Below are 68266 nucleotides of genomic sequence, written 5' to 3'. Positions count from 1 at the left end.
GTTGTGTAAGATAAAAGTAATTAATCAATCAGCGTGTTATCGGTTAATCCTTTGATCGATGTTTAAAATGTTGAGTATTTACTCCAGACACAAGAACTGCCAAATGGGAACCTTTGTCGGGTAATCTAAGTGGTGTAACCACTAATTAAACCTGTTATAAATTCATTAACTGACCATGATGTGAATGATGACAAATAACATGTGTAGCTTTATACCACCTAACACGGGTTAAAACAAGGGAGTATTAATTGCTGTATTGCATGTGAAAACTTATGGGCCGACACTGTTTTGAGAATACAAACAGAACTTTATTGTTGCATAAGAAATACATATAAGCATTTTCTGTGTGCTAAAACTGTATGTACCTATTTACCTAAGTCAGTTTTCATATTCTTCTAGCAATGGCAAAGTAGGGTTGTCTAGTTTACGGATTCAAATAAATCACATGTCAATTTTTAATATCATACGTAATAGACGTCATATGTTTACATGACATGATTAAATATCGAGGTAAAAGAACACAGAAATGGGATCAATTTGGATCTGTCATTATACCATCCAGGCATTAGAAAACCTGAAAAAGCCCACACTGCTTTGATACTTTATTACAATCAGACAAGAACTTCCGGGGATGTTTTCCAATAACTGCATCTGATGGGCATCCACCCTTCTTAATGGCGCACTGTTTTGGTTGAAGAAATTAACCGTAACCGTGATGAGCGAGGCTGATCATCGTTTTCGCTACCACTAGCGTCTGGCTCAAACAAATAAGGCCTAGCGACACCAAGCGATTTTGACAGAATCGTCAATGAAAACAAGGTGTAACTTGAAAACTAGGCAAAGCAGGAGACACAATTAAATGACAGTAGATTGTGAGAACATATAGCTTTCATTTTTCACAACAGTTGTCACGATTTCAGGTTTATACAAACCTGTAAACAAGATAATTTACCCCTGAAATGTACATGGATTCGGCATCGGCCCTCATAGCTATTGCTCATATGACGTCACACAGACGCGCCGCTCTGATTGGTTGAAATTTCGTTCGCTTTGACCTTAGAATACATATTACTGAGAACATTGTACAATTTACCGCAAATACCCTTATTATGTAAAATTTATAATGATTTATATGTATGTATTTGTATATATGGACTTACCGAAACAAATCATCAAAAATGCAAATTCAACTTATAAAGTTGAAAAATAACGCGATGAAAAAAACGCGCGAAATCGCAGTTCAAACGATTCACTAATTTTCCCCCAGCGCTTGGGGGAAAAAGTGGTTTCAACAGCTTGGCTGCGTTCATAGCACATGCGCAGTGAAATATGTTCGCGCAGCTTGGAAGCGAGTTGTCCGGTGAATACTCTGTGAAGGCTTTGGTGTGAGTTATTTTTCTAATGTTTTGTTGATATTTAACAGGCGCGAGCTTTTTATACATGTATGTTATGACAGTAGATTACCGATTTAACTGTTTATAATTTCATTTGTCTATTTCACCACACGTTCTTCTTACCGAGTCACTTTCTCAGTTCGATACTTAAAAGTAATGTCATTATTTAGCGTTGACAGAATTGCTAACTGTGATATAACGTTGTCACAGACAAAACTCAATGTCTGTTTTATTGACACCTATGTGTCTGCCTGCCTGTCTGCTAATGACCATATTTAATACACAACTTCGATCACTGACCACATGCAATTTGAACTTAACACCAATCAGGCTATACACCATAAACAAATAAGCATTGATTTATGGCCCGAGTTCGGTCTCTGTCACATTATGTAATTACACAGACAGGCAGGTGTGATACTTGTACACATGGCGTGTTATGATGTCTGTTGATTGCAAAATGTTATACACAAAATATGAGCCTGTATGTACAAAAAACAACATCTCTATATATACACACACAATGAGCCGTGAGGGCATCTGCAAATTTGATTTGCGATTGTACGCTTATAATTTTGTTTATATGTTCTTTCATAATCAGCAATGTATATTATATGTCATGAATAAGTGATATTTGTGTCGTAATTATGTTTGATTTTTTGGTTGCATGTGACCTTTAAATATATTTGACCCAGTGACTGCAAGGTAAACATATTATCAACTGTGGCATAATCGCTCCTCCAACCCGCCTGTGCTTCATGTATGATAGAGTTTAATTCCAGTCAATTTCTAATTCTAAGTTCTATAATAGAGGTGAAAACTTTCCCAAGAAGTGTTCAACAAAGATATACCACGATAATTATTTAGAAATGAAATATTGCCCTTCTTAAATAAAGTAACTACCATGTCAGTATTCCAACTGTCTGGGAAAACACCACTGATAAGAACTTCATTAAACAAACTTTCAAAATATGGAACTAATATTAATGCTTTTTTAATAAATTCGGGTGGAACTCCATCTATACCTACTGATTTACCATTTTTCAGAACATTTATAGCTCTAACAATTTCCTTTTCACTTACAGGGTTGGATAAAACATCAGAATAATTACATCTTTCACATTCTACAATATCATGATTAACAATAAATTGCTAACAAGAAGACAAAGTCATCAATATCCCCCGCAATGGCAAAATACTCTTCATGAATATGTCTACGAGTTACGATTATGTCAAATATTTAGGTGTGTATATAGAAAAGTGGAAGGAGAGTATTGAAAGGTTTTAAAAGTTCTGCTCCAGAAAGGAGCACTACCACCAGTTTCAGTCTAAGTCAAACTTGTTGGCATGGAAATGCAAAGATATTTTATTCAGAAATCCAAAACTACCAAAAGGCACCAGTACACCACCAGTTTAATCTATATGCCAAGTTTGGTGAAAAAATAGTGAACGGTTTTAGAGTTCTGTTTCGGAAAAGAGCACTATCACCAATTTCAGTCTAAGTCGAACTTGTTGCCATGGAAACTCAAACAATATTTCATTCAGAAATCCAAAACTACCAAAAGGCACCAGTACACCATCAAGTCAAGTTTGGTGAAGAAATATTGATCGGTTTTAAACCTCTGCTCCGGAAAAGAGCACAACCACCAATTTCAGTCTAATTCAAACTTGTTGCCATGGAAATGCCAAACAGATTATATTCAGAATACAAAACTACCAAAAGGCACCAGATGTATGTATGTGCCAAGTTTGGTGAAGAAACATTGAACGGTTTTAGTGTTCTGCTCCGGAAAAGAGCACAACCACAAATTTCAGTCAAAGTGAAAAGCGTAGCTATGGAAACACAAAATTATTATATTCAGAATTCCAAAACTATCAAAAGGCACCAGTTCAACACCACACCTATCTATGTGGAAAGTCTCGTGACGAAACAGTGATCGGTTTTAAAGCTCTGCTCCGGAAAAGAGCACAACGACCAAATTCAGTCGAAGTCGAACTTGTTGCCACGGAAACACAAAAAATATTTTCTTAAAATATACAAAACTACCAAAAGGCACCAGTTCACCACCACCAGACCTATCTATGTGAGAAGTTTGGGTAAAGAAATATTGAACGGTTGTAAAGTTCTGCTCCGGAAAAGGTGAGGTGAGGTGAGGTGAGGTGAGATGAGGTGAAATTAGGTTTAACGTCGTGCTTGAGAATATTTCGCTCATATGACGACGTGCATGCGTGTGTATGTGCGGCTGCTTGTACTAGCCCAGACTTAAGCTGGTTTGATAGTGCTAGCTCACTGAGATACCATGCCGCAGGCACCCGTGAAGGGCCACCTCCTCGTGGTGGGTGCTGGGTAACGCTAAGCGCCCTTCAACCCCCCGTTGTGGACCCGGGGGTATATTTGGTCCACCAACCTGTTTGCCGTGGGTTGCGCCCCTGTGTCGGTGGAGGACGGTAGCCTGGTGGTTGAGGGCAGTAGGAGCCTGGAACCGTGTTCCTATTGCCCAACACACCACTTCGGCCCTTACTTCACCTAGACGGGTGGTAGAATCGGCCCGATTCTATCAATCGGCTGGTCACGCCATGCCCTGTGCATAGTGAATGTTTTTTGCACATTTGACTCTTTTTGGGTTTGGGCCATTTTGATTTGTACTTATAAATTATTGATCCATTTAATTGCCTAGAGTCCTATGCCAGAAGGCGGTGGCTTATGGGCCAATCTGGTGATGTTGACCTCCAAATTCAGTATGTATCCTATTTCTTGTCATGGGCAGAACCACCCTGGCATCTAATTTGGTATACAAATATTGCTATTTGCGTCATACTCGCTGGAGTATAATATCCCTGTATCCCTGGTGTCAGCATCTTGGATATCCGGTGCTATTTGACATCGTCCTTGTCGACACTCCATGGTGGGTGGGGAGCAGGGGTGTCGAATAAATTTCCTTTCATCATGTTACCCCAACAAGCTGGTTCGTCGCGGAATGAAAAAAAGAGACGTCTGGACGAAATAGATCGTCCAAATGAAACCAATTCTTTACACGTTGATTCTTGGACTCGATTCTTAGTGATCGAAGCTTCTGACTACCTACCTATTAAATTGAATCCATTTGCTATTTCCAAAGCTATCCATGGGATTTGTGGGGAAGTTAGAAATGTTACCCGGCTCCGTAGTGGTTCACTTCTGGTGGAGTGCGGTCGGAGACAGCAATCTCTTAATCTCTTATCTATCAAAACATTTGCTAATGTTGAGGTTGCTGTGTCCGTGCACAGGACTCTCAATTCCTGCCGTGGTATTATACGAGACAGGGCTCGTTGTCTCTCTGACATGTCAGAGGAGGACATAGCTGAAGAGCTTGAAGACCAGGCTGTTACGGAGGTTAAACGTTTCACTGTCAAAAAGATGGCAAAATCACAAATACAAACATTATCTCCTGACCTTTGCTAGATCAACCATTCCACAGTCGATCAAAGCAGGGTATGTTAACATCGGGGTGGATGTGTATGTCCCCAATCCACTCCGGTGTTATAAATGTCAACACTTTGGACATGGGTCTCACTCGTGCCGAAATACAGTAGTGTGTTATCGTTGTGGTGAACACCATGAAAACATAGATTGCACAAATGAATACAAATGCGCCAATTGTGACGGCCCACATCCAGCTTCTTCCAGGTCTTGCCCTGTGTTTCTAAGGGAATCCAAAATAATGAAAATTAAATGTGAAAAGAATATTTCTTACCTTGAAGCCAGGAAACTTTTCACAAATCAGTCTTCACCGCCATTAAACATTTCTTATTCTGCCGCAGTCACCCGCTCTGTTGCGGTGTCCTCCACTGCATGCCAGACTGACTTGACATGGGTCAACTCAGAAAAACCTGTATCTTCAACCTCAAAACCTACTTCCCCAGTCAGTCAATCTACATCAAGATCTCAGACTGAAATTCAGCCTGTGACATCACAAGCTTCTACATCAAATTCAGCTATCTCCCAACCAGCAACAGATCAGTGCAAAAAGAAGAAAGGAAAAAAGGAAAGGAACAGAACCCAACCTACTCTCACCCCTCCTTCGGAGGTTCCTCTCCAAAATTCATTTGGACCTCTTGACATGGAGGTCACTCTGTCCTCACAAGACAGGCAGAGGAGCTTATCCTCCTCAGATTCACGTCAACGGTCGCCAATTGAGCCACCATGACTCAATCGTCGACTTTAATGCAATGGAATTGCAGAGGATTGCAGAATAACTATAATGAGATTCACTTATTGATACAAGATTTTACACCGTCAGCGTTATGTCTGCAAGAGACATACCTAAAAGATACAGATACTTTTAATTTGAGCCGGTACAGTGATTACCACTCTTATTCTCCCCTTGGAGGTAGAGCAACAGGGGGTGCTTCCATTTTAGTACGACAGGATATCATACATAGCCCTGTCGTTCTTAATACTAATCTTCAAACTGTGGCTGTTCGTTTGACCCTACACATTGCAATAACTCTGTGCAGCTTGTACATACCTCCTTCTACTAATATTCAACAGTCAGAGCTCCAAAATTTATACGATCGACTTCCGAAGCCATGCCTCATTATCTCAACGGACACAACCCGCTTTAGGGAAGTGCCCACACTAATAATAAAGGTAAAATCCTTGAGGAATTTATTTCAGATAATAATTTATGTATTTTTAATGACGATTCAGTCACCTATTTACATCCAGCTACGGGAACATATTCTTCCCTGGATCTATCGCTGGCTGATTCCAACTTATCTAATGATTTTGATTGGATGGTCTATGATGACCTATGTGGGAGTGATCACTTCCCCACCATTCTAAAAAACATCAACCGTGCTGATGATCCACCTGTATCAAGAAGGAACTTCGCCAGGGCTGATTGGTCATTATATGAGACTCTGTGTGTTAAACACTTTAAGCATGATCTTTTTAGGAACAGTGAAGATCCTATACAGTCTTTTTCGGATATACTAAATCACATTGCTGACAAAACAATTCCAAAGTCCTCTGCAGTTCCACATATTCGTAAACCATGGTTTACTAATGAATGTAAACAGGCCAGAAAATGTAGGAAGAAAGCCGAAAAATATTTTCGCAAACACCCTACTGTCCATAATCTAGACAAAGTCAAAATTACTAATGCTAAGGCTAGGCGTTCTTTTAAACAAAATAAGCGTCAGTCTTGGCGAAATTATGTTTCTAAAATACATTCACGTACACCTGTGTCAAAGGTGTGGAACATGATCCAAAGAATAAAGGGCAAAGGTTCCAAATCTACTGTTCATCATTTGAAGGACGGTGATAATTTATTGACTAATAAAACTGACATCGCAAATAAACTTGGTGAAACTCTTGCCAAGCATTCATCTTCATCAAATTATGTCCCAACAGGAGAAGAAAAGAATAAATTTTAACTCAGACAATGGTGAAGATTATGACGAACTATTTTCGTTACATGAGCTCCATACCGCCCTTGAGCAAGCTCATGATACAGCAACAGGAGCTGATAACATTCACTATCAGCTCTTGAAACATTTGCCGGAATCATGTTTAGAAATCCTTTTCGGAATTTTTGATCAAATATGGACTTCAGGGAATTTCCCAACTTCGTGGCGTGAAGCCATAGTAGTCCCTATACCAAAGCCTGGCCGGGATCATACTGATCCGTCTAGTTACAGACTAATCTCTTTAACGAGTTGCGTCTGTAAAACCATGGAACGAATAGTAAATAATAGATTAACATGGTATCTTGAAACCAATAATCTCATAACAAATATTCAATGTGGTTTCAGGAAAAATCGTAGTACCATTGATCATTTGGTACGTTTAGAATCCTTTGTAAAAAATGCAATAATTAATAAACAACATGTTGTATCGATATTCTTTGATCTTGAGAAAGCATACGATACCACCTGGAAGCATGGCATTTTAAAGGATTTACATGATTTTGGTTTGAGGGGTCGTTTACCTCTTTTTATATCACAGTTTTTAAAAGACAGGCAATTTCAAGTCCGAGTGGGTTCAACCCTGTCTGACCATTATAATCAGGATCAGGGTGTCCCACAAGGCAGTATTTTGTCTGTAACATTGGTTAGTATTAAGATCAACAGTTTATCCAAGGTTTTAAATGATTCAATTGATGGATCACTTTTTGTGGATGATTTTAACATTTCTTGTCGCGGTAAGAATATGCATACTATTGAACGGCAACTACAGTTGTGTTTAAACAAAATAAATAAATGGTCTCTTGAAAACGGCCTTAAAATTTATAAATCAAAAACTAATTGCATACATTTCTGCCGCAAATATAAACCACATAAAGACCCAGAACTGTTTTTAAATGGCACTCCCATCAAGGTTGTAAAAGAGGCCAAGTTCTTAGGTCTCATTTTCGACTCCCATTTAACTTTTCTTCCACATATCAAATCTCTAAAAACTAAATGCCTGAAGGCACTCGATTTATTGAAAGTCGTGTCTAATTCAAGGTGGGGAGGGGATCAAGCTACGCTCCTACACCTTTACAGATCACTTGTCCGCTCGAAGCTTGATTATGGCTCCATCGTATATGGTGGAGCCTGTAAAAGCAACTTAAAACTCTTAGATTCAGTCCACCATCAAGGTCTGAGACTTTGTCTTGGGTACTTCAGAACTTCTCCTGTTGACAGTCTTTACGTCGAGGCAGATGAACCTTCTCTTTCCCTACGCCGTATTAAATTATCTTTACAATATATTACCAAACTATATTCTAACGAGTCTAACCCTGCATTTAACTGTGTCTTCAATCCTCTTTATGAGGATTTGTATAACAAAAAGCCTTCTCTTGCTCCGCCTCTTGGGCACAGAATTAAACCATTCCTTTCTGCTGCCGGAATTGAGCTGGAGAATATATCTCCTTCTCGTCTTCTTTCTTCTCCTCCATGGCAATTGGTGACGCCAGACGTTGACTTAACATTAACCACATTTAAAAAATCCGAAACTAATGATTTACAGTATAAACAAGAATTTAGTCAATTAAGAAATAAATATAATACATATAAATCCTTATTTACAGATGGATCCAAGGATGGTGGCGCGGTGGCTTGTGCCACTGTCATTGGGTCCAAAACAATATCTTCTCGACTACCAAATAACAGCTCTATTTTCACAGCAGAAGCTAACGCCATATTAACAGCTCTTAAATATATAAATACACACCGTAAATATAAACAATACATCATCTTTTCTGATTCTCTTTCGTTTCTTCAGGCTATTAAAAATATTTCTTGTAAACATCCACTTTTATTAGACATTATTGAATTGTATAATCAGCTTGCTACTGGCCAATGCGACATCGTCTTTTGTTGGTTACCCAGCCACGTTGGCATTTCTGGGAATACAATGGCCAATCTTGCTGCTAAGGCAGCACTCAACAAATCTGTGACACCACTTCTTATTCCATACTCTGATTAAAAAGCTAGCATTAGAACTTACATCCGTGATCTGATGCAGAAGAAGTGGGACACCAAAGTAGGTATTAATAAATTACATGCAATAAAACCCTACATTGGTTACACCTACTTGGGTTGTCAGTCAAGATTTGAAGAGGTCATTATGCAGCGATGTCGCATTGGCCATACAAGGTATACCCATGAATATTTGCTTAAAGGCGAAGATCCTCCGTTTTGCATCCCTTGTGATGAAAGAATCACAGTCAAGCATGTCCTGCTTGACTGTGTTGAATATTCCATCACAAGGGATAAGTATTTTAATGTCAAAACATTGAAGGATCTTTTTTATAATGTTAATTATCATTTAATAGTTGAATTTTTAAAAGAATCAGATTTGTTGACTGATCTGTAAATAGCTAAATATTTTATTGTTGGTAGTATATATTAGTAACTGAGATTGTTAGTGGCTGTACCCTCAAAGGGGGTTGAAGTATTGTAAAATTATTGTCCTCCTGAGAGGGTACGTAAGTCCAAACACATTTAAAGTACATTTAAACTTGCCACCTTTTTAATCGTAGAATATGTGTGCTTTTAATTATTGCTAGATTTCTCTTCCATCACCAATGGCTGAAGGGAGGGTGTAAATCCAACTAGGGTCCATGCAGGTAGCAAAGGTACTGTAAGTCCCCATGGTCCCTAGTATGGTGCTCTACCTTCAGTTGTTGGCGATCTGTAGCCTATTTTTATGTTTTGTTGTCCCCTATAGTGTCCCCTATTTTTTTAGATTTAATTACTAGTTTTAAATTCGAATCTGTGATAATCTAGTTATTTTACTGTCCTTCGTTGACAGGTTTTTACAGTTTACCATTACTTACTATGTATAAAATTAACTGTTCTCGTCACGATATGGCTGAAATATTGCCGATGTGACGTTAAATTTTAACTCACTCACTCACCATGCCGCAGTGAAGCATGAATACCCCACTCAGACACAGTATACTGACTCCGAGCCGACCAGTCCTTGTTGTACCCATTAATGCCGAGCGCCAGGCAGGGACCAACAAGTACCATATTTTAACGTCTTTTGGTATGACGCGGTCGGGGATCGAACCCGCGACCTTCCGCTCTCCGGTCGGACGCTCTAACCACTACACCACGGAGGCGGTTGTTCCGAAAAAGAGCACCAACCCCAATTTCAGTCAAAGTCAAACTTGTTACCATGGAAACGCCAAAAATATAATAATCAGAAATCCAAAAGTACCAAAAGGCACCAGTACACTACCAGACCTATCTATGTGCCAAGTTTGGTGAAGAAATACTGAACGGTATAAAAGTTCTGCTCCGGAAAAGACAAATGTGCACGGACGCACGGACGGACGGACGGACGGAGTGCATTTTAATCCCCCCCCCCCGTAAAACGCGTTGAGGGGGGATAACAATATCATCAAACATGGCTTACATTTACTGGATTCAACAAAGTTTTAAAATATTCATACCAACTATCAACTGTAATGGGTGAATCATTTTCTCTCACACATAACAAAGATTTAAATTTACGCCAAAACATTTTACAAACCTTTTCTAAAACATCTGATCTTATCTCCTCAACAACACGCTCTACAAACATTTCGAAATTTCTTTCTGCTATCATAATACATCTTTATATTTTGTTCTGATTAATGACGATTTTAAGGGGGGTCACCCAGTTTGTTCTGGAGCTGGGGGTTAAGCTATTTTGTACACGCGTATTGGGGGATGGGGTGTTCAGCAATTATTTACATAGAATTATGTTTAAAATTAAGCTTAGAAATTATGGAAGGGGGGGGTAATTGATTTTGTACATGACATGCAAGCTGGGGTCACTTATTTTGTACATACATTTATTTTATTTTTGGGGTGGGGGGTCATTCACATTGTACATGCTTCTTCATAACAATCACCACCACCACCCCCTAGCCATAAATTATGAACGGTCCCAAATAATATTATCTCAATTCCACAAGGATACGATGTGTGAATCACATTTCTGGTCTCCCCCGCCGTGATATTGCTGGAATATTTATAAAAACGGCGTAAATCTGATCTCACTCGCTCACTTACGGGTATAACATCAAATATTACTGAAAGCGGCATGAAGAACCTTTACCTAAACTGACGTTCAAAAGAATGTCCCAATCAAGATACATATTCAAGACATAATCCGAAAACACCAGGTGTGTGCTTTGTTTTGTTTATTTGAGTTTCAAGGGAAACAATAAATAGTTGATGAGGTGTGCTAGGTTAGAAATCGTTGCTGTAGGAGTTCTTTTTCATGCGACAATGCTAACACATAAACGTTTCATGACCTTTTCGATTTCTTTGTCAGAAAGCAAATCTCTATTACTCTGACATCAATAGTAAGACCACTGATGTTTAAAGGAACCAGTCTCATACTCAGTGTGGTAGTTAACTGTAGCTATTTGATGGAGCATAACATCCCTGTAGACCTGGTATTAGCGTCAAAGAAATCCGGTGCCCTATAACACTGTCCTTGCTGACTCCCGGTGGCGGGAGGGGAGCAGGGATGCTGAATAATTTAGTGTTACCCTGTCACTGCAACTATCTGTTTCATAAGAGAAGTATAGCGGCTTCAGATCTCTCAACGGGAAATATACTGACGTACAAAAGAAAGTACTCACCTGATGCTTTGGTAAAATGTTTTCCTAAAAACAGCGTAATATTTAGAAAAGTGTTTTGATTGTGACTCTCATTTCACAAACATTGTGTACGTGTTGCAATAACACCATAGATATCATACCAAATTAGAACATTGCTAGCAAAATATTTACGTTTTTTAATTGTCTCAAAACACCAGATGTGTACTTTCTTTTGTACATCTGTATATTTCTTCAAATGTTGATTCCTGGAATTGACTCATGTTCGGCAGCAGGAGGCTCTCCTATCTTGACTTGAATCGGGAGGGAATCTTACATAGCCCTATCGCACTATCTACAAATCTTTGTATTTTGTCTAAGCTTGCACATCTTTTTTACGCTGTACTTCTTACATATTCCTCCTCCTTCTGATCTTCGACTATCTGATTGGGAAGATATATATGATCAGTTCCAGAAGCCCTACATCATCATGGTTGATCTCAATGGACCAACTCCTCTTGGGGAAAGTGTGAACACAAACGATAAAGGGAAGGTGTTTAGATAATTATTTATTGTCAATAATATGTGTATATACATGTATAATGCTTGTCGTAAGAGGCGACTAAACGGGATTGGGTGGTCAGGCTTGCTGACTTGGTTGACACATTTCTTCGTATCCCAATTACGTAGATCGATGCTCATGATGTCAATCACTGGATTTTCTGGTCTGGACTATGGATTATTTACAGGCCGTGATCATATAGCTGGAATATCGCTGAGTGCAGCGTTAAACAACAAACAAAATATACATTATGATGATCCAAACACATTTCTACATCTGCAGCTGGTACATACTCAGTTCTTGACCTGTGTCTTACAGATGCAAAATGATAAAACAAGTTTGAATGGTCGGCCTAAGATGACCTGTCAACGATTACTTCTCCACAATTCTTAAAAAAATTAAAATAACAACTGCAGATTCATCTTAATCTGGATGGATTTTTGAAAAGGTCACTTGTATGAAATACTACGTCCTGCCAAATTAACTCGTGAACATCTTTAATGATATTGAAGATCCAATCAAGTTAATATCAGATCAGCTCAATCACATAGTTTATCAAACAATACGTAGGTATTCTGCAAAACCTCACATTTGAGCATAAGAATCCAAACAGACACGAGAGCGTAGGGAGAAAACGGGAAAATATTTCCTACAGTTGAAAATTTAGGAGTCAGGGGCTACGTCATCAATAGTGAGTCTGCTCACCCTGGACATCCATACATGCCATGACGAGTGCCACCGTTCACCAGTTTGTGAACACCTGGAACTTGAACTCTAGAAAGAAGAGAATGTAGAAGAGATTCCACATGAGGATTGGTTTTGTTTGGTTGTTTCTGTTGTATGTCCACTGTAGTGTATGTTCCCCAAACACGTAGAAATATAATCTTTACTACCCGAGGTACAAACTACCGGGCAAAAGAAAGTTATCGCCGACTTCACTTGACCAAAATATAGAAACAAAGAAGTATATGAGATTATAATAACTGTTTTACAAACAGAAATCATTTCCCAAATATTTGTAATGCTGATCTTGCAATTGTCGCAATTCATTAAGAAAAACTCAAGGGATCAAAATTACAAATTACACGATCAGAGGTCATTCAAATAGTGTATAAAGAGTCACATAATGAGGCAGGAATCAGGGAACACGTCATCAATAGCGAGTATGAACACCCTGGTAATCCATACATGCCAACATTAGTCTCATGACGTCAGCAGAAATCCTGTTCCATAAGTCCAAGGGAGTCTGTTCAAGTTCCTGTCGGTTCGCTGGAGGTGGTACACGCTGTCTCAGCTGACGACCAAGATGATCCCAGTGATGTTTAATGGCGTCAGTCGCTCTTCTGCTTCGAAAAACTCGAATTCTGCCATCGTTTCAGAACCGACTTTCCTCTGTAAAGAGCACGCTCTCACGTCGCTGCCATCGACATACAGGTCGTGCCCACTGCAGTCTGCGTTGACGGTGTAGACAGCGCAAGGTCATTCCATTGAGGGGGCGGTAGGCTCGTTCACCAGACATACCAAGTCGTCGAAGGACGGTTCATCTGCCGGATGCAGCGGTCTTCGGCTGGTGTCGTCTTTCCGATCTTGGACGGTCTTGGGTTCCGCCTGTTTGCTGGTAGCGGTATATCAATTTGCCTGCAGTTGAAGGTTCTTGTCAAATATACACAGATAATGCAGATATACACACGGATATTTACAGAAAGGTGAGGATCCAAGTGAGGACAGAATCAAGGTGAAGACTGTCTTGTTTAACTTTATTGGGGTTTTTTCCATTACAAGGGTTAGAGCGTCCGCCAGGAGAGCGGAAGGTCGCGGGTCCGATCCCCGGCCCCGTCATACCCAAAAAATGTTAAAATATGGCACTTGTTGGTCCCTGCCTGGCGCTCGACATTAATGGGTACAATAAGGACTGGTCGACTCGGAGTAAGTATAATGTGTCTGAGTGGGATATTCATGCTTAACTGTCAGCTAGCACTATAAAGCCAGCTTCAGTCTGGGCTAGTACAAGCAGCGACACATACACACGCATCTTGAGCGCAACGTTAAAACCCCATTTCACCTCACCGCCGCCATATAGCTGGAATATGGCTGAGAGCGGCCAAAAACTAAACTCACTCACTCACCATTTCACCTCACCATTACAAGGGATAACTTTTTCACAGTCTCATCTTTAAAAAGGATCTTTATATGGTAAGTTCTCGTATAATTCTTGGTGTTTTAAAAGAAATTGATTTAACTGTTAAACGTTGATGTGTTGTAATTAATGTAAAGTTAAATATAAATTTGGTAGAATGAGTAAATAACTATGGTTGTTAGTGGCTGTAACCTCAAACGGAGTTGGCGTCTATCCCCCGAAGACCACATCCTTGAAGGTATGTTTATTATTGCCAGGGTTTAGTCGTAGAACGCACCAACACGTGCATCACACTAGCACTCACAAACTCACCCGCTAAAATGCTCACACATCACATTTACACTAACTCACACATCACACTAGCACTCACTCCCCAACCCACTCACACATCACACTAGCACTCACTCCCCAACCCACTCACGCATCAGACTAGCACTCACTCCCCAACCCACTCACACATCACACTTACAGGAACTCACACATCACACTAGCACTCACTCCCCAACCCACTCACGCATCAGACTAGCACTCACTCCCCAACCCACTCACACATCACACTAGCACTCACTCCCCAACCCAATCACACATCACACTAGCACTCACTCTCCAACCCGACACACTCACACATCACATTTACACTAACTCACACATCACACTAGCACTCACTCCCAACCCACTCACACATCACACTAGCACTCACTCTCCAACCCACTCACACATCACACTAGCACTCACTCCCCAACCCATTCACACATCACACTAGCACTCACTCCCCAACCCTGTCACACATCACACTAGCACTCACTCCCCAACCCACTCACACATCACACTAGCACTCACTCCCCAACCCACTCACACATCACACTAGCACTCACTCCCCAACCCACTCACACATCACACTAGCACTCACTCCCCAACCCACTCACACATCACACTAGCACTCACGCCCCAACCCACTCACACATCACACTTACAGTAAATCACACATCACACTAGCACTCACTCCCCAACCCTGTCACACACCACACTAGCACTCACTCCCCAACCCACTCACACATCACACTAGCACTCACTCCCCAACCCTGTCACACATCACACTAGCACTCACTCCCCAACCCACTCACACATCACACTTTCACTCACTAGCACTCACTCCCCAACTCAGTCACACATCACACTAGCACTCACTCCCCAACCCACTCACACAAGACACTAGCACTCACTAACTCACCCACCAACCCACTCACACATCATTCCAGTACTCATTAACTCACACACTCACTGTATCATCCACAGAGGTATCATGGTAGTGTGGTGCCTCAGGCCACGGGAGAAACACTGTAATCCCACCTTACCATGCGGATCATGGAAAGGCTCAATACCCGATCCCTCTGCAGACATTAACCGACCCAGCTACTGTTTTGTCCGAGGTTGTTCAGGTCAGATACACAATGGGACAGTTGAAGCATGATCACATGTGCACTCTCATTTGTTACACAGGAGGTTGAAGTTTCTGAGTACATCATGTTTTATCAATGTGCCTGTTATGTATTGCTCCCGTCGGGATACTAAAATCACCAAATTTGGTTCCATCGACATGTTCCAATATCTTGACGTGTTGGAACAGATCACCGAATAAGACTGATGACTTCAGGTGTTCTGGAAAAGAGACATCTCTATCTGTAACCTGCTCCACTCACCCGTCACACGATCTGCACAAAGAACTGCTGCCAATACTTCTGCCATCCAGGGGCTGTGGGGTAGCACAGTGGTTAAAGCGTTCGCTCGTCACGCCGAAGACCCGGGTGTGATTTCCCACATGTGTACAATGTGTGGAGCTCATTTCTGATGTCCCCCGCCGCGATATTGCTGGAATATTGCTAAAAGGCGTAAAACCATACTCACTCACTCACTCTGCCATCCAATCCAGTCTTGAATAGACAGACCAGCCACACGATAGCGCTCCTACTGATTTTGATAAAAGTTGAGAAGATTAAAATGCCAAGTTTAAGGATATCTTTCCCAAACCCAAGCAAAACGAAACGAAAAACGAACACACAAAACTCATTTCACGAAGACATCTAAACATTTAGCATGGCGAACAGTTAGGTGTTTGGACGTTTATATGTGTGCTTGGAACATGGTATCAACACACGTGTTTTCTGTTTATTGTGAACAGCACATGATTGATCTTTATCTGTAATGTACTCATGAAAAACGTTTTTGCTTGACAGTAAATGCCCCGGCACTGACGATATGCCACGGCTGGAAATTAACGTCTATGCGCCGTGGGTCTACAGCAAACAGGAATTGTGCAAGAGGAATTGGCCAAGCATTTTAATCATCATCCCAACAACATACTATCTTTATCTACAGCAAGCCAACTCTCATAACATGCCATGGGCCGATCGTCAAGAAGACAACCATACTAACAGCTCGGACAAATCCTGGTTTGAGACCCAGCATGGGAGGTTTTACATGGTACACTATTCACAAATTTGTGCAAGTGTCAACTGGATAGCTCTGATGGCCGTTACCCGTGAAGATCCGGTTAGAAATGGTCTTCAGCACCCATGCTTGTAGAAAGAGGCGACTAATGAGATCAGGTGGCCAGGCTCGCTGAAATGGTTCACATATGTCATCGTATCCCAATTACGTAGATCGATGATGATGATGTTTATCACTGAATTGTCTGGTCTAGACTTGATTATTTACAGACCGCCGCCATATAGCTGGAATATTGCAGCGTCAAACAGCAAGCAAATATCTGGTGGCCGTGTTAGGCTCTACGGTCGTCCAGGCGAACGTCCAGGCGACGCTCATGACACTCAAAGCCGTCAGTCTGGAGGTAGAAGTGTAACTGTTCGAACTTTTAGGGAGGAAGAATAACACTATAGGAAGTTTGTTACTTAAAACCGGATTCGCTATACTCCAGTTATGTGTCGTCAGTCAGCAGATAATCGATTCTCTGCTAGACAATCCAACGATTAGCGTGAACATCGATCCACCTGATTGGGAACCAATGACACGATCAATCTGCTCTACAAATACGATGCCCTTACAAAATGTTCAGATATTTTCAGTTCTACTAGTTTACCATCGTTAACTATTGGCCCTTGTTTCATAATATATTTACTATCCAATGTCCGCTTAAGACGTGTTATTATCTAATATGTAATCATGTTAGACCCTGTTTAAAATGAGAAAAAAACAACCCAAAAACCCACCACCAACAACAAAACAGTAGCAACTAGCTTCAGTAGGTTTGAAACAACCGGGTCCAAGGTTTGATACAACTGAGTCCAAGGTCTGATACAACCAGGTCCAAGGTTTGATGCTACCGGGTCCAATGTTATAAACACCCGGGTCCAAGGTTTGATACAACTGGGTCCAAAGTTTGATACAACCAGGTCCAAGGTTGATACTACCGGGTCCAAGGTTTGGTGCTACCGGGTCCAAGGTTTGATACAACTGGGTCCAAAGTTTGATACAACCAGGTCCAAGGTTGATACTACCGGGTCCAAGGTTTGGTGCTACCGGGTCCAAGGTTTGATACAACGGGGGCCAAAGTTTGATACAACCAGGTCCAAGGCTGATACTACCGGGTCCAAGGTTTGGTGCTACCGGGTCCAAGGTTTGATACAACATGGTCCAAAGTTTGATACAACCAGGTCCAAGGTTGATACCACCGGGTCCAAGGTTTGATACAAGGTCCAGTTGTTTTATTCGTGTCCGGGACCTATGATGCTCATTACCACCTTCCAGGTGTACAGTGAAACAAAGCTACAACACCTGCTGCAGGTGGATTCGCCACTAAAGCTAAACAACTTTATGTCACGTCAACAGTGAACGAGAAAAGGATAATTATCATGATTGACTAAAAGTGTAGTATCACTTTCGTCATCAGGTACAAGCATTGTTACCATAGTATCCCCTCACTCCAATCACCACCACCCCCTACCCTACCACCCTACCCCACCACCCTGCCCCCACCCACCAAACCCCACCAGCCCCTGCCCTACCAGCCCTGCCCCAACACCGCCCTACCCCACCACCCCTGCCCTACCAAACCCTGCCCCACCAGCCCCTACCCCACCACCCCTTCCCTGCCCCCTACCCCCTGCACTCCCCCCCACCACCCCTGCCCTGCACCAAGCCCTGCCCCACCAGCCCCTACCCTGCCAGCCTGCCCACCACCCCTACCCCACCACCCCTGCCCACCAGCCTCTGCCCCACCAGGCCCTGCCCCACCACCCCATGCCCAGCCACCCCCTCCCCACCACCCCTACCCCACCAGCCCCTACCCCACCAGCCCTACCCCACCAGCCCCTAACCCACCACCCCTTCCCCCCACCACCCCTACCTACAAGCCCCTACCCCGAGACACCCTACCCCAACACCCCTTCCCACACCACCCCTACCATACCAGCCCCTACCCCACCCCTGGTTTTCTGCTTGAAGAATTGATTCTGATCTGTATTCACCCAAACAGAACGTCCTTATGTCAAATGTTTTCAAACAGTTAATGGTTGTCAACACTTCTCATTTATATTTTAAACGTCAATTATTCCGTCAGCATTATAACATGGTTTCCCATCACCTGCAGATATTTAACGGAATACGTATAACCTTGAATGTAAAACACGTTGGCTGATTACATTGGCTGCGATACACTTCATTTACTTAAAGGCAAAAACAACAGTAACGCTTCATGGAAATAATCGTTGAGCTTATATCTGTTGGCAACTCACAGAGACCAATTCACTGGCTGGAACCGATCCACTTGCAGATGTTTGTTTGGCTGAGGAAGAAGTGATTGAGAAGACACGTATGCATGTTATTGACAGGTAAGAGCTTTTGTTTCATCTTGCATTTTGAAAACTATGAATTACATGTGATCTGATGAATTTTGAATTGATAATACCTTGCGGTTGGATGAGTAAGGACTATTGGCTTGGGGGCAATCTTGGATTCGAACCAAAGATTGTTGGGTTCTGTGGTTCTGCACAGCAAACGGCAGCACTTTACATAACGGTGGCAAGCCGTCTCTGCAAAACATAAACACAACCGCCGTGACATGTCGAACAGCAGTAACAGTGACCGACCAGTTTTAAGCAACAGGGGCAAAACCGGATCCTCCTTTAATTCAAAATGTAACCTTAGATATACACTCCTTCGGCCCCCGAAAAAAAAAAGAGACGCTTAGGCCGGTTTTAGAAGAATTTATTGCGTTAGTTTAGAGCAATTATGTAATTTCAATAGTCAAAGGTAAAAATTCACACCTCTATAGACAAAGAATTCGCCAACACAACAGTAGCCTTCATTGTTGTCCCCCGCCGCAACTCAGAAGGGTCGACTATGTATTCAGCAGCGTCCCTACGTACGTCCCGATCTTGTTAACGCGATATCTCATGCACTGTTGTACCCAATGTCTTCAAACTTGGTTTTGGGCGACCTTGAGTCTACATTGGGGGATTACGCAGACACCAGTCGTTTTGGGCGACCTTGACCTTATCTTCAAGGTCACCATGGCACTTTGACCACTTTTGAAACTTATGTAAACGCGATAACTCATAAAACGTTGCACCCAATGTCTTCAATTATGTCGACAGGCTACGTTGGGTGATTACGCAGACACCAGTCATTTCAGGGTGGCCTTGACCTTATTTTCAAGGTCACATGACACTTTTCAAAGTCTTGTTAACGCGATAATCCCATGAACCGTTACACCCGATGTCAAGCATGTTCTTTGATGCTTGGCATCAATGTTGCTTTGGGAAGTGTGAAGCCTTCATGTCATTCTGAATTGAACTACTACAAGCTGATACTGACAGTGGATCTGCATCTATGCCTTCAAATCTATAATATTCCTGAAATATCTTCAGAGTTAGGAGAAGATTCTGAGAAGTGACCATGACTTCAACATCACACAAAAGGCAATCTTCTATGTAACCAACAGATACAAACTAGTAAATATGTCATATTTCATTCTTATTTAGCGGCGGGGAACATTGCCATGTCAGTGGCAAACACTTGTTGTGTTTCTGTTTGCTTGTGTCCACAAAATGGCGTCAAAGTCAGTACTTTCTGTGGCCACCACCACTGCTCGGCACCGTCCCGGCACAGACTGGATAAGTCGACCAAGTCCCTCTTGCGGAATTCTTCAGACTCTTCCTGCAATGCGACGGCCAGGAGGTGACTTGGGCGTGTTTTGCCGTTGACGTACACGTCGCTCGAGTTCATTCCATAGGTGTTCTATCATGTTTAGATCTGAGGATCGGGAAGGCCATGGCAAGACACTGACGTTAGAACTGGCAAGGTAGCGGACCGTGATGCGTGCTGTATGTGAAGTAGCGTTGTCATGCTGGAACGACTCCCTCTGTCGGTCCATTATCGGAAGCATGTGACGTGCAAGGACTTCGTTGACGTACCGATTTGCTGTCAAATTCCCACTAAATCAGATCATTGTTTGCTGGATATTGCAACCCACACCACAACACTGGCTCCACCGAATCTGCCGACCTGTCGAATGCAATCAGGGGCAAAACGTTCATTTCTCCGACGGTAAACACGCTGTCTTCCAATTTTTAGAAATCATGATTGATCACTGAACCAGACTCGCCTCCAGGTTCCAGTTCCGGACTCTACGACACCACCGAAAGCGATTGCGCCGATGGAAATCTCTCAATATAGGGGCGACAACTGGCCTTCGTGGTCGAATCCCTATTGGTTCCACAGTCTATAATATTTTTAACATCTACGCAGATAATACTTACATCTAAGTACATGCTACTAACATCTACGCACGATTATAATTATATATGATCAAAGAAGTATTGGTTCGCGAAATAGAAACTGTTGTATTGTCTCCAGCTTAAAGAACGTCCTTTTTTTCTGAAACTTAAGTTCTACTTAGTTCTAGACAATATTTCTTTGAAAATATGAACAAATTATCGGCACCCGACTTTAAATTAACTTATGACACTCCCGCGGAATACGTACTGTGCCCGAAGTGGCTATTTGTGTGTGTGTGTGTGTTTGTGTGTGTGAGGAGGGGGGGAGTCTATTGCAACATACTATTGCATTAGCGATGGTCTATTGCGACCAACTATTACAATACTTAGTTTTTTCTCCTTGAATTGTCTCATTTGAAGTCATTTCCAAAGTGAATGCATAGTTCATATGTATAAACAAGTTGGAGTAGTTTCAGTTTCTTTTAATGACTGACAAGAAACTTTAAATCCCTGATCAAGTACATTTCAAACTCCGAGTTCCATGTCGTGTCTGTCGCCATGTTTTTTTTTTTAATAGGCAACAGTGGCGGATAACTCTCAATCAAAGTGAACGAATCTGGTCCTTCCTGTATTTTGCGCTGCGTATTTATCAACTGAAGTCAATAACTAAACTATCGACAGTCACACATACTAGCGATCATTTTTTCGTTTCTCCCATCGATTAATTGCTATCGAATTGCAACAATTGCAATCCATCGATAGTTCGATGCACCGTTACAGCACTAGCTAACACACTCCCGATTCAGCTTGGCTATGCGTGGTACTACCGTCTCTCCAGAGTCGTAACTAGTTCAACCGGTTCAGTGTACTTGATCGAAACGTAAAAGGTATAAAAACGAAAGCATGAATAACTGACAACTAACGATCCGTTTTGTTTAACTGTTTGATTTTTCAAGGGAAACGCACCACTTATAAAATTTCAGATTATTAAAAGCACGTATAAGGAATTGATATTTTTTGAGTGGATAATAACAGTGCGTTGTCCTGTTGAATAGTATGGACATATTGGTGGTGATTGAAGACAGATACGATGTGATTCTGAAGAATCTGCTCACGGTAATAAAGGGCATTAACTCTCCCTTGACAGACATGAAGGCAGTCCTGTGATTGTAATTTATTCCACCCCAGATCATGACACTCCCACCACCCAAAGGTCTGTCTGAACCACACACTGATCAGCATAACGTTCACCACGTCTACGCAAAACACATAATCGGCCGTCAGCATTACGTAGATGAAGACGTGACTCGTCATTGACTACCACACCATGCCATTGTTGTAACCTTTACTGAAAATGCCTTCTAGCCCATTGTATACGCTCATTACGGTGTCTGTCAGTCAGAATTAGTCCAACGTAAGGACGTCGAGCATGGAGCCCTGTAGCATGTAGACGGCGTCGCGTGGAGTCAGCGCTGATGACCCCCCACGTCAACCTTGAACTAGTACAGCAGACCTGGCAGTCGGCAGTGTTCAATCACTGATATGGACAAGGTCAATATGGCGATCCTGATGGAGCGTCGTAACACGTTGTTGCCAAGGTCATTGAAGGTCACGGGTGCTGCCTGTCTACTGATGTCATCTATGAAGCCTAACGATGGTGGAGTGGCCAAGTTCAAGTTGTCGAGCAATATACCTGCTGCTGGTGCCAACCTGAATCATGCCTAGTCCACGTTCTCTTTCGTGAGGTGTTAACCTCGGCATTTCTGTCCTCGTTTCACAATCGTTAGTGAAGCAATGAGAATCGGATCTCATACACCTGCTTTTAATGTCACAGTCAGTATGATTTCAGAATGAAATTCGCGCTTTCTTAATGGCGTGGCTGCATGTTGATGCATTTTGGAATTAAGAGTCATACTGTGGACAGGAATTTGTTTCTAAAGCATTTTTTCAACTGGACATGCCCTTCGGCTTCATGTTAGTTATATTCATTGATCATTGTCATGCTGAAATTCATCTTGATGAAAATATGGACAATTTTAGACTGGTGCGTGAAAACAGTAAGGAAAATAAGGCCAGTTTTCATTGAGTTATTGATTTTTTAATAGAACCAGAATTGTTTGAAATATTTTAGTGAATATGTTTTGTAAATACAGCAATAGCAAGATCGCCAATGACCCAAGTGATGAAGTAAATCCAGCTAGGACCAATGCAGGAAGCAAACGTACCGTAAGTCCCAATGGTCCTTTAGTGTAGTGATCTCCCTTAAGATTTCGGTGATCTATAACCGGTTGTATATTGTATTGTCTATAGTTTGGATTTACATGCTGGTTTGACATCTACATCTGTAGTGTTCTCCCGTTTCTGGTGTCCCCTGCCGTTATATTGCTGGAATATTGCTAAAAGCGGCGTAAAACTAAACTCACTCACTCATTGTAGTGTTCTTGTTGTTTTTACTGTCTTTCGTCCACAGGTTTTTATATTCGAGTTTATGTATCATAAATGTATAACTTGTTTAAGTCTCGATATGGTTGAAATACTGCCGAAGTGCCTAGAAATCCTAACTTATTGACTCCTGTAATGAGTACAAATCATTCACTTTCATACACTGCGCACAGGTAATATCGCTATTACACTGTACTTCTTCTCTTCAGTCTTCACTCTTATAAATGTCCACTCAGATATTTCTTGGGAAAGAAAACCTTAAGGGTCAGTTTATCATCCATGTAGTCCATGAAGATTGATTTAATATCATTTATATTTTCAATGCAAGTCTTGAATGGTGGCACTCCATGTACGTCGTTGACCGCAAGTTTTTTGAAACCATGTCCGTTTCTGTTTATATATGTAATGCCCAGAATATATATCATAGTGAAATCCCCAGAAACAAATTTCATTAGATGTAAGCAGAAAAATACCTCTGAAAAAGATATGAATGGTACTGAGTTAGTAGTATGGTTTTACGCATTATTACAGCAATATCATGGCGGGGGATACCAGAATTGGCAATATTCCAGCTATGTGGCGGCGGTCTGTAAATAATCGAGTCTGGACCAGACAATCCAGTGATCAACATCATGAGCATCGATCTACGCAATTGGGAAACGATGACATGTGTCAACCAAGTCAGCGAGCCTGACCACCTGATCCCGTCAGTCGCCTCTTACGACAAGCATGGGTTGCTGAAGACTAATTCTAACCCGGATCTTTACGGGTTTTCAGGCATGTAAATGTTTCATGAAAGAATCAAGACCCCACCTCACTGGGCGGTAGTTAGACATGTCGCAACATTCTCAATCCGGACACCAAACAAACATTCTCAACCCGAACACCAAAGCCCAAATTACGTAGATCGATGCTCATGTTGTCGATCACTGGATTGTCTGGTCCAGACTCGATTATTTGCAGACCACCATTGCCGTATATTACGGAGTGCGGCGTTACACAAATAAACTGACTGACTGACTGACTGAGTGGTTAAAGCGTTCGCTCGTGACGCCGAACACCCGGGTTCGAATCCCCACGTGGGTACAATGTGTGAAGCCCATTTCTGGTGTCCCCCGCCGTGATATTGCTGGAAGATTGTTAAAAGCGACGTAAAACCATACTCAGTCAGTCAGTCAGTATATCTATGCAAATGTTATTCCTTTAAATTATAAATGGATTTTACAACACAAGGAATCCTTCCATTATGTTTGAAACCCTACTAATTAACTTATTGAATTCTGTTGAAACAGTTACTCATTACATATATATAGAGAATCTCACCCAAGTGTCTACTGATATCAATTATATCAACACGAGTTGATAAAGTTACAAATATCCGAGGCTTGCCGAGGATATTTTCACCTTTATCAACGAGTGTTGATGTAATTGATATCAGTAGACACGAGGGTGAGATTCTATTTATCATCAAAATTCATTCTTTATTAGTTTTCAATGAAAAATGTACATCTCTCAACACTGTACTGCCATTAGACTTGCAGTGAAGCGATGTCATAGCATTGTGACGTCATCAAGTTGATGACGTCATAGCATTGTCAGGGCATTGTACAAAATCTACTGTCAAAACGATATCTCCTAGGAGATATCATATGATCTTACACAAGCGATATCTCCTGTGGAACACAGTTTTGGATGATAAATATAATTAGAGAACTGATGATTTGAGTGAAGGTATTGTTGAGGTGTACAATGAGGAGTACGTGTACAATGAGGAGGTGTACAATGAGGAGGTGTACAATGAGGAGGTGTACAATGAGGAGTGAATCGAAAAACCGTACGCATACACACGTTTGTACATGTATATCGGATTGTCGATTCATACCTCAACGTAGTCACGATATGGCTGAAATATTGCCGATGTGACTTAAAATCTTAACTCACTCACTCACTCATACCTCAATGATATTATGGCGGCGGTCTGTAAATAATCAAGTCTGGACCAGGGGTCCATCTATCATTTAAGGGATCCACAGGATGAGCATCGATCTACGCAACTGGAATATGATGACATGTGTCAAACAAATTCAGCGGGCCCGACCACCCGATCCCGTCAGTCCCCTCTTACGACAAGCATGGGTTGCTGAAGACCAATTCTAACCCGGGTCTTCACGGGTACAATAACAAACCTATGATGAAACGGGAAAGCGAAATCTGGACTAAACCTCCTCAATTTAGGTGTCGCTTTCGCGGGAACGGTCAAGCTACAGTGAACACTGAATTTAGCGTTCCCGAGACTCTCAATACACAAGAAAAACAAAGAAATGTGAGTCGTCGTCTGATACCGTATACACGGTAGAAATTTAATAAATGAATAACAATAAATGTTTGAGCCACAGACTGTTCACCGATAAGTCACATTAATGGAGTGAGTGAGTGAAAGAGTTTCACATTGATGCATCACGTGGAGGTGGATCACTGAAAGTGGATCAGGTCAGCGACGTGATCAGTGTAGTCCAGGACAGCAAACAGTAGACGAACTGGAACATGTGGCCTTGATACTCAGCATGCAGTGTGTAGATCTGCTCGAACAACCTGGCAGCTGAGGAGAAGGTGCCGTCGCCAAACACCGTATTTGTTGCACACAGGCGCTCAATGTTCTTGTTTGTCGTGAAGATGATCATGTTGGATGCGATGGAGGAAGGGTTCACCTGCTTCGGTCAAGGTCCACTGTCCCTCAAGCTGAATCTCACGTCGGGTGGCAGGGAGTCTAGGAATGGTCTTGTGCCGCTGTCTGTAGAGAATGGTCTTGAGTGATGCGAAGGAAGGTATTTCCTTTAGCAGGTCATCTGGAACAACGTTGTGGTGGCGTCGCAGACGGGATACCTCATCACCGTAGATGGCTGGAATCGGCGTGGCCGCCGTCTTTGCACGGTGGATTAGCGTGGACTTAAAGGCCTCCACTTCCCCCTCGTATTGCACTGGTTGGTGGGTATGGTGCCACTGTAACTTGTCATAGATCAAGTGGTGAAACTTGAAACAACTGAAACTTCATCTCAGTTAAGAGGCTCACAGATCGAGTATTGGGGTCGCGCACTAATATGAAGTACGGTAAACCGATGTTTTCATAGCAATCCGCTTTCGCGGCACTTCTAGCACAACTTTGGTTTTCGCTTTCCCGGGCCGACACCGATGAAACAACCTATTCTGGTCACATATGCACATAATTTGTATCAAAACAGTCTCAATTGTTGAATTAAAAAGGAAATTAGAATCCAGAATTTCTTGAGATATTTGTCACTTACTGGCAACAATGTTAGTTCTATCTTTCATATAAGGTATTAACCTTCCATATTCTGAGCTTGGGCTAGGTGATTTTTGATGGATTATTTCGGTCACTGCCTCAAAATACGAATCTGAATCTTTGAAAGAGGGAGCTGAAAATGTGTTCTTCATACGTTTTTTAGGACATAATACATATGCTGCAAGCAATTTCAATTTGGGGGTAAAACGTAGGCAATCTTTTCCCATGTTTATTTGGAATAAATACTTGGGGATATGGTAGGAGATTTGTGAATATTGAAATCCAACTTAAACATAAATCAACTTCGCTTTCCACTGGCCTAAACAGAGAAGAGCATGGTTTTAATGACTCTGAAATGCTGCATACCTACCCCAAAGAAAGTTCGACTAATTAAGTTCTTCATTTTTCATTGTTATGTACCTTGGGGGGCGGTGGGGTAGCCTGGTGGTTAAAGCGTTCGCTCGTCACGCCGAAGACCCAGATTCGATTCCCACATGGGTACATTGTGTGAAGCCCATTTCTGGTGACCCCCGCTGTGAGATTGCTGGAGTATTGCTACAAGCGGCATAAAACTAGACCCACTCATTATATACCTTGAAACAATGTTTCAGATGATGGTCCTTCTGGTTTTCTTGCTGGGCACCGTTACTGTATCTACCACTGTATCCGGCCAGATTGAGTTGTCGGACAGTTACAAAGGCTTCACTGACTGCAAGCGGGGATGGATCCTACCAAAACGTCCATTCCTTGTCGTAACCACCTTGTCCGTTTTGGACTGCGCAGCAACATGCTCACGAACTTCCGGCTGCTATTCGTTCAACGCATGCGCAGAACCAGACTCGTCCATTCAATGCAGACTGATCGCTGATTTCTCTACAAGTGGCTGTACTGGGCTTGTGGCACAGAGTAACTGCCGTTACATGCAAAACCGACAGGCTGCCTCACTGGTAAGATCTCTACTATATATATTCCAGTCGCATAGGTCAGCCATTCGAATAAGGACGATAAGATAAGAGTAGAGTAGATTTAAGTTGTTAATGGTCTTGTGTTCCTCAAGATATATGCATTGCATTTGAAATAGAAACAAAAAGAATTGTGGGACGTTGATTTAATATCCAAGTTCGAATTTCCAGTTGGATTGGTTCCCTCAAGCAGATTCCTTAAACGTGATAGGAACATGCCTTCAGCAGATCATGTAGTACCTTAAACATGACCGGTACATGCCTTCAGCAGATCATTTAGTACCTTAAACATGACCGGTACATACCTTCAGCAGATCATGTAGTACCTTAAACGTGACCGGTACATACCTTCAGCAGATCATGTAGTACAAGAAACGTATTAGGTACATACCTTCAGCAGATCATACAGTACCAGAAACGTGACAGGTACATATCTTCAGCCGATCATGTAGTACCTTAAACGTGACCGGTACATACCTTCAGCAGATCATGTAGTACCTTAAACGTGACCGGTACATACCTTCAGCAGATCATACAGTACTAGAAACGTGACTGGTACATATCTTCACCGGATCATGTAGTACCTTAAACGTGACCGGTACATACCTTCAGCAGATCATGTAGTACCAGAAACGTGACCGGTACATATCTTCACCGGATCATGTAGTACCTTAAACATGACAGGTACATGCCTTCAGCAGATCATATAGTACCTTAAACGTAATAGGCACATACCTTCAGCAGATCATGTAGTACCAGAAACTTGACAGGTACATACCTTCAGCAGATCATGTAGTACCAGAAACGTGACCGGTACATACCTTCAGCGGATCATGTAGTACCAGAAACGTGAACGGTACATACCTTCAGCAGATCATGTAGTTCCTTAAACGTAATAGGCACATACCTTCAGCAGATCATGGAGTGCCAGAAACTTGACAGGTACATACCTTCAGCAGATCATGTAGTACCAGAAACGTGACCGGTACATACCTTCAGCGGATCATGTAGTACCAGAAACGTGACCGGTACATACCTTCAGCGGATCATGTAGTACCAGAAACGTGACCGGTACATACCTTCAGCAGATCATGTAGTAACAGAAACGTGATAGGTACATACCTTCAGCAGATCATGTAGTACCAGAAACGTGAAAGGAACATAACTTCAGCGGGTCATGTAGTACCTTAAACATGACCGGTACATACCTTCAGCGGATCATCTAGTAACAGAAACGTGAAAGGAACATACCTTCAGCAGATCATATGGTACCAGAAACGTGACAGGTACATACCTTCAGCAGATCATGTAGTACCAGAAACGTGAAAGGAACATACCTTCAGCGGATCATGTAGTACCTTAAACGTGACCGGTACATACCTTCAGCAGATCATGTAGTACCTTAAACATGACCGGTACATACCTTCAGCAGATCATACAGTACCAGAAACGTGACAGGTACATACCTTCAGCGGATCATGTAGTACCAGAAACGTGACCGGTACATACCTTCAGCAGATCATGTAGTACAAGAAACGTAATAGGTACATACCTTCAGCAGATCATACAGTACCAGAAACGTGACAGGTACATATCTTCAGCGGATCATGTAGTACCAGAAACGTGACCGGTACATACCTTCAGCAGATCATACAGTACCAGAAACGTGACAGGTACATATCTTCACCGGATCATGTAGTACCTTAAACGTGACCGGTACATACCTTCAGCAGATCATGTAGTACAAGAAACGTAATAGGTACATACCTTCAGCAGATCATACAGTACCAGAAACGTGACAGGTACATACCTTCAGCAGATCATGTAGTACCAGAAACGTGACCGGTACATACCTTCAGCAGATTATACAGTACCAGAAACGTGACCGGTACATATCTTCACCGGATCATGTAGTACCTTAAACGTGACCGGTACATACCTTCAGCAGATCATGTAGTACCAGAAACGTGACCGGTACATATCTTCACCGGATCATGTAGTACCTTAAACATGACAGGTACATGCCTTCAGCGGATCATGTAGAACCTTAAATGTAATAGGCACATACCTTCAGCAGATCATGTAGTACCTTAAACATGACAGGCACATACCTTCAGCGGATCATGTAGTACAAGAAACGTAATAGGTACATGCCTTCAGCAGATCATGTAGTACCAGAAACGTGAACGGTACATACCTTCAACAGATCATGTAGTACCAGAAACGTGAACGGTACATACCTTCAGCAGATCATATGGTACCAGAAACGTGACCGGTACATACCTTCAGCAGATCATGTAATACCAGAAACGTGAAAGGAACATACCTTCAGCAGATCATGTAGTACCAGAAACGTGACAGGTACATACCTTAAGCAGATCATGTAGTACCAGAAACGTGACCGGTACATGCCTTCAGCGGATTATGTAGTACCAGAAACGTGAAAGGAACATACCTTCAGCAGATCATGAAGTACCAGAAAGGTGACAGGTACATACCTTCAGCAGATCATATAGTACCAGAAACGTGAAAGGAACATACCTTCAGCAGATCATGGAGTACCAGAAACGTGACCGGTACATACCTTCAGCGGATCATGTAGTACCAGAAACGTGACAGGTACATGCCTTCAGCGGATCATGAAGTACCAGAAACGTGACAGGTACATGCCTTCAACAGATCATATAGTACCAGAGACGTCACCTGTACATGACTTAAGCGGATCATGTAGTACCAGAAACGTGACCGGTACATGCCTTCAGCGGATCATGAAGTACCAGAAACGTGACAGGTACATGCCTTCAGCCGATCATATAGTACCAGAAACGTGACCGGTACATGCCTTCAGCAGATCATGTAGTACCAGAAACGAGACCGGTACATGCCATCAGCAGATCATGTAGTACCAGAAACGTGAGCGGTACTTGCCTTCAGCAGATCATGTAGTAGCAGAAACGTGAGCGGTACATGCCTTCAGCGGATCATGTAGTACCAGAAACGTGACCGGTACGTACCTTCAGCGGATCATGTAGTACCATAAACGTGACCGGTACATTCCTTCAGCGGATCATGTAGTACCAGAAACGTGACCGGTACATGCCTTCAGCGGATCATGTAGTACCAGAAACGAGACCGGTACATACCTTCAGCAGATCATGTAGTACCAGAAACGTGACCGGTACTTGCCTTCAGCAGATCATGTAGTACCAGAAACGTGACCCGTACATGCCTTCAGCGGATCATGTAGTACCAGAAACGTGACCGGTACATGCCTTCAGCAGATCATGTAGTACCAGAAAAGTGACTGTTATATACCTTCAGCAGATCATGGAGTACCAGAAACGTGACCGGTACATACCTTCAGCGGATCATATAGTACCAGAAACGTGAAAGGAACATACCTTCAGCAGATCATACAGTACCAGAAACGTGACAGGTACATACCTTCAGCGGATCATGTAGTGCCATAAACGTGACCAGTACATGCCTTCAGCAGATCAAGTAGTACCAGAAACGTGACACGTACATGTCTTCAGCGGATCATATAGTACCAGAAACGTGACTGGTACATGCCTTCAGCGGATCATAAAGTACCAGAAACGAGACTGGTACATGCCTTCAGCAGATCATGTAATACCAGAAACGTGACAGGTACATACCTTCAGCGGATCATGTAGTACCACAAACGTGACAGGTACATGCCTTCAGCAGATCATGTAGTACCAGAAACGTGACTGGTACATGCCTTCTGCGGATCATGTAGTACCAGAAACGTGACCGGTACATGCCTTCAGCAGATCATATAGTACCAGAAACGTGACACGTACATGCCTTCAGCGGATCATATAGTACCAGAAACGTGACCGGTACATGCCTTCAGCAGATCATATAGTACCAGAGACGTGACCGGTACATGCCTTCAGCGGATCATGAAGTACCACAAACGTGACAGGTACATGTCTTCAGCACTTCAAGTAGTACCAGAAACGTGACCGGTACATGCCTTCAGCGGACCATAAAGTACCAGAAACGTGACTGGTACATGCCTTCAGCAGATCATGCAGTACCAGAAACGTGACTGGTACATACCTTCAGCGGATCATGTAGTACCAGAAACGTGACCAGTACATACCTTCAGCGGATCATATAGTACCAAAAACGTGAAAGGAACATACCTTCAGCAGATCATACAGTACCAGAAACGTGACAGGTACATACTTTCAGCGGATCATGTAGTGCCATAAACGTGACCAGTACATGCCTTCAGCGGATCATGTAGTACCAGAAACATGACAGGTACATGCCTTCAGCGGATCATGAATTACCAGAAACGTGACCGGTACATGCCTTCAGTAGATCACATAGTACCAGAGACGTGACCGGTACATGCCTTCAGCGGATCATAAAGTACCACAAACGTGACAGGTACATGCCTTCAGCAGTTCAAGTAGTACCAGAAACGTGACCGGTACATTCCTTCAGCGGATCATGTAGTACCAGAAACGTGACCGGTACATGCCTTCAGCAGATCATGTAGTACCAGAAACGAGACCGGTACATGCCTTAAACAGATCATTTATTACCAGAAACGTGACCGGTACTTGCCTTGAGCATATCATGTAGTACCAGAAACGTGACAGGTACATGCCTTCAGCGGATCATGTAGTACCAGAAACGAGACCGGTACATGCCTTCAACAGATCATTTATTACCAGAAACGTGACCGGTACTTGCCTTGAGCATATCATGTAGTACCAGAAACGTGAAAGGTACATACCTTCAGCGGATCATGTAGTACCAGAAACGTGACCGGTACATACCTTCAGCAGATCATGTAGTACCAGAAAAGTGACCGGTACATGCCTTCAGCGGATCATGTAGTACCAGAAACGTGACTGTTATATACCTTCAGCAGATCATGGAGTACCAGAAACGTGACCGGTACATACCTTCAGCGGATCATATAGTACCAGAAACGTGACACGTACATGCCTTCAGCAGATCATCTTGTAGCAGAAACGTGACTGGTACATACCTTCAGCAGATGATGTAGTACCAGAAACGTCACCGGTACATGCCTTCAGCAGATCATGTAGTACCAGAAACCTGACAGGTACATACCTTCAGCGGATCATGTAGTGCCATAAACGTGACCAGTACATGCCTTCAGCGGATCATGTAGTACCGGAAACGTGACCTGTACATGCCTTCTGCGGATCATGAATTACCAGAAACGTGACCGGTACATGCCTTCAGCAGATCATATAGTGCCAGAAACGTGACAGGTACATGCCTTTAGCAGATCATATAGTACCAGAGACCTGACCGGTTCATGCCTTCAGCGGATCATGAAGTACCACAAATGTGACAGGTGCATGCCTTCAGCAGTTCAAGTAGTACCGGAAACGTGACGGGTACATGCCTTCAGCGGATCATAGAGTACCAGAAACGTGACTGGTACATCCCTTCAGCAGATCATGCAGTACCAGAAACGTGAATGGTACATACCTTCAGCGGAGCATGTAGTACCAGAAACGTGACCAGTACATACCTTCAGCAGATCATGTAGTACCAGAAACGTGACCGGTATATGCCTTCAGCGGATCATGTAGTACCAGAAACGTGACCGGTACATGCCTTCAGCAGATCATGTAGTACCAGAAACGAGACTAGTACATGCCTTCAGCGGAAAATGTAGTACCAGAAACATGACCGGTACATGCCTTCAGCGGATCATGAAGTACCAGAAACGTGACCAGTACATGCCTTCAGCGGATCATGTAGTACCAGAAACGTGACAGGTACATGCCTTCAGCGGATCATGTAGTACCAGAAACGTGACCGGTACATGCCTTCAGCAGATCATCTAGTACCAGAAAAGTGACCGGTACATACCCTCAGCAGATCATGTAGTACCAGAAACGTGACCGGTACATGCCTTCAGCAGATCATGTAGTACCAGAAACGTGACCGGTACATACCTTCAGCAGATGATGTAGTACCAGAAACGTGACCGGTACATGCCTTCAGCAGATCATGTAGTACCAGAAACGTGACAGGTACATGCCTTTAGCAGATCATATAGTACCAGAGACCTGACAGGTACATGCCTTCAGCAGTTCAAGTAGTACCAGAAACGTGACCGGTACATGCCTTCAGCGGATCATAGAGTACCAGAAACGTGACTGGTACATCCCTTCAGCAGATCATGTAGTACCAGAAACGTGACTGGTACATACCTTCAGCGGAGCATGTAGTACCAGAAACGTGACAAGTACATACCTTCAGCAGATCATGTAGTACCAGAAACGTGACCGGTGTATGCCTTCAGCGGATCATGTAGTACCAGAAACGTGACCGGTACATGCCTTCAGCAGATCATGTAGTACCGGAAACGAGACTAGTACATGCCTTCAGCGGAAAATGTAGTACCAGAAACGTGACCGGTACATGCCTTCAGCGGATGATGAAGTACCAGAAACGTGACAGGTACATGCCTTCAGCAGATCATGTAGTACCAGAAAAGTGAAAGTTACATATCTTCAGCAGATCATGGAGTACCAGAAACGTGACCGGTACATGCCTTCAGCGGATCATGTAGTACCAGAAACGTGACAAGTACATGCCTTCAGCAGATCATGTAGTTCCAGAAAAGTGACAGGTACATACCTTCAGCGGATCATGAAGTACCAGAAACGTGACCGGTACATACCTTCAGCGGATCATATAGTACCAGAAACGTGAAAGGAACATACCTTCAGCAGATCATACAGTACCAGAAACGTGACCGGTACATACCTTCAGCGGATCATGTAGTGCCAGAAACGTGACCAGTACATGCCTTCAGCAGATCATGTAGTACCAGAAACGTGACCGGTACATGCCTTCTGCGGATCATGAAGTACCAGAAACGTGACCGGTACATGCCTTCAGCAGATCATGTAGTACCAGAAACGTGACCGGTACATACCTTCAGCGGATCATGTAGTACCTCAAACGTGACCAGTACATGCCTTCAGCAGATCATGTAGTACCAGAAACGTGACCGGTATATGCCTTCAGCGGATCATGTAGTACCAGAAACGTGACCGGTACATGCCTTCAGCAGATCATGTAGTACCAGAAACGTGACCGGTACATGCCTTCAGCGGAAAATGTAGTACCAGAAACGTGACAGGTACATGCCTTCAGCAGATCATGAAGTACCAGAAACGTGACAGGTACATGCCTTCAGCGGATCATGTAGTACCAGAAACGTGACAGGTACATGCCTTCAGCGGATCATGTAGTACCAGAAACGTGAGCGGTACTTGCCTTCAGCAGACCATGTAGTACCAGAAACGTGACCGGTACATGCCTTCAGCGGATCATGTAGTACCAGAAACGTGACCGGTACATGCCTTCAGCAGATCATGTAGTACCAGAAACGTGACTGGTAGATGCCTTCAGCAGATCATGTAGTACCAGAAACGTGACCAGTACATGCCTTCAGCGGAAAATGTAGTACCAGAAACGTGACCGGTACATGCCTTCAGCAGATCATGAAGTACCAGAAACGTGACAGGTACATGCCTTCAGCGGATCATGTAGTACCAGAAACGTGACTGGTACATGCCTTCAGCGGATCATGTAGTACCAGAAACGTGAACGGTACTTGCCTTCAGCAGATCATGTAGTACCAGAAACGTGAACGGTACATGCCTTCAGCGGATCATGTAGTACCAGAAACGTGACCAGTACATGCCTTCAGCAGATCATGAAGTACCAGAAAAGTGACTGTTACATATCTTCAGCAGATCATGGAGTACCAGAAACGTGACCGGTACATGCCTTCAGCGGATCATGTAGTACCAGAAACGTGACCAGTACATGCCTTCAGCAGATCATGTAGTACCAGAAACGTGACCAGTACATGCCTTCAGCAGATCATGTAGTACCAGAAAAGTGACTGTTACATATCTTCAGCAGATCATGGAGTACCCGAAACGTGACTGATATATGCCTTCAGCGGATCATGTAGTACCAGAAACGTGACAGGTACATGCCTTCAGCAGATCATGTAGTACCAGAAAAGTGACAGGTACATACCTTCGGCGGATCATATAGTACCAGAAACGTGACCGGTACATTCCTTCAGCGGATCATGTAGTACCAGAAACGTGACCGGTACTCGCCTTCAGCAGATCATGTAGTACCAGAAACGAGACCGGTACATGCCTTCAACAGATCATTTATTACCAGAAACGTGACCGGTACTTGCCTTGAGCCTATCATGTAGTACCAGAAACGTGACAGGTACATGCCTTCAGCGGATCATGTAGTACCAGAAACGAGACCGGTACATGCCTTCAACAGATCATTTATTACCAGAAACGTGACCGGTACTTGCCTTGAGCATATCATGTAGTACCAGAAACGTGACAGGTACATGCCTTCAGCGGATCATGTAGTACCAGAAACGTGACAGGTACATACCTTCAGCAGATCATGTAGTACCAGAAAAGTGACCTGTACATGCCTTCAGCGGATCATGTAGTACCAGAAACGTGACCGGTACATGCCTTCAGCAGATCATCTAGTACCAGAAAAGTGACAGGTACATACCCTCAGCGGATCATGTAGTACCAGAAACGTGACAGGTACATGCCTTCAGCAGATCATCTTGTAGCAGAAACGTGACTGGTACATACCTTCAGCAGATGATGTAGTACCAGAAACGTGACCGGTACATGCCTTCAGCAGATCATGTAGTACCAGAAAGGTGACCGGTATATGCCTTCAGCGGATGATGTAGTACCAGAAACGTGACCGGTACATGCCTTCAGCAGATCATGTAGTACCAGAAACGAGACTAGTACATGCCTTCAGCAGATCATCTTGTAGCAGAAACGTGACTGGTACATACCTTCAGCGAAGCATGTAGTACCAGAAACGTGACCAGTACATACCTTCAGCAGATCATGTAGTACCAGAAACGTGACCGGTATATGCCTTCAGCGGATGATGTAGTACCAGAAACGTGACCGGTACATGCCTTCAGCAGATCATGTAGTACCAGAAACGAGACTAGTACATGCCTTCAGCGGAAAATGTAGTACCAGAAACATGACCGGTACATGCCTTCAGCGGATCATGAAGTACCAGAAACGTGACCAGTACATGCCTTCAGCGGATCATGTAGTACCAGAAACGTGACAGGTACATGCCTTCAGCGGATCATGTAGTACCAGAAACGTGACCGGTACATGCCTTCAGCAGATCATCTAGTACCAGAAAAGTGACTGGTACATACCCTCAGCAGATCATGTAGTACCAGAAACGTGACCGGTACATGCCTTCAGCAGATCATGTAGTACCAGAAACGTGACCGGTACATACCTTCAGCAGATGATGTAGTACCAGAAACGTGACCGGTACATGCCTTCAGCAGATCATGTAGTACCAGAAACGTGACAGGTACATGCCTTTAGCAGATCATATAGTACCAGAGACCTGACCGGTTCATGCCTTCAGCGGATCATGAAGTACCTCAAAGGTGACAGGTACATGCCTTCAGCAGTTCAAGTAGTACCAGAAACGTGACCGGTACATGCCTTCAGCGGATCATAGAGTACCAGAAACGTGACTGGTACATCCCTTCAGCAGATCATGCAGTACCAGAAACGTGACTGGTACATACCTTCAGCGGAGCATGTAGTACCAGAAACGTGACCAGTACATACCTTCAGCAGATCATGTAGTACCAGAAACGTGACCGGTGTATGCCTTCAGCGGATCATGTAGTACCAGAAACGTGACCGGTACATGCCTTCAGCAGATCATGTAGTACCAGAAACGTGACAGGTACATGCCTTCAACGGATCATGTAGTACCAGAAACGTGATCGGTACATGCCTTCAGCGGATCATGTAGTACCCGAAACGTGACCGGTACATGCCTTCAGCAGATCATGTAGTACCAGAAACGAGACCGGTACATGCCTTCAACAGATCATTTATTACCAGAAACGTGACCGGTACTTGCCTTGAGCATATCATGTAGTACCAGAAACGTGACAGGTACATGCCTTCAGCGGATCATGTAGTACCAGAAACGAGGCCGGTACATGCCTTCAACAGATCATTTATTACCAGAAACGTGAGCGGTACATGCCTTGAGCATATCATGTAGTACCAGAAACGTGACAGGTACATGCCTTCAGCGGATCATGTAGTACCAGAAACGTGACCGGTACATACCTTCAGCAGATCATGTAGTACCAGAAAAGTGACCGGTACATGCCTTAAGCGGATCATGTAGTACCAGAAACGTGACCGGTACATGCCTTCAGCAGATCATCTAGTACCAGAAAAGTGACTGGTACATACCCTCAGCGGATCATGTAGTACCAGAAACGTGACCAGTACATGCCTTCAGCGGATCATGTAGTACCAGAAACGTGACAGGTACATGCCTTCAGCGGATCATGTAGTACCAGAAACGTGACCGGTACATGCCTTCAGCAGATCATCTAGTACCAGAAAAGTGACTGGTACATACCCTCAGCAGATCATGTAGTACCAGAAACGTGACCGGTACATGCCTTCAGCAGATCATGTAGTACCAGAAACGTGACCGGTACATACCTTCAGCAGATGATGTAGTACCAGAAACGTGACCGGTACATGCCTTCAGCAGATCATGTAGTACCAGAAACGTGACAGGTACATGCCTTTAGCAGATCATATAGTACCAGAGACCTGACCGGTTCATGCCTTCAGCGGATCATGAAGTACCTCAAAGGTGACAGGTACATGCCTTCAGCAGTTCAAGTAGTACCAGAAACGTGACCGGTACATGCCTTCAGCGGATCATAGAGTACCAGAAACGTGACTGGTACATCCCTTCAGCAGATCATGCAGTACCAGAAACGTGACTGGTACATACCTTCAGCGGAGCATGTAGTACCAGAAACGTGACCAGTACATACCTTCAGCAGATCATGTAGTACCAGAAACGTGACCGGTGTATGCCTTCAGCGGATCATGTAGTACCAGAAACGTGACCGGTACATGCCTTCAGCAGATCATGTAGTACCAGAAACGTGACAGGTACATGCCTTCAACGGATCATGTAGTACCAGAAACGTGACCGGTACATGCCTTCAGCGGATCATGTAGTACCCGAAACGTGACCGGGTACATGCCTTCAGCAGATCATGTAGTACCAGAAACGAGACCGGTACATGCCTTCAACAGATCATTTATTACCAGAAACGTGACCGGTACTTGCCTTGAGCATATCATGTAGTACCAGAAACGTGACAGGTACATGCCTTCAGCGGATCATGTAGTACCAGAAACGAGGCCGGTACATGCCTTCAACAGATCATTTATTACCAGAAACGTGAGCGGTACATGCCTTGAGCATATCATGTAGTACCAGAAACGTGACAGGTACATGCCTTCAGAGGATCATGTAGTACCAGAAACGTGACCGGTACATACCTTCAGCAGATCATGTAGTACCAGAAAAGTGAGCGGTACATGCCTTAAGCGGATCATGTAGTACCAGAAACGTGACCGGTACATGCCTTCAGCAGATCATCTAGTACCAGAAAAGTGACTGGTACATACCCTCAGCGGATCATGTAGTACCAGAAACGTGACCGGTACATGCCTTCAGCTTGTAGCAGAAACGTGACTGGTACATACCTTCAGCAGATGATGTAGTACCAGAAACGTGACCGGTACATGCCTTCAGCAGATAATGTAGTACCAGAAACGTGACAGGTACATACCTTCAGCGGATCATGTAGTGCCATAAACGTGACCGGTACATGCCTTCAGCGGATCATGTAGTACCGGAAACGTGACCTGTACATGCCTTCTGCGGATCATGAATTACCAGAAAAGTGACCGGTACATGCCTTCAGCAGATCATATAGTGCCAGAAACGTGAGAGGTACATGCCTTCAGCGGATCATATAGTACCGGAAACGTGACAGGTACATGCCTTTAGCAGATCATATAGTACCAGAGACCTGACCGGTTCATGCCTTCAGCGGATCATGAAGTACCACAAAGGTGACAGGTACATGCCTTCAGCAGTTCAAGTAGTACCAGAAACGTGACCGGTACATGCCTTCAGCGGATCATAGAGTACCAGAAACGTGACTGGTACATCCCTTCAGCAGATCATGCAGTACCAGAAACGTGACAGGTACATGCCTTCAGCAGATCATGTAGTACCAGAAACGAGACTAGTACATGCCTTCAGCGGAAAATGTAGTACCAGAAACGTGACCGGTACATGCCTTCAGCGGATCATGAAGTACCAGAAACGTGACAAGTACATGCCTTCAGCGGATCATGTAGTACCAGAAACGTTACAGGTACATGCCTTCAGCGGATCATGTAGTACCAGAAACGTGACCGGTACATGCCTTCAGCAGATCATCTAGTACCCAGAAAAGTGACCGGTACATACCCTCAGCGGATCATGTAGTACCAGAAACGTGACCGGTACATGCCTTCAGCAGATCATGTAGTACCAGAAACGTGACCGGTACATACCTTCAGCAGATGATGTAGTACCAGAAACGTGACAGGTACATGCCTTCAGCAGATCATGTAGTACCAGAAACGTGACTGGTACATGCCTTCAGCGCATCATGTAGTACCAGAAACGTGACTGGTACATGCCTTCAGCAGATCATGTAGTACCAGAAATGTGACAGGTACATGCCTTCAACGGATCATGTAGTACCAGAAACGTGACCGGTACATGCCTTCAGCGGATCATGTAGTACCCGAAACGTGACCGGTACATGCCTTCAGCAGATCATGTAGTACCAGAAACGAGACCGGTACATGCCTTCAACAGATCATTTATTACCAGAAACGTGACCGGTACTTGCCTTGAGCATATCATGTAGTACCAGAAACGTGACAGGTACATGCCTTCAGCGGATCATGTAGTACCAGAAACGAGACCGGTACATGCCTTCAACAGATCATTTATTACCAGAAACGTGACCGGTACATGCCTTGAGCATATCATGTAGTACCAGAAACGTGACCGGTACATGCCTTCAGCAGATCATCTAGTACCAGAAAAGTGACTGGTACATACCCTCAGCGGATCATGTAGTACCAGAAACGTGACCGGTACATGCCTTCAGCTTGTAGCAGAAACGTGACTGGTACATACCTTCAGCAGATGATGTAGTACCAGAAACGTGACCGGTACATGCCTTCAGCAGATAATGTAGTACCAGAAACGTGACAGGTACATACCTTCAGCGGATCATGTAGTGCCATAAACGTGACCAGTACATGCCTTCAGCGGATCATGTAGTACCGGAAACGGGACCTGTACATGCCTTCTGCGGATCATGAATTACCAGAAACGTGACCGGTACATGCCTTCAGCAGATCATATAGTGCCAGAAACGTGACAGGTACATGCCTTCAGCGGATCATATAGTACCGGAAACGTGACAGGTACATGCCTTTAGCAGATCATATAGTACCAGAGACCTGACCGGTTCATGCCTTCAGCGGATCATGAAGTACCACAAAGGTGACAGGTACATGCCTTCAGCAGTTCAAGTAGTACCAGAAACGTGACCGGTACATGCCTTCAGCGGATCATAGAGTACCAGAAACTTGACTGGTTCATCCCTTCAGCAGATCATGCAGTACCAGAAACGTGACTGGTACATACCTTCAGCGGAGCATGTAGTACCAGAAACGTGACCAGTACATACCTTCAGCAGATCATGTAGTACCAGAAACGTGACCGGTATATGCCTTCAGCGGATCATGTAGTACCAGAAACGTGACCAGTACATGCCTTCAGCAGATCATGTAGTACCAGAAACGAGACTAGTACATGCCTTCAGCGGAAAATGTAGTACCAGAAACGTGACCGGTACATGCCTTCAGCGGATCATGAAGTACCAGAAACGTGACAAGTACATGCCTTCAGCGGATCATGTAGTACCAGAAACGTGACAGGTACATGCCTTCAGCGGATCATGTAGTACCAGAAACGTGACCGGTACATGCCTTCAGCAGATCATCTAGTACCAGAAAAGTGACCGGTACATACCTTCAGCGGATCATGTAGTACCAGAAACGTGACCAGTACATGCCTTCAACAGATCATTTATTACCAGAAACGTGACCGGTACTTGCCTTGAGCATATCATGTAGTACCAGAAACGTGACAGGTACATGCCTTCAGCGGATCATGTAGTGCCAGAAACGTGACATGTACATACCTTCAGCAGATCATGTAGTACCAGAAAAGTGACCGGTACATGCCTTAATCGGATCATGTAGTACCAGAAACGTGACCGGTACATGCCTTCAGCAGACCATCTAGTACCAGAAAAGTGACAGGTACATACCCTCAGCGGATCATGTAGTGCCATAAACGTGACTGGTATATGCCTTCAGCGGATCATATAGTGCCAGAAACGTGACAGGTACATGCCTTCAGCAGATCATATAGTACCGGAAACGTGACAGGTACATGCCTTTAGCACATCATATAGTACCAGAGACCTGACCGGTTCATGCCTTCAGCGGATCATGAAGTACCACAAATGTGACAGGTGCATGCCTTCAGCAGTTCAAGTAGTACCAGAAACGTGACCGGTACATGCCTTCAGCGGATCATGAAGTACCAGAAACGTGACTGGTACATCCCTTCAGCAGATCATGTAGTACCAGAAACGAGCCTAGTACATGCCTTCAGCGGAAAATGTAGTACCAGAAACGTGACCGGTACATGCCTTCAGCGGATCATGAAGTACCAGAAACGTGACAAGTACATGCCTTCAGCGGATCATGTAGTACCAGAAACGTGACAGGTACATGCCTTCAGCGGATCATGTAGTACCAGAAACGTGACAGGTACATGCCTTCAGCAGATCATCTAGTACCAGAAAAGTGACCGGTACATACCCTCAGCGGATCATGTAGTACCAGAAACATGACCGGTACATGCCTTCAGCAGATCATGTAGTACCAGAAACGTGACAGGTACATACCTTCAGCAGATGATGTAGTACCAGAAACGTGACTGGTACATGCCTTCAGCAGATCATGTAGTACCAGAAACGTGACAGGTACATGCCTTCAGCGGATCATGTAGTACCAGAAACGTGACCGGTACATGCCTTCAGCAGATCATGTAGTACCAGAAACGTGACTGGTACATGCCTTCAACGGATCATGTAGTACCAGAAACGTGACTGGTACATGCCTTCAGCGGATCATATAGTACCCGAATCGTGACCGGTACATGCCTTCAGCAGATCATGTAGTACAAGAAACGAGACCGGTACATGCCTTCAACAGATCATTTATTACCAGAAACGTGACCGGTACCTGCCTTGAGCATATCATGTAGTACCAGAAACGTGACCGGTACATGCCTTCAACGGATCATGTAGTACCAGAAACGTGACCGGTACATACCTTCAGCAGATCATGTAGTACCAGAAAAGTGACCGGTACATGCCTTCAACGGATCATGTAGTAGCAGAAACGTGACCGGTACATACCTTCAGCGGATCATGTAGTACCAGAAACGTGACCGGTACGTACCTTCACCGGATCATGTAGTACCAGAAACGTGACAGGTACATGCCTTCAGCGGATCATGTAGTACCAGAAACGTGACAGGTACATGCCTTCAGCAGATCATCTAGTACCAGAAAAGTGACCGGTACATACCCTCAGCGGATCATGTAGTACCAGAAACGAGACCGGTACATGCCTTAAGCAGATGATGTAGTACCAGAAACGTGACTGGTACATACCTTCAGCAGATGATGTAGTACCAGAAACGTGACCGGTACATGCCTTCAGCAGATCATGTAGTACCAGAAACCTGACAGGTACATACCTTCAGCGGATCATGTAGTGCCATAAACGTGACCAGTACATGCCTTCAGCGGATCATGTAGTACCGGAAACGTGACCTGTACATGCCTTCTGCGGATCATGAATTACCAGAAACGTGACAGGTACATGCCTTCAGCAGATCATATAGTGCCAGAAACGTGACAGGTACATGCCTTCAGCGGATCATATAGTACCGGAAACGTGACAGGTACATGCCTTTAGCAGATCATATAGTACCAGAGACCTGACCGGTTCATGCCTTCAGCGGATCATGAAGTACCACAAAGGTGACAGGTGCATGCCTTCAGCAGTTCAAGTAGTACCAGAAACGTGACAGGTACATGCCTTCAGCGGATCATAGAGTACCAGAAACGTGACTGGTACATCCCTTCAGCAGATCATGCTGTACCAGAAACGTGACTGGTACATACCTTCAGCGGAGCATGTAGTACCAGAAACGTGACCAGTACATACCTTCAGCAGATCATGTAGTACCAGAAACGTGACCGGTATATGCCTTCAGCGGATCATGTAGTACCAGAAACGTGACAGGTACATGCCTTCAGCAGATCATGTAGTACCAGAAACGAGACTAGTACATGCCTTCAGCGGAAAATGTAGTACCAGAAAGGTGACCGGTACATGCCTTCAGCGGATCATGAAGTACCAGAAACGTGACAAGTACATGCCTTCAGCGGATCATGTAGTACCAGAAACGTGACAGGTACATGCCTTCAGCGGATCATGTAGTACCAGAAACGTGACCGGTACATGCCTTCAGCAGATCATCTAGTACCAGAAAAGTGATCGGTACATACCCTCAGCGGATCATGTAGTACCAGAAACGTGACCGGTACATGCCTTCAGCAGATCATGTAGTACCAGAAACGTGACAGGTACATACCTTCAGCAGATGATGTAGTACCAGAAACGTGACTGGTACATGCCTTCAGCGGATCATGTAGTACCAGAAACGTGACTGGTACATGCCTTCAGCAGATCATGTAGTACCAGAAACGTGACAGGTACATGCCTTCAACGGATCATGTAGTACCAGAAATGTGACCGGTACATGCCTTCAGCGGATCATGTAGTACCCGAAACGTGACCGGTACATGCCTTCAGCAGATCATGTAGTACCAGAAACGAGACCGGTACATGCCTTCAACAGATCATTTATTACCAGAAACGTGACCGGTACTTGCCTTGAGCATATCATGTAGTACCAGAAACGTGACAGGTACATGCCTTCAGCGGATCATGTAGTACCAGAAACGTGACCGGTACATACCTTCAGCAGATCATGTAGTACCAGAAAAGTGACCGGTACATGCCTTCAACGGATCATGTAGTAGCAGAAACGTGACCTGTACATACCTTCAGCGGATCATGTAGTACCAGAAACGTGACCGGTACGTACCTTCAGCGGATCATGTAGTACCAGAAACGTGACCGGTACATTCCTTCAGCGGATCATGTAGTACCAGAAACGTGACCGGTACATACCTTCAGCAGATCATGTAGTACAAGAAAAGTGACCGTTACATACCTTCAGCAGATCATGTAGTACCAGAAACGTGACAGGTACATGCCTTCAACGGATCTTGTAGTACCAGAAACGTGACCGGTACATACCTTCAGCGGATCATGTAGTACCAGAGACGTGACTGTTACATACCTTCAGCAGATCATGTAGTACCAGAAACGTGACCGGTACATGCCTTCAGCGGATCATGTAGTACCAGAAACGTGACAGGTACATGCCTTCAGCAGATCATGTAGTACCAGAAAAGTGACAGGTACATACCTTCAGCGGATCATGTAGTACCAGAGACGTGACCGGTACATACCTTCAGCGGATCATATAGTACCAGAAACGTGAAAGGAACATACCTTCAGCAGATCATACAGTACCAGAAACGTGACCGGTACATACCTTCAGCGGATCATGTAGTGCCAGAAACGTGACCAGTACATGCCTTCAGCAGATCATGTAGTACCAGAAACGTGACCGGTACATGCCTTCAGCGGATCATGTAGTACCAGAAACGTGACAGGTACATACCTTCAGCAGATCATGTAGTACCAGAAACGTGACCGGTACATGCCTTCAGCAGATCATGTAGTACCAGAAACGTGACAGGTACATGCCTTCAGCGGATCATGAAGTACCAGAAACGTGACCGGTACATGCCTTCAGCAGATCATATAGTACCAGAAACGTGACAGGTACATACCTTCAGCAGATCATATAGTACCAGAAACGTGACCGGTACATGCCTTCAGCGGATCATGAAGTACCACAAACGTGACAGGTACATGCCTTCAGCACTTCAAGTAGTACCAGAAACGTGACCGGTACATGCCTTCAGCAGATCATACAGTACCAGAAACGTGACCGGTACATACCTTCAGCGGATCATGTAGTGCCAGAAACGTGACCAGTACATGCCTTCAGCAGATCATGTAGTACCAGAAACGTGACCGGTACATGCCTTCTGCGGATCATGTAGTACCAGAAACGTGACAGGTACATACCTTCAGCGGATCATGTAGTACCAGAAACGTGACCAGTACATGCCTTCAGCAGATCATGTAGTAAAAGAAACGTGACAGGTACATGCCTTCAGCGGATCATGAAGTACCAGAAACGTGACCGGTACATGCCTTCAGCAGATCATATAGTACCAGAAACGTGACAGGTACATGCCTTCAGCAGATCATATAGTACCAGAAACGTGACCGGTACATGCCTTCAGCGGATCATGAAGTACCACAAACGTGACAGGTACATGCCTTCAGCACTTCAAGTAGTACCAGAAACGTGACCGGTACATGCCTTCAGCGGATCATAAAGTACCAGAAACGTGACTGGTACATGCCTTCAGCAGATCATGTAGTACCAGAAACGTGACTGGTACATACCTTCAGCGATCATGTAGTACCAGAAACGTGACCAGTACATGCCTTCAGCAGATCATGTAGTACCAGAAACGTGACCGGGATATGCCTTCAGCGGATCATGTAGTACCAGAAACGTGACCGGTACATGCCTTCAGCAGATCATGTAGTACCAGAAACGAGACCGGTACATGCCTTCAGCGGAAAATGTAGTACCAGAAACGTGACCAGTACATGCCTTCAGCAGATCATGAAGTACCAGAAACGTGACAGGTACATGCCTTCAGCGGATCATGTAGTACCAGAAACGTGACCGGTACATGCCTTCAGCAGATCATGTAGTACCAGAAAAGTGACCGGTACATGCCTTCAACGGATCATGTAGTAGCAGAAACGTGACCGGTACATACCTTCAGCGGATCATGTAGTACCAGAAACGTGACCGGTACGTACCTTCAGCGGATCATGTAGTACCAGAAACGTGACTGGTACATTCCTTCAGCGGATCATGTAGTACCAGAAACGTGACCGGTACATACCTTCAGGAGATCATGTAGTACCAGAAAAGTGACCGTTACATACCTTCAGCAGATCATGTAGTACCAGAAACGTGACCGGTACATGCCTTCAACGGATCATGTAGTACCAGAAACGTGACAGGTACATACCTTCAGCGGATCATGTAGTACCAGAGACGTGACTGTTACATACCTTCAGCAGATCATGTAGTACCAGAAACGTGACTGGTACATGCCTTCAGCGGATCATGTAGTACCAGAAACGTGACCGGTACATGCCTTCTGCGGATCATGTAGTACCAGAAACGTGACAGGTACATACCTTCAGCGGATCATGTAGTACCAGAAACGTGACCAGTACATGCCTTCAGCAGATCATGTAGTAAAAGAAACGTGACCGGTACATGCCTTCAGCGGATCATGAAGTACCAGAAACGTGACCGGTACATGCCTTCAGCAGATCATATAGTGCCAGAAACGTGACACGTACATGCCTACAGCGGATTATATAGTACCAGAAACGTGACAGGTACATGCCTTCAGCAGATCATATAGTACCAGAAACGTGACCGGTACATGCCTTCAGCGGATCATAAAGTACCAGAAACGTGACTGGTACATGCCTTCAGCAGATCATGTAGTACCAGAAACGTGACTGGTACATACCTTCAGCGATCATGTAGTACCAGAAACGTGACCGGTACATGCCTTCAGCAGATCATGTAGTACCAGAAACGTGACCGGGATATGCCTTCAGCGGATCATGTAGTACCAGAAACGTGACCGGTACATGCCTTCAGCAGATCATGTAGTACCAGAAACTCGGCCGGTACATGCCTTCAGCGGAAAATGTAGTACCAGAAACGTGACCGGTACATGCCTTCAGCAGATCATGAAGTACCAGAAACGTGACAGGTACATGCCTTCAGCGGATCATGTAGTACCAGAAACGTGACAGGTACATGCCTTCAGCGGATCATGTAGTACCAGAAACGTGACCGGTACTTGCCTTCAGCAGATCATGTAGTACCAGAAACGTTACTGGTACATGCCTTCAGCGGATCATGTAGTACCAGAAACGTGACCGGTACATGCCTTGAGCAGATCATGTAGTACCAGAAAAGTGACTGTTACATGTCTTCAGCAGATCATGGAGTACCAGAAACGTGACAGGTACATGCCTTCAGAGGATCATGTAGTACCAGAAACGTGACCGGTACATGCCTTCAGCAGATCATGTAGTACCAGAAAATTGGCAGGTACATACCTTCAACGGATCATGTAGTACCAGAAACGTGACCGGTACATACCTTCAGCGGATCATATAGTACCAGAAACGTGAAAGGAACATACCTTCAGCAGATCATACAGTACCAGAAACGTGACAGGTACATACCTTCAGCGGATCATGTAGTGCCAGAAACGTCACCAGTACATGCCTCCAGCAGATCATGTAGTACCAGAAACGTGACCGGTACATGCCTTCTGCGGATCATGAAGTACCAGAAACGTGACCGGTACATGCCTTCAGCAGATCATATACTGCCAGAAACGTGACACGTACATGTCTTCAGCGGATCATATAGTACCAGAAACGTGACAGGTACATGCCTTCAGTAGATCATATAGTACCAGAGACGTGACCGGTACATGCCTTCAGCGGATCATGAAGTACCACAAACGTGACAGGTACATGCCTTCAGCAGTTCAAGTAGTACCAGAAACGTGACCGGTACATGCCTTCAGCGGATCATGTAGTACCAGAAACGTGACTGGTACATACCTTCAGCGGATCATGTAGTACCAGAAACGTGACCAGTACATGCCTTCAGCAGATCATGTAGTACCAGAAACGTGACCGGTACATGCCTTCTGCGGATCATGAAGTACCAGAAACGTGACCGGTACATGCCTTCAGCAGATCATATAGTGCCAGAAACGTGACACGTACATGCCTTCAGCGGATCATATAGTACCAGAAACGTGACAGGTATATGCCTTCAGCAGATCATATAGTACCAGAGACGTGACCGGTACATGCCATCAGCGGATCATGAAGTACCACAAACGTGACAGGTACATGTCTTCAGCACTTCAAGTAGTACCAGAAACGTGACCGGTACATGCCTTCAGCGGACCATAAAGTACCAGAAACGTGACTGTTAGATGCCTTCAGCAGATCATACAGTACCAGAAACGTGACTGGTACATACCTTCAGCGGATCATGTAGTACCAGAAACGTGACATGTACATACCTTCAGCAGATCATATAGTACCAGAAACGTGAAAGGAAGATACCTTCAGCAGATCATACAGTACCAGAAACGTGACTGGTACATACCTTCAGCGGATCATGTAGTGCCATAAACGTGACCAGTACATGCCTTCAGCGGATCATGTAGTACCAGAAACGTGACCTGTACATGCCTTCTGCGGATCATGAATTACCAGAAACGTGACCGGTACATGCCTTCAGCAGATCATATAGTGCCAGAAACGTGACACGTACATGCCTTCAGCGGATCATATAGTACCGGAAACGTGACCGGTACATGCCTTCAGCAGATCATATAGTACCAGAGACGTGACCGGTTCATGCCTTCAGCGGATCATGAAGTACCACAAACGTGACAGGTACATGCCTTCAGCAGTTCAAGTAGTACCAGAAACGTGACAGGTACATGCCTTCAGCGGATCATGTAGTACCAGAAACTTGACAGGTACATACCTTCAGCGGATCATGTAGTCCCAGAAACGTGACCGGTACATGCCTTCAGCAGATCATGTAGTACCAGAAACTCGGCCGGTACATGCCTTCAGCGGATCATGTAGTACCCGAAACTCGAACGGTACATACCTTCAGCAGATGATGTAGTACCAGAAACGTGACCAGTACATGCCTTCAGCAGATCATGTAGTACCCGAAACTCGACCGGTACATACCTTCAACGGATCTTGTAGTACCAGAAACGTGACCGGTATATACCTTCAGCGGATCATGTAGTACCAGAAACGTGACCGGTACATGCCTTCAGCAGATCATGTAGTACCAGAAACGTGACCGGTACATGCCTTCAACGGATCATGTAGTGCCAGAAACGTGACAGGTACATACCTTCAGCAGATCATGTAGTACCAGAAACGTGACCGGTACATGCCTTCAGCAGATCATGTAGTACCAGAAACGTGACCGGTACATGCCTTCAGCGGATCATGAGGTACCACAAACGTGACAGGTACATGCCTTCAGCGGATCATGTAGTACCAGAAATGTGACCGGTACATGCCTTCAGCGGATCATGAAGTACCACAAACGTGACAGGTACATGCCTTCAGCAGATCATGAAGTACCAGAAACGTGACTTGTACATACCTTCAGCGGATCATATAGTACCAGAAACGTGACATGTACATACCTTCAGCAGATCATGTAGTACCAGAAACGTGACCGGTACATGCCTTCAGCTAATCATGTAGTACCAGAAACGTGACCGGTATATACCTTCAGCAGATCATGTAGTACCAGAAACGTGACTGGTACATGCCTTCAGCAGATCATGTAGTACCAGAAACGTGACCGGTACATGCCTTCAACGGATCATGTAGTGCTAGAAACGTGACAGGTACATACCTTCAGCGGATCATGTAGTACCAGAAACGTGACCGGTACATGCCTTCAGCAGATCATGAAGTACCAGAAACGTGACAGGTACATGCCTTCAGCGGATCATGTAGTACCAGAAACGTGACCGGTACATGCCTTCAGCGGATCATGAAGTTTCACAAACGTGACAGGTACATGCCTTCAGCAGATCATGAAGTACCAGAAACGTGACTGGTACATACCTTCAGCGGATCATGTAGTACCAGAAACGTGACCGGTACATACCTTCAGCAGATCATGTAGTACCAGAAACGTGACTGGTACCTGCCTTCAGCAGATCATGTAGTACCAGAAACGTGACAGGTACATACCTTCAGCGGATCATGAAGTACCAGAAATGTGACAGGTACATGCCTTCAGCGGATCATGTAGTACCAGAAACGTGACCGGTACATGCCTTCAGCGGATCATGTAGTACGAGAAACGTGACAGGTACATGCCTTCAGCGGATCATGTAGTACCAGAAACATGACCGGTACATGCCTTCAGCAGATCATGTAGTACCAGAAAAGTGACTGGTACATACCTTCAGCGGATCATGTAGTGCCAGAAACCTGACAGGTACATGCCTTCAGCGGATCATGTAGTACCAGAAACGTGACCGGTACATGCCTTCCACGGATCATGTAGTACCAGAAACGTGACCGGTACATGCCTTCAGCGGATCATGTAGTACCAGAAACGTGACTGGTACATACCTTTAGCGGATCATGTAGTACCAGAAACGTGACAGGTACATGCCTTCAGCAGATCATGTAGTACCAGAAACGTGACCGGTACATACCTTCAGCAGATGATGCAGTACCAGAAACGTGACATGTACATGCCTTCAGCGGATCATGTAGTACCAGAAACGTGACCGGTACATGCCTTCAGCAGATCATGTATTACCCGAAACTCGACCGGTACATGCCTTCAGCGGATCATGTAGTACCAGAAACGTGACTGGTACGTACCTTCAGCGGATCATATAGTGCCAGAAACGTGACAGGTACATACCTTCAGCGGATCATGTAGTACCAGAAACGTGACCAGTACATGCCTTCAGCAGATCATGTAGTACCAGAAACGTGACCGGTACATGCCTTCAGCAGATCATGTAGTACCAGAAAAGTGACTGGTACATACCTTCAGCGGATCATGTAGTACCAGAAACGTGACTGGTACATACCTTCAGCAGATGATGCAGTGCCAGAAACGTGACATGTACATGCCTTCAGCGGATCATGTAGTACCAGAAACGTGACCGGTACATGCCTTCAGCAGATCATGTATTACCCGAAACTCGACCGGTACATGCCTTCAGCGGATCATGTAGTACCAGAAACGTGACTGGTACGTACCTTCAGCGGATCATGTAGTACCCGAAACTCGACCGGTACATGCCTTCTGCGGATCATGTAGTACCAGAAACGTGACCGGTACATACCTTCAGCGGATCATGTAGTACCAGAAACGTGACCGGTACATACCTTCAGCAGATCATGTAGTACCAGAAACTCGACCGGTACATGTCTTCAGCGGATCATGTAGTACCAGAAACGTGACCGTTACATACCTTCAGCAGATCATGTAGTACCAGAAACGTGACCGGTACATGCCTTCAGCAGATCATGTAGTACCAGAAACGTGACCGGTACATACCTTCAGCAGATCATGAAGTACCCGAAACTCGACCGGTACATGCCTTCAGCGGATCATGTAGTACCAGAAACGTGATCGGTAGATGCCTTCAGCGGATCATGTAGTACCAGAAACGTGACCGGTACATACCTTCAGCAGATCATGTAGTACCAGAAACGTGATAGGAATATACCTTCAGGAGATCATGTAGTAACTAAAATGTTGTCATCAGCACTTTGGTCTCATTTTATGAGTTGAGTTGAGTTGGGCTTTACGTCATTTTATGAGATCCAGTGAAATGTTTCAGAGTAGCTTAATACTCGATCACCATTAACAAACTTGCCTAAAAGTGGAAGTATTCTTTGCCTGACGCTACGAAGCATTCCTTCTGTGCAACGGCGGCCTGTAAACAAACCAGACAATCAAGTGATTGCTGAATCGGGTGGTCAGTGATTGGATGGTCTGCTGGGGAGCAGTAGGGAAAACTCAGTCGTTTAAATACTGCACATTTTTATTCTTTATATACTGAAAATACAAGCAGACTCGTCCACATATTCGTCCGTCTTTCCACAGCCAATTCGCGAGATACACTTTCCTTTTCAACATTCTTGAGAACATTTGTATTAATTATCACTGTTCTCGTGCTGTTTACTGGATTTTGACTTACTTTATGATAAACTGAATTATTTTAGATGGGTTGCTAAAGACCAGAGATGTTTGTTTTGTGTGTTTCAGATGGCTGCAAATCCCTGTTTTAATGGGGGAACATATGTCAACAGCATGTGTTCCTGTGTGTGGGGTTTCGCTGGGACAACGTGTGAGAGAATAGTTAGAAGTAAGTGAAAGTTGAGGCTATCAATGGAATTCCTGTTTTGCACACGGCACCAGCATCATAACTACAAGCAAGGTAGTAGGGTTTTAGGTGCTAAATCTAGACCTGTAACAGTAACATGCATTTTGCAGTTCATTTTTTAATCACAAATCGTATGATATTGTTACGAGGTGATTTTAGGTATTAAGTTTTCAGGTGATAAAGGTAGGCCTGTATTTTTAAGCCATCATTTTTCATTTAAGTATTAAGTACAGGTCATAGCATACTGTTACGGGGTGATTTAAATATTAAGTATTCAGGTGATAAAGGTAGGCCTGTACTTTTAAGCCATCATTTTTCATTTAAGTATTAAGTACAGGTCATAACATACTGTTACGGGGTGATTTAAGTATTAAGTATTCAGGTGATAAAGGTAGCCCTGCGTACCGTTGTAGAAAACAACCTTAGCGCTGAGACTGCTATAAGTCTATGTTAAGATATAGGAGTTACGGTCACCTTAGTGCTAAGCTTGCTGTGTAACCACTAGCCTACCCCACAGCCCCTAAAGAAGATGAAGCGACCAAGAATCTGTCAGCTACGAAACTGACGAAACTACGATAATAGTCGGTCCTACAAATGAAGGATAAAGGCGGATAACTCTGAATTAATCCTTGACATTTTATGAGTGCTTCATTATTTTCTGGCACTTACAATTAATCTTTTGCCACATTATATATTTTGTCAACTTATAACCTCGAAATACCTGTACTTCATGTGACCGCAAACGGCAGTTGTTCAGAGGGAGGTTTGCGTTTATTCATATGAAATCTTAATTCGTTTTTGGAAGCAAGATAAGGTAAAAAGTGGAATGCATAATATACTGATGTACAAAAGAATGTGCACACCTGGTGTTTTGAGACAATTAAAAAATGTAAATGTTTGCTAGCAATGTTCCAATTGGGTACGATATCTATGGTGGTATTGCAACACGTACACAATGTTTGTGAAATGAGAGTCACAATCAAATCACTTTTTCTAAATATTACGCTGTTTTTAGGAAAACATTTTACCAAAGCATCAGGTGTGTACTGTTTTTGTTCGTCAGTTTCTATATATGTTGTAATTCAAGCTTCCTGATTTCGAGCAGACCATATTAAGGATACATGTATACATCTTCAAAAGACAAGGCTTTAAATCTCCTGTCCACTGAACGCCCGCGCTCCGGGAAGATGATATGTATATTGTATTAGGGCTTCCATATTTAATTCTGTGTTTCTCATCTCCCTCCGCCCGTAAAAATCCCACCCGCCTATACAATAAAAAATATATTTTTATTTCTAAACTTTGCACCGACCGTTCTCAATTGTACACCGCCCATTGAAAAAAACAAACGTTTCAAGACAAGATAAAATAAAATTGAAAAACGAATCTTCAGCAAGTATTTAAATGGAAGCAACTCTCGCATCTTTACTCCCTGTCACGATTTAGGATTCACATCCACTAATATTTACGATCCGACAATGTTAGGAGTTCGCGATTTTTCACGCACGAATATGGCGGTCAACTCCACAATATCGTGTATCACTGGTAGGGAACTTGGTTACAGTGAGAGTGGAGTCTTTGTGAGTTTTGGGACAGAAACTTTATGATTTGTGACAGAGTCTTTGTGATTATAGCATCTGCAAGGCGAGGGTGAGGTACAATAGATGTCCAGTAGACGTCCACAATCAACTTTATAAGGGAATTAATTCAACTTTTACCTCAATGCTATCTTCCTCAGGAACGAATGTACCTATATTACTCTGAAAACCCTTGATAATCATGTAAAGTAATAAATTAAGATTTTCATAATTTCTTTATACTGAATTCATATATTTGAAAAAAAAATGATTGAAGGAATTATTGTGGCATGCAAAGTCACAATGATGATTGGGTTTATTGCCCACTATAAAAAGCATCTGCTGTTTAATCAGCGAAAAGAGGACACATATCTAAAACACTGAATAGCTCTATAGTGAAAGAAAATTTGCGATTATGAAATTGATGTAACGGGAAATTCATTCTTAGTCACAGATAATTCACAATCCCAAAAATGGAATTGAGGGGACACAATTTCTAAAATCTTGTTCATGAATCGGAATTGGACGTTTCTATTAATGTATCTGTGGTGTCTAAAGATCATCTGAATGTTTGAAGCTATAATTCGAGGTGATTTAAACTGAATGTAAAATGTTCATATTGCGTCTCTCAACAGTTCCATGTCAGAACAATGTTGACTAGAACATCCTAAGTGGCATTTAATCGATAATAGAATGTCACTCACTCTTACCTTCGATTATGGCCGTTCGATCTATAAGCTTTATTGTATTGTAAATTCAGGCTGCAGAGAGGCATACCTCCTTGGGGTACGTGGAAAGGGCTTCTATGAAATTCAACCGTTCGGCTCCCCTATCACCTACACAGTATATTGCAACTGTGAGTGGGTCGGCACCATCTACGCCTTCAAGAGAATCATCCCCCCTCCCTCATCATGTCAACCTATAAACTACAACAAAACGTGGGAGGAATACAAAACAGGTTTCGGCGACATCAACTGCGAATACTTCCTCGGACTGGAGACAATCTACCAACTGAACACGTACGAAAGATACCAATGGAATATATACAACATGGTCGACGGGAAGCCGTCTCCAGCAGCAAGCATCTACCTTGAAAGCACAGATCTCCAAAATGAGGCGAATGGTTATAGTATCAATTTTATTCGAGTTTTCACCAAAACTTGGGAACACGGAGACGACGCGTTTGACAACAGCCAGAAGCCGAGATCCTTCTGTACCTTTGATCGGGATTGTGGTGGGTGTGCCGGTCAAGTTGGAGGGGGGTGGTGGTTCAATAGCAGCTGTGGGGGAGGGGCGATCACTGCTACACCCGATAAGATGTACTGGCCAGTCAACGGAGTCGACAAGGTCATCAACGAGACGTATATACAGCTGGATCACATGTTATACTACTAAGGCCCAATTCATTTTCCATGTGTACGATTTGGAAATATGCATTTATTCATTTGTTGGAAGAGAACAGAACTTCTTGGGCCTAACAGTTTTGATGGAGTAAGTTGTGTCAAGGAACTTAATACTGAGTTATGAACCTCACATAGAAAGAGTTGACCTGAAGACATTAAAACGATATCATATTTAACATAATTAACTTAAAATTCGTAACTACGTTTTCAAGAATCTCCTAGCTGCCCGCGTTTTAGGGTTCCTTGCCTCTTGCCTCAAAATTAATTCCACAATTTCAAAGTTTGACAGCAAATATCTCAAGAACTAATTGTTCCAACACTTCGAAATCTCTTGTACAGATGCACAATCGAATTCCCAACAATTTTGCCTGGACGGGTCAAGTCGCTAAATTGTACCGTTTGGCAGTTATTTTTGTTTTCAGTTTTTGACCATGTTTTTCAGCAGTTTTCTGAGTAGTTTGCTCCTAAAATGTGCAAATTCTGTACAATAGATGAAGGCTTGGTGATTCCAGAACACTAATTGTTTTTAGACCGTAGGCCCAAGAACAACTGAGATAAAGAGGGAACTATTTCTTCTCCAGAACTTCTTACCCCGGCTGTATTTGGTTGATCCGCTCGCCTGTCAAAAACGTGTTATGGCTCCGTTTTGGACGATTTCTAGCCCTCAAATACAATTCAAACACCCGTAACTCTCAAACCAACAGTCCGATTTCGACCAAAATGTACCTGTACAAGTGGGCTATTAGTGTCGATTATAACTACTGAATGCAGTAATGTATCTCCAAAGACTAGCAGTGAAATGATTCATATTAACTAAAACTATTACAACTTTCATCAAATATGTGACAGACACATTAGGCTAGATAGAACTAAAGCCAAGGAGCCCACATCGTTGCTTGCAACTATATTTTTAACATATTTTCAGCTTCCAGATGTTGTTGTTTTCAAACTATAAACCTAAAGAATTTTTTAAAGCATATTGCAACACCTTTGTGAAAAACACAGTTTCTTGTTTATTCAAATGTTAGATTTTTTAAAACAATTTGTTAGTGGGGGAGCAATGATATCATGTTTTAATGATTGCAACATACTTCTAAGTAATTACTGGATGACGACTCCAATTTCACAGCAGAGGCTAATGTAGCCATTATGACCTCCACATGTATTCCGTCGTCATAGCATTGTGACGTCATAAGCATTGTGACGTCATGGGCACAGTTAACAGTGAATGTTCATTAGTTTTACCTGATGATGGGGGCCGGAACAGGCCCCGTATCAAAAAATAAAAAGAAGATGAAATCCAGAACATTCTTTATGTTCGCAATACAAACAGCTCTAAAATATATAGATAACAAGTCAAAGTATAAACAGTTCATCATATTTTCAGATTCGCTTTGATGTCTTCAGGCTATTAAACATGTCTTCTACACATCCACATTTAGCTGAAATGATTGAATTATTCAATATTCTCGCTACTGTCCAATACGACTTTTTTGGTTGGTTACCGAGCCATGTTTAAATGTCTGGTAACACTAAGGCTGATGCTGCAGCTAAAGCAGCTCTCAGCTAATTTGTTTAATAGATGTTACATTACAGATCTAATACAAAAGAAATGGGACATCCAAAAGCAACATGAAACTAAACCAGCTATCGTTACACCTACTTGGGTTGGCAGTCCAGATTTGAAGAATCCATTATATGACGTTGTCCTTATTGACCATTCACGACGATGTTCACATAATACTTATTGAAAGGTGAGGATCCTCCATTTTGTATCCTCTGTGATGAAAGAATCCGGGACAAGCATGTTCATCTTGATTGTGTGTATTTGTCGATAACAAGGGATACATATTTCAGTGTGAAAACAGTCCAGGATAATGTTAGTTGTTATTTATTTATTGTTTTTTTAGAAGAAATAGAATTGTTTGAAAAATGTTGATAAATATGTTTTTGTAAATAGACAAATAGCGCAATCGCCAACGGTAGAAGGGATGATGTAAATCCAGCTAGGGTCCATGCAGGAAGCAAACGTTCTGTAAGACCCCATGGTCCCCAGTATGGTGATTTACCTTCAATAGTTGGCGATCTTTAGCCTGTATGTATTGTATTGTCTGTAATATTAGATTTACATGCGAGTTTTACATCTAACTCTGTGATATTCCAGTTGTTTGTATTGCCCTTCGTCCACAGGTGTGTTTATATATTCTGAGTGTAAGTGTTATAAATGTATAACTTGTTTTAGTCACGATATTGTTGAAATACTGGCGATGTGACAAACTCCTCACTCACCCTCCATCTTCATGCTCAGTGTCGTTATAACTTCCGCTCTCCCTCTCTCACACCAACACTCCCTCTCACGCTCCCTGTAATGCGCTCCCTCTCTCTCACACACACTCCCTCTCACACTCCCTGTAATGCTCTCCCTCTCTCACATACACACTCACTGTAATGCTCTCCCTCTCTCACACCAACACTCCCTCTCACACTCCCTGTAATGCTCTCCCTCTCTCTCACACACGCTCCCTCTCACACTCCCTGTAATGCTCTCCCTCTCTCACACACACGCTCCCTCTCACGCTCCCTGTAATGCTCTCCCTCTCTCTCACACACACTCCCTCTCACACTCCCTGTAATGCTATCCCTCTCTCGCACCAACACTCCCTCTCACGCTCCCTGTAATGTACTCCCTCTCTCACACCAACACTCCCTCTCACGCTCCCTGTAATGCTCTCCCTCTCTCACACCAACGGTCCCTCTCACACTCCCTGTAATGCACTCCCTCTCTCTCACACACGCTCCCTCCCACACTCCCTGTAATGCTCTCCCTCTCTCACACACACACTCCCTCTCACACTCCCTGTAATGCTCACCCTCTCTCACACACACACTCCGACTCCGACTCCGACACATAAACACACTCCCTGCCACACTCACCCTCACTTTCACACCCACTTTCACTCACACTCACACTAACTCTCGGGTGACACTGCTACAAAGAGAGAAGCATGCGACTTATATTGTCACACTCCCTTCTCTCACATCCACCCTGCCCTCGCTAACAGTGATACTCTCAATCTCTCATTCTCACACTAGCCTTTCACACCAACACTCACTCTCTCATTTTCCCTGTCACACTCGCACCCGGTCTCCCTCTCATTCTCTCACAGGACGGCGGGGTAGCCCAGTGGTCCAGGCGTTCGCTCGTCACGTCGAAGACCCGGGTTCGATTCCCCAAATGGGCACAATGTGTGAAGCCCATTTCTGGTGTGGTTTCCCCCGCCGTGATATTGCTGAAATATTGATAAAAGCGGCGTAAAACTAAACTCACTCACACCCACACTCAATCTCTCCCTTCCCCTCCTACCATCATGGCGGCATTTCGTGCTTGGCTACATGTAACTGAAATAAACAACTATGAGATACCCTGGTAGCCGGCATGTGATGCTTATCAAAACGTGAATTTTTACCATATGTTATTTGACAAATATCATATTTCGACAAAAAGAAATCATACGTGAACAGGTCAACCTAAGTACAACAGTTGGTACAGCAACTGTTCATGTTTATATATAAACATATATGTATATACATGCAAAAATATTTTACATATTTTAAGTCTCTATGATATCCATATTCATTATTAATAAAATCATTTACTCAGTTGAAATAGACGGATTCTATTTCTCAATTATAGATCATCGGCTTATTTAGGATTAGCATTCAGGGTCAGAAGTGTGTGTGTGTGTGTGTGTGTGTGTGTGTGTGTGTGTGTGTGTGTGCGTGCGTGCGTGCGTGCGTGGGTGGGTGGGTGCGTGCGTGCGTGCGTGTATTTATACACAGTGACAAAATATCACTAGAACAATTATGGCAACTATGACATTATCAAGTGCGGTCATTTTCCTGATTCTGGCATACAATATACAAGAAATCAGATGAGCATCAATAACCATGCACACTGCCACTCTCTGGTGAAACAATACAATCACTGACCCTCTTCGTCATTGACTGTATCAGACGTTGAATTTAAAACGTTGATGTAGTGCGTTCAATTCTTGATGTACGGCTTATTCCAAAACATCAAGATTGTGTACTTGGGGAACCCTCTGGTGTATTCTGCGATACATAATGTCCCGAGCGTGCTTTATTGTATTGAGATCTGGACTCATCCTGGCGGCAAGGTAGAGTTGCTATCGCCTCTTGGCGTAAGACATCACCAACGGCACATGCAGATGTGGCCAAACATTGTCGTCCATAAAGACCGGCCTTGCGTTCAGAGGATGGTCATCGATATGTGGTACAACAACCCCGTCTAGGATGTCAGTGATTTACCGCTGCCCATTCAGATGTTGTCTGATTGTCACAAGGAGAAGTTTCGAGCATTCTGAGAGGCACCCCCATACCAACAATGAAAGCAAGTGTACTTGCTCCAAATTATTCCGTTGTGCAGTGTGTCTGCGGCGCCATCAGCCATGAACGAGGAAATCGACTTTAGTCCGACCAGTGAACTCTTCCCGGTGACATCCATTTCCAGTGACGTCGAGCTTGACACCAAGTTAGTTCTTTGTGCTATGTGGATAACAACGGACGTCTGATCGGTCATCTGCCTCTATACCTGGCCGATGTTAGACGATTTTGGGCCGTTCCGTGGGACCGACGGTGTTAAAACGACTGTTTTCAACACGCCACTTGCCATGAACGGATGACGTAAGTGATTCTCGTGGTCGACCGGAACTGACGGCCCTTGACGTCATCAGTTTGCTGGCCCGTCTGCTGAGAGATGGATCACGACCAACATCTTTTGCAATATCACACACACACACACACACACACGCATACCAATAACTTGCCGTATTGGAGCAGTTGCCAATTAAGGAGCCCATTGATTGGCTTATCAACAAATAGATTTCCAAGCTCGTAGGGCATGCATATCTAACATCAATGTATGGTACGCCTGAAGAGTCAAAATAAGTCTCAAACCCCCTGAACCAAATTATCTCCCCTTCGACCCTGCGCTGCCAGTTATGCAAATTCACCAAGTGAATAAACACTAGTTTCCATGCTCTGAATTTCCCATCTCACTGTGTTTCCGTCAGAGTCCTGTACCTTCAGCGATTAAACGTTTGTGTTCATGAACAAATATACTGAGTCAAAAAAGAAACTTCACATTCCTTCTTCAGGGCACTATAAAAGAACAAGAGATGGTAAGATGGTTAAACTGTTATTATTTCATTGCTGAGATCTGTGTGATGTACTCGATACACTGACAGTGCTATAATCAGTTCCACTAGGCTACACCGCCGTTCCAAAACATGGGTATACAGAATGTCAAGTCACAAAACTAAAAATTCTAAATTTCTCAGTTCAATATTGTGTATTGCCGCCCCGCTCATTCACCACTGCCAAACACCGTCTCCTCATCGACTGCCTGATGCTTGTGAACACGTGGTTGGGGATGCTGCGCCATTGCTCTTGCAAGGCAGCGCCAAGTTCCTGCAAATTCTGAGGTTGGTTCCTAAGACCACGAACCCTTCTTCCAAGTGCATCCCAAACGTGCTCTATTGGATTAAGGTCAGGGGACCGCGATGGCCTGTCCATGACGTTGATTCCAGCGTTTTGAAGGAAATTTCGTGTCAACATCGCGGTATGCGGCCGAGCATTATCATGCTGGAACTGTAGACTTGGGCCATGAGCCGCCATGAGCCGCCATGAAAGGAACGAGTTCAGGGGTGAGCACCTGGTCGCGGTAAGCAGCAGCTGTGAGGTTTCCACGGATGACCAGAAGTCGGGAACGGTTGTTCCCACAGAAAGCACCCCACACCATGCAACTTCCGTCCCCGAATCTGTCGACGTCCTGTACACAACATTGGGCATACCGTTCACGACGTCGTCTCCAGACTCTATGCCTGCCGTCCGCGAATCTGAGGGTAAACCTGGATTCATCGCTAAAGACGACTCGATTCCAGTCTCTCTGGGTCCATCGGAGGTGACGTTGGGCCCACAGCAGACGTTGACGTTGATGAAACGGCGTCAATATTGGCCCACGATATGGACGTCGAGAATGGAGATTGGCAACCCGCAACCGATTTCGAATGGTCTGTGAGGACAGTCGACCTTTAAATATCTCAGCCCTGGTTCGTGTAGCCGGCAGAAAGGTTTCTTTTTTGACTCAGTATATAAATGTGATATGACACACAAACCATAGCTGTTGCGAATTCAATCAGTGCAACAGCCACAGTGGACTGACCAGCACGGAGCATACCAACTGCACGTTCAACAATTGTATATCTCACTGTTAACATGTTTTTTTTCTATTCACCAGCAAAGTCTACACATGTATTGGTGGTTAGGTGCATGTGATTGTGGCCACGTAACCCCGCAAGTTTGCAACTGTTCGACGTGAGATAATGGCCATTGTCATGTATGAAGCAGATATACATAAAATCACATTCATATTCGATAACGTTACAGAATGGACAGAATTTTTTTTAAGGTGAGGTGAGGTGAAATTGGGTTTAACGTCGTGCTTGAGAATATTTCGCTCATATGACGACGTGCATGCGTGTGTATGTGTATGTGCGGCTGCTTGTACTAGCACAGACTTAAGCTGGTTTTATAGTGCTAGCCCACTGAGATACCATGCCGCAGTGAAGCATGAATACCCCACTCACACATATTATACTGACTCCGAGCCGACCAGTCCTTGATGTACCCATTAATGCCGAGCGCCAGGCAGGGACCAACAAATACCATATTTTAACGTCTTTGGTATGACGCGGTCGGGGATCAAACCCGCGACCTTCCGCTCTCCGGGCGGACGCTCTAACCACTACACTACAGAGGAGGTCTTTTTTTTAAGAAATAAATTTCTTCCCAGGTTGATTACTAAATCATTAATATCCAGTCTATAAAATACAAAATATATCAATTCCTGTAGCTTAAGTTAGCTAAATTAGAATCTTTTCCAACCAACGACTCAATCTGACGGCAGGAATCATATCTGGTACCTTCATAAATATACTCAGCAGCAAATAAAAAGTCAGTACGAATTCAAAATTAGAAAGGCACTGTAATCAAGTCATTATAGAAATGGACGTAATAAGCGGATCAAAAACATTTTTTGTGTACAATATCTTGACACATCAATGAATAACTCAATAACGCACAATTCCAAGACATTACGTGAACGTTTGCAGTCCATTCAGACTCTTGATTTCAGTATCTAGTGCGACCACCACGAGTGGCAATAACTGCAGCACAACGTCTATGCATGGAGTGCACCAATCGATTGATGAAGGCCATTGGCACCTGGAACCACAGTCTGAGAAAGACCTGGCCCAATATATCGGCTGTGTTCCGCCTTGATATGACATTATTCAGTCTCCTCTGAATTTCATCACAAAGATGTTCAATTGGGTTTAAATCAGGACTAAGGGCTGGTCACAGCATAATGTTGACACCGTTCTGCTGTAGGAAGTCCCGTGTAGCTCTGGCAGTATGGACACGGGCGTTACGTGGGGTCTAAGAGCTTGGTCGATGTAGCGCACCGCCTCCTCTCCCTGGACCAAGGTTCTGGAACACCACAGGACCGCAGGCCCTCGTGTTTTTGCAAAGATTAAAGATTTAAAAAAATATATATATATTTTAGATGACCCTCGACTCGAAATGCAACACAGTACAATACATTATGACAAAGCCGGACACTTCGGTGTACCCTACCCGCCTGCTTTGCCGATCGCTACGCTACCATCGCATGCAATCGATTAAACCATAACGTAAACATAATCATGGATGATTAGCCTATTGATCACCACTCATGACACATACCAATTCTTTATTGTTATTTCTGCAAGTCGATTGAAACCCGATTTTGACTCCTAACTAAACGATCTTGACACAAATGGATGAGGATATATCCGCACAAAATGGGGTTGTGGTCGAAGCAAACCCTCTGATTGGTCAACGCGTGTAAATCTGCAATTCTTTATTAATTTGCGGGATTTTTTTTCTTTCATCGACTACTTAATGTAAGAATAGTTTTCGAGCAATGACTTCTCAAAAGAAAGCATCTGTTGTAAATGTCTCCTCAACAAGGATCAACCAACCAGAGGGCTTGCTTTGACCACATCCCCGATTTGTGTGGACACATCGTCATCCATTTGTGTCAAGATCGTTTAGTTGAGAGTCAATCAATCGACTTGCAGAAATAACAATAAAGAATTGGTTCTTGCTCTGCCATCTGCAGTTGATACGCAGTACCGACTCTCATCTGTGAACAGTTCTCCATTGCCTGTATCGCCAGTTTTGGTGTTGTAGGGCAAACTGTAGACGTTCACGCCGATGACGAGGGGTGAGGATAGGTCCACGGTAAGGTCTACGGCAATGGAGGTTCCCGCTGTTAAGACGTCGGCGTATTGTATCAGTACTGATTGGTCTTCCGTGTGTTCCCACTGTCTGGCGTGCTGTTTCGGATGCCTGCATGAAGGTATTCTGTACATTCCGTCGCAGAACATGGCGGTCTTGTCGTCTTTGTGGTCACCCTTCGTCTGCCAGTACGGGGGCGATCATTTGTGGTGTTGGTGGCCCGGAAACGTTGCTGCAGCATGTAGATGGTCCGAACGTTGACCTGGAAGTGATCAGCAACGGCTTGTGCAGTGTGGCCAGCTTCAAGTCTTCCTAGCGCCTGGTTCCTCTGAGCTTACGTGAGAAGGGGCATCCTACTGACGTTGTAATGTGAATGTTTCAACCAGGTTTGGGGGTGCATTTTATAGGGCTGGCCTTGTGAACAGCACGTGTAGCATGAGTTGCATGAAAAATATGGAGAACACCGTACAATCTCCGAGGTCAGGTTGCGTTTTTGAGACCATTTCCTGGGTTCCTTTATGAGTTTGGGAAGGAATGTCTTTGCTCAGGTAAAGTTGGAAATGTTGTCAAATATATATAATATACATTGAATGAGTTGACAGTTTATCCGTTTCTGCGAAGGAAAATTCCAAACTGACGTTTCTTTTGCTGCTTAGTATAGATGAACTCTATGTGTAGTTAAAGAAACTCTGATAAAAGTATTTACTCTGCCAACTGTCTGCGATAGCCAAATAAAACAAAAGCAATATGCGAAGATTAATGCGGGGACATTTGAAGCCCAAATGTTCCAACCAAGTATGCTGTAGGCTTATTATTATGTTTGTGCAACTTTGATTTTCATGGATTGCCTAGCACCCGTAGATATTTCTCACGAAAAGTTGAGATCAATGGATGCACAATTTCTTGATTAAAATAGGATCACTACAGTCCGTTTGATTTCATTTGAGACCGATGCAACAAAACCCAATTTGGCACAGTCACATGAAATCGACAGACCAAGTCAGCTGATCGTTATTTTTAGGACACTATTCGCTATATTTTACGAACGGGGACCACTTGCTGGTAGAACAGGCAGGTGTGCGAGTTGCACGGGTGAAATTGAAATTTCACTACACACGTTTGTTGATTACCTGCTTGTTCTATCAGCAAGTGGTCCCCCCTCGTAATAAATACTCGTGATCACTACATCTGCATCGAAACGTCGCTCCTAGTGAGTGAGTGAGTTTAGTTTTACGCAATATTTCAGCTATATGGCGACAGTCTGTAAATGATCGAGTCTGGACCAGACAATCCAGTGATCAACATCATGAGCATCAATCTACCCATTTTGGATACGATGACATGTGTCAACCAAGTCAGCGAGCCTGACCACCCGGATCCCGTTAGTCGCCTTTCACGACAAGCATGGGTTGCTGAAGATCAATTCTAGCCCGGATCTTGACGGGTACCTTCCTTAGTACTCTTCAACACTGGCCGGTTGTTTATTGCCAGATGCTTGGTGTGCATATTGGGGTACTGGGTTGCTGTAAGAGAGTGAGTATGATTTTACGCCTTTCAGCTATATTCCAGCAATATCACGGTGGGTGACACCAGAAATGGGCTTCACACATTGTACCCATATGGGGAATCGAACCAGGATCTTCAGCGTGACGAGCTTACGCTTTAACCACTTGGCCACCGCAACTGTTTAAATGGAGGACAACACCAGGAGTGGTAAACATCTTGCCAGATTACGTCAGAAAAGACGTTGTGATATGAATTAATGCACCACTGTGATCATGAGAAAAGCTTTATCCACTAGGCTACCCCTACTCCCCGCGCTTAAAGAACACAAGGTGTCATTAGCCCTGATTGCTGAGTTATGTAGGAGGCTGTTATCCATAGATTGTGGCGTAAGTCTGAGTAGAGCAACACATGGCAGTTGGATCTTCTAAAAGCTGGAGCATTTCAACCACTTTTTTATATATAACACCAGTCATCAATGATTTAAATAATCGTATCTGGACCAGACAATACAGTGATTGACATCGTGAGCATCGATCTAGGCAGTTGGGACAAGTAATAGCGAGTCTGACCACCCGATAGTCGCCTCTTACGACAAGCATTGGCTGCTGACCTGGATCTTCACGAGTAACTGATTAATTTCTGATCAAATTTCTTCAATCATAGCCTATATTAGGTATTGTACTTGTATTCACATTACCAATTGGTGTGTCTTGCGTAAATGGAGTGAGTGAGGTTAGTTTTAAGCCGCTTTTAGCAATATTCCAGCAATATCACGGCGGGGGGACAACAGAAATCGGCTTCACACATTATACTCATATGGGGAATCGAACCCTCGTCTTCGACGAGCGAACGCCTTAACCACTAGGCAACCCCACCGCCCCTGTTTAAATGGAGATGACAACTATATTTATAGCTAGGTTGTTAGTAGGGACAAATGTTTACTCTGGTCGCAGCAATAACATGCGAGAGTAATAACCTGATATTCATTTTCTACTCGTGTTCCTTGTACGGAACGAAAACGTAACAGTACATTAATGTCAGCTACCATCGTTTACCTCAAATCTTAGCAACCCGTTCCCAAGCCTTATCGTAATATTACCATATTATATTTCTGCTTTATATAGAAGATGAAGTGTAATCTGAGCATTGAGAAAACTATCTTTCGCTGATGATGGGAAAAAAATCCATTAAAGCTCGTTTACCACTCGATGTCAGAGTGACTGAGTGAGTTGGGTCTTACGCCACTTTTAGCAATATTCCAGCAATATCACGCCGGGGGACACCAGAAATGGGGTTCACACGCTGTGCTCATGTGGGGAATTGAACCCTGGCCTTCGGCATGACAAGCAAACGCTTCAACCACGAGGCTACCCCACTGCCCCCTCGATGTCAGATCCATCCACTTACCCATCTTTGAAACACACTTACCCTTCTTTGAAAAACACATTTATCCATCTTTGAAACACACTTATCCATCTTTGAAAAACACACTTATCCATCTTTGAAACACACTTATCCATCTTTGAAAAACACACTTATCCATCTTTGAAAAACACACTTATCCATCTTTGAAACACTTACCCATCTTTGAAACACATTTATCCATCTTTGAAACACACTTATCCATCTTTGAAAAACATACTTATCCTTCTTTGAAAACACACTTACCCTTCTTTGAAACACACTTATCCATCTTTGAAACACACTTACCCATATTTGAAACACACTTATCCATCTTTGAAACACACTTATCCATCTTTGAAACACACTTACCCATCTTTGAAAAACACACTTATCCATCTTTGAAACACACTTACCCATCTTTGAAACACACTTATCCATCTTTGAAACACACTTATCCATCTTTGAAACACACTTATCCATCTTTGAAACACACTTATCCATATTTGAAACACACTTATCCATCTTTGAAACACACTTATCCATCTTTGAAACACACTTATCCATCTTTGAAACAACTTACCCATCTTTGAAACACTTATCCATCTTTGAAACACACTTATCCATCTTTGAAACACACTTATCCATCTTTGAAAAACACTTATCCATCTTTGAAACACACTTATCCATCTTTGAAACACACTTATCCATCTTTGAAACACACTTATCCAGCTTTGAAACACACTTATCCATTTGAAACACACTCTTATCCATTTGAAACACACTTATCCAGCTTGAAACACACTTATCCAAAAACACATCCATCTTTGAACACACACTTTGAAATCCTTATCCATCTTGAAACACACTTATCCATCTTTGAAAAACACTTTTCCATCTTTGAAACACACTTATCCATCTTTGAAACACACTGACCCTTCTTTGATGTATGTAAGAATACAA

At 43.8% G+C, this 68266-nt stretch overlaps 2 protein-coding genes across 2 annotated transcripts; both read left to right on the top strand.

Annotated features, from left to right (window-relative positions):
* Positions 1-14328: 14328 nt before the first annotated feature.
* Positions 14329-18624, top strand: LOC124277260 (vegetative cell wall protein gp1-like). The gene is made up of 2 exons (XM_046712910.1): positions 14329-14395; positions 18065-18624. The coding sequence occupies exons 1-2, from the start codon at positions 14329-14331 to the stop codon at positions 18622-18624; spliced, it is 627 nt and encodes a 208-aa protein (XP_046568866.1).
* A 287-nt stretch (positions 18625-18911) lies between these two features.
* LOC124277228 (fibrinogen alpha chain-like) lies at positions 18912-56382 on the top strand. Its single transcript, XM_046712880.1, has 4 exons — positions 18912-19004; positions 27246-27581; positions 52938-53037; positions 55393-56382. The coding sequence occupies exons 2-4, from the start codon at positions 27246-27248 to the stop codon at positions 56025-56027; spliced, it is 1071 nt and encodes a 356-aa protein (XP_046568836.1). The 5' UTR covers positions 18912-19004; the 3' UTR covers positions 56028-56382.
* The last annotated feature ends 11884 nt before the right edge of the window (positions 56383-68266 follow it).

The sequence above is a fragment of the Haliotis rubra genome, unplaced genomic scaffold (assembly GCF_003918875.1).
Source record: "Haliotis rubra isolate DU_JTF1 unplaced genomic scaffold, ASM391887v1 Scf22, whole genome shotgun sequence".
NCBI classification, from domain to species: Eukaryota; Metazoa; Mollusca; class Gastropoda; order Lepetellida; family Haliotidae; genus Haliotis; species Haliotis rubra.
The sequence above is the reverse complement of the archived record's forward strand: the minus strand, read 5'-3'. Positions and strand labels throughout refer to the sequence as shown.

What these genes read in the sequence shown, in the direction of transcription:
- LOC124277260 (XM_046712910.1), top strand. Translation starts at nt 14,329, where the DNA reads ATGGTTGTTAGTGGCTGTAACCTCAAACGGAGTTGGCGTCTATCCCCC. An exon ending in CGAAGACCACATCCTTGAAG is followed by an intron (nt 14,396 to 18,064) that starts GTATGTTTATTA and finishes TTTCGTCATCAG; the next exon opens with GTACAAGCATTGTTACCATA.
- LOC124277228 (XM_046712880.1), top strand. Translation starts at nt 27,246, where the DNA reads ATGATGGTCCTTCTGGTTTTCTTGCTGGGCACCGTTACTGTATCTACC. An exon ending in ACCGACAGGCTGCCTCACTG is followed by an intron (nt 27,582 to 52,937) that starts GTAAGATCTCTA and finishes TGTGTGTTTCAG; the next exon opens with ATGGCTGCAAATCCCTGTTT. An exon ending in GTGTGAGAGAATAGTTAGAA is followed by an intron (nt 53,038 to 55,392) that starts GTAAGTGAAAGT and finishes TTGTAAATTCAG; the next exon opens with GCTGCAGAGAGGCATACCTC.